The following is a 72,089-nucleotide window of genomic DNA, read 5'->3' as shown; positions in this document are numbered from 1 at the left end:
TGTGGCAGCTGTCCAGTGCTCCGGGTCTTTAGCAGCATTTCTGGCCTCTGTCTACTAGTAATATCTCCCTCTCCCTCCTTATGTGACAGCCCTAAGCGTCTCTGGATTGAGGATCACTGAGTTACAATCAGAAGAGTGAAACAACCTACAAAATTGATCTGACTTTGAAATCTGGAAGAGAAATCTCCACCTATGGATCTGGGAACAAAAGGACCTTCTGAACAGAGACCTAAAGAATTTAAAATTGAATCTTAGATGCAATTTTAATATTATTGGAAACCTTTGTTAAATAATTATTGGTAAAAATCATTAGTTAAATATCTGTGTACAAGTTTTTATGTGGACATAAGTTTTTAACTCTTCTGAGTAAACAGCAGGGAGTAGAATTTCTGTATCATATGGTAAGAACGTGTTTAGTTTTGTAAGAAGCTGTCAAACTGTCTTCCAAAGTGGGTGTACCATTTTGTATTCCTATCAACAGTGCAAGTTCCTGTTGGTCTACAGCCTCATCAGCATTTGGTGGAGGCAGTGTTGTGGATTTTGGTCATTTTAGTAAGTGTGTAGTGGCGTCTCATTGGCATTTTCATTGGTATCTTCCAGATGACATATGAGGGCTTCTCTGGTGGCTCAGCTGGTTAAGAATTCGCCTGCAATGTGGGAGATCTGGGTTCAATGATGTGAAGCATTTTTTTCACTCACTTATTTGCCCATCTACATATCTTCTTTTGTGAGGGATCTGTTAAGGTCCTTGGCTCATTTTATAATTGAGTGCGTGCATGCTTGAGAGAGAGAGAGTGTGTGTGTGTGTGTGTGTGTGTGTGCACGTGCGCGTGCACTAAGTCGCTTCAGTTGTGTCTGACTCTTGGCGACCCTCTGGGCCGTAGCCTGCCAGGCTCCTCTGTCCATGGGATTCTCCAGGCAAGAATAGTGGGGTGAGTTTCTGACCCAGGGATTGACTCTGTGTCTGTTACATCTACCTGCACTGGCAAGTGGGTTTTTTTTTGTTTTGTTTTGTTTTGTTTTGTTTTTTACCGCTAGCATTATTACAGATACCAAGAAAATATAAGACTAGGAGAAAAACCTTGCAAAATACCTATCTGACAATTGACTAGGTTTCTTATTACTGAGTTTAACACTTTTTGTATATTTGGAATAACAGCCCTTTATCAGATATGTATTTTGCAAGCTTTTTTTCTCCTAGTCTTTTTTTTTCTCAATATCTTTTGCAAAGCAGGAATTTTTAATCTTAATGAAGTCTAGCTTATCAATTATTTTTTTGTGTGTGGACTCTGGCTTTGTAGCTTTATCTAAAAAGTCATCCCCAGGGCTTCCTTGGGGACTCAGTGGTAAAGAAACCACCTGTCAATGTAGGAGACGCAGGTTTGATCTCTAATCCAGGAAGACTGCACGTGCCACAGAGCAGCTAAGCTCGTGCACCACAAATGTTGAGCCTGAACTCTGGAGCCAGGGAACTGCAGCTACGGAGCCCATATGCTACACAAGAGAGCAGCCCCTGCTCACAGCAACTAGAGAAAAGCCCGCACAGCATCAAAGATCCAGCACAGCCAAAATGAATAAAGAAAGAAATAAAATTATTTCAAAAGGTCATTACCAAACCCAAGGTCATTTAATTTTCTTCTATATTTTCTCCCAGGAGTTTCATAGTTCTGTGTTTTGCATTTAGGTCTGTGATCCATTTTTGAGTTAATTTTTGTGTAGAGTGTAAGGTCTATGTCTAACTTGTTTTTCTTTTTAGCCTGTGGATATCCAGTTGTTCCAATACTATTTATTGAATGGAGGAAATTGACAGCAGAGAGGCTGAGTAATATCAAAAGTCACTAGGAAAGGGTAGAAGTTATATTTAAATGAAAGTGAAAGAGGAGAGTGAAAAAGTTGGCTTAAAGCTCAGCGTTCAGAAAAGTAAGATCATGGCATCTGGTCCCATCACTTCATGGGAAATAGATGGGGAAAAAGTGGAAACAGTGGAAACAGTGTCAGACTTTATTTTTTTGGGCTCCAAAATCATTGCAGATGGTGACTGCAGCCACAAAATTAAAAGACGCTTACTCCTTGGAAGAAAAGTTATGACCAACCTAGATAGCATATTGAAAAGCAGATACGTTACTTTGCCAACAAAGTCTGTCTAGTCAAGGCTATGGTTTTTCCAGTGGTCATGTATGGATGTGAGAGTTGGACTATAAAGAAAGCTGAGCGCTGAAGAATTGATGCTTTTGAACTGTGGTGTTGAAGAAGACTCTTGAGAGTCCCTTGGACTGCAAGGAGATCCAACCAGTCCATCCTAAAGGAGATCAGTCCTGGGTGTTCATTGGAAGGACTGATGCTGAAGCTGAAACTCCAATACTTTTGGCCACCTCATGTGAAGAGTTGACTCACTGAAAAAGACCCTGATGCTGGGAGGGATTGGGGGCAGGAGGAGAAGGGGACGACAGAGGATGAGATGGCTGGATGGCATTACCGACTCAATGGACACGAGTTTGAGTGAACTCTGGGAGTTGGTGATGGAAAGGGAGGCCTGGGGTGCTGTGATTCACAGGGTCGCAAAGAGTTGGACACGACTGAGCAATTGAACTGAACTAAACTGAAAACTGAGCTGAAAGCTTTGTAGACTATACTTTTTAACTACCAGTAATTCTTGCCAATAAGTATAATAATGATACTGGTAATCACTGCTATTTCTTGAGCTTTGCTATATTAAAGGCATTTTGAGGGGTGGTGAATTAAACTGGACATGATATCATTTAGTTTTTAAAAAGAAATATATTATATTACATATGTATATATGCATATATATTATTGATTATGCTATAGGTAATATTTTTCACCACATTTTATGGATGGACAAACTAAGACTTAGGGAGGTTTAGCATCTGCTAGTAAGCGGCTGATGCACTCTTTGGACAGAAGTCTGTCTGACTCCATAACCCATGGGTTCAACTGTCAGCTACTACTTAACTTTAGGGAGTTTCATTTTACCAGTGGTCTCTCCTGCAACCTATAGGCCTTTCCTAAGAAAGAGAAATAAAGCAACTCTTTTGCTTGAGTCCAAAGATTGGTCAAAACCCAAAGTCTCCTTTAAATTGTACAATTCCAGGACATCCAATGTGGCTTTACAACTCATCCCAGACTGCATTTATTACTCTTGTTGTAGGCCACCCTCTCTCACTTCAGACTATACTACAAAACTATAGTAATCAAGACAATACGGTCCTGGCTTAAACACAGAAATATAGACCAATGGGAACAGGCTAGGAAGCCTACAGATAAACCCATACCTGTGTCACCAAATCTGTGACAAAGGAGACAAGATTATACAATGGAGAAAACACAGCCTCTTCAATAAGTGATGCTGGGAAAACTGGACAGCTACATGTAAAAGAATGAAATTAGAACATTCTCTAACAGTATACACAAAAATAAACTCAAAATAGATTAAAGACTTGAATGTAAGGCTAGACACTATAAAACTCTTAGAGTAAAACATAGGCAGAACATTCTGACATCAATCTCAGAAAGATCTTTTCTGACCTACCTCCTAGAGTAATGAAAATAAAAACAAAAATAAACAAATGGAACCTAATTAAACTTCAAAGCTTTTGCACAGCAAAGGAAATCATAAACAAGATGAAAAGACAACCATCAGAATGGGAGAAAATATCTGCAAACAAAGCAAATGACAAAGGATTAATCTCCAAAATATATAAACAGCTCATGCAGCTTAATATCAAAAAACCCAAACAACTCTATCAAAAACAAACAATAAAAAAATGGGCAGAAGACTTAAATAGGCATTTCACCAGAGAAGACATATAGATAGCCAACAAACACATGAAAGGATGTGCAACATCATTAATTATTCAGTTCAGTTCAGTTCAGTTGTTTAGTCGTGTCCGACTCCTTGCAACCCCATGAATCACAGCACACCAGGCCTCTCTGTCAATCACCAACTCCTGGAGTCTCCCCAAACCCACGTCCATCAAGTCGGTGATGCCATCCAGCCATCTCATCCTCTGTCATCCCCTTTTCCTCCTGCCCCCATCCTTCCCAGCATCAAAGTCTTTTCCAAAGAGTCAACTCTTCGCATGAGGGGGCCAAAGTACTGGAGTTTCAGCTTCAGCATCATTCCTTCCAATAAACACCCAGGACTGATCTCCTTTAGGATGGACTGGTTGGATCTCCTTGCAGTCCAAGGGATTCTCAAGAGTCTTCTTCAACACCACAGTTCAAAAGCATCAATTCTTTGGCACTCAGCTTTCTTCACAGTCCAACTTCACGTCCATACATGACCACTGGAAAAACCATAGCCTTGACTAGACAGACTTTGTTGGCAAAGTAATGTATCTGCTTTTCAATATGCTATCTAGGTTGGTCATAATTTTCCTTCCAAGGAGTAAGTGTCTTTTAATTTCATGGCTGCAGTCACTATCTGCAGTGATTTTGGAGCCCAAAAAAATAAAGTCTGACACTGTTTCCACTGTTTCCCCATCTATTTCCCATGAAGTGATGGGACCAGATGCCATGATCTTCGTTTTCTGAACGTTGATCTTTAAGCCAACTTTTTCACGCTCCTCTTTCACTTTCATCAAGAGGCTTTTGAGTTCTTCTTCACTTTCTGCCATAAGGGTGGTGTCATCTGCATATCTGAGGTTATTGATATTTCTCCCGGCAATCTTGATTCCGGCTTGTGCTTCTTCCAGCCCAGCGTTTCTGTTGATATACTCTGCATATAAGTTAAATAAGCAGGTTGACAATATACAGCCTTGACGTACTCCTTTTCCTATTTGGAACCAGTCTGTTGTTCCATGTCCAGTTCTAACTGTTGCTTCCTGACCTGCACACAGGTTTCTCAAGAGGCAGGTCAGGTGGTCTGGTATTCCCATCCCTTTCAGAATTTTCCACAGTTTATTGTGATCCACACAGCCGAAGCCTTTGGCATAGTCAATGAAGCAGAAATAGATGTTTTTCTGGAACTCTCTTGCTTTTTCCATGATCCAGCGGATGTTGGCAATTTGATCTCTGGTTCCTCTGCCTTTTCTAAAACCAGCTTGAACATCTAGAAGTTCACGGTTCGCGTATTGCTGAAGCCTGGCTTGAAGAATTTTGAGCATTACTCTCCTAGCGTGTGAGATGAGTGCAATTGTGCAGTAGTTTGAGCATTCTTTGGCATTGCCTTTCTTTGGGATTGGAATGAAAACTGACCTTTTCCAGTCCTGTGGCCACTGCTGAGTTTTCCACATTTGCTGGCATATTGAGTGCAGCACTTTCACAGCATCATCTTTCAGGGTTTAAAATAGCTCAACTGGAATTCCATCACCTCCATTAGCTTTGTTCATAGTGATGCTTCCTAAGGCCCACTTGACTTCACATTCCAGGATGTCTGGCTCTAGGTCAGTGATCACACCATCGTGATTATCTTGGTCGTGAAGATTTTTTTGTACAGTTCTTCTGTGTATTCTTGCCACCTCTTCTTAATATCTTCTGCTTCTGTTAGGTCCATACCATTTCTGTCCTTTATCGAGCCCATCTTTGCATGAAATGTTCCCTTGGTATCTCTAATTTTCTTGAAGACATCTCTCGTGTTTCCCATTCTGTTGTTTTCCCCTATTTCTTTGCACTGATCGCTGAGGAAGGCTTTCTTATCTCTTCTTGCTATTCTTTGGAACTCTGCATTCAGATGCTTATATCTTTCCTTTTCTCCTTTGCTTTTCACCTCTCTTCTTTTTACAGCTATTTGTAAGGCCTTCTCAGACAGCCATTTTTCTCTTTTGCATTTCTTTTCCATGGGGATGGTCTTGATCCCTGTCTCCTGTACAATGTCACGAACCTCAGTCCATAGTTCATCAGGCACTCTATCTATCAGATCTAGTCCCTTAAATCTATTTCTCACTTCCACTGTATAATTATAAGGGATTTGATTTAGGTCATACCTGAATGGTCTAGTGGTTTTCCCTGCTTTCTTCAATTTGAGTCTGAATTTGGCAATACGGAGTTCATGATCTGAGCCACAGTCAGCTCCTGGTCTTGTTTTTGCTGACTGTATAGAGCTTCTCCATCTTTGGCTGCAAAGAATATAATCAATCTGATTTTGGTGTTGACCATCTGGTGATGTCCATGGGTAGAGTCTTCTCTTGTGTTGTTGGAAGGGGGGATTTGCTATGACCAGTGTATTTTCTTGGCAAAACTCTATTAGTCTTTGCCCTGCTTCATTTCGTATTCCAAGGCCAAATTTGCCTGTTACTCCAGGTGTTTCTTGACTTCCTACTTTTGCATTCCAGTCCCCTATAATGAGAAGGACATCCTTTTTGGGTGTTAGTTCTAAAAGGTCTTGTAGGTCTTCATAGAACCATTCAACTTCAGCTTCTTCAGTGTTACTGGTTGGGGCATAGACTTGGATTACTGTGATATTGAATGGTTTGCCTTGGAAATGAACAGAGGTCATTCTGTCGTTTTTGAGATTGCATCCAAGTACTGCATTTCGGACTCTTTCGTTGACCGTGATGGCTACTCCATTTCTTCTAAGGGATTCCTGCCCACAGTACTAAATATAATGATCATCTGAGTTAAATTCACCCATTCACTTATTATTAAAGAAATGCAAATCAAAACTACAATGAGGTATCACCTCACAGTGGTCAGAATGACCATCATTAAAAAGATCTACAAACAATAAGTGCTGGAGAGGGTGTGGAGAAAAGGGAACCCTGTTGTACCGAGGGTGGGATTGTAAATAGATACAGCCAGTATGGAGAATAGTATGGTGTTTCCTTTAAAAACTAAAAATAGGGATTCCCTGATGGTTCAGTGGTTGAGAATCCGCCTTGCAATGCAAGAGACATCAGTTCAACCCCTGATCTGGGAAGATTCCACGTGCCTCGAAGCAGCTAAGCCCAAGTGCTGCAACTACTGAACCTCAGGCGCCTGGAGCCTGTTCTCCACAGCAAAAGAAGCGACCGCAGTGAGAAGCTGTACACTGCAACCAAGAGTAGCCTCCACTTGCCACAACTAGAGAAAGCCCAAGTACAGCAACGACCTACCACAGCCAAAAAATTTAAAAAATAAATATTTTTTAAAATCCAACTAAGAATAGAACTACCATATGACCCAACAATCCCACTCCTGGGCATATACCTAGTGAAAACTATAATTCAAAAAGACACATGCACCCCAATGTTCATTGTAGCACTGTTTACAAAAGCCAGGATAAGGAAGCAACCTATGTGTCCATCAACAGAGGAATGGATAAAGAAGATGTGGTACAAATATAAATGGAATATAACTCAGCCATAAAAAGAAATGAAATTGGGTCATTTGTAGAGACATGGATGGACCTAGGGACTGTCATACTGAGTAAGTCAGAGGAGAAAAACAAGTATCATATGTTAATGCATTTATGTGGAATCTAGAAAAATGGTACAGATGATCTTATCTGCAAAGCAGAAACAGAGACACAGATGCAGAGAACAAATGTATGGACACCAAGTGGGATGGGATGAATTGGGAAATGGGTTGACATACATACACTGCTGATACTATGTATAAAATAGATGACAGATAAGAACCTACTGTACAGCTTGAGGAGCCCTACTCAGTGCTCTGTGGTGACTTAACTGGGAAGGAAATCCAAAAAAAAGGGGACATATGTATATGTATAGCTGATTCTCTTTTTTGTACAATAGAAACTAACACAATATTGTAAAGCAAGTACACTCTAAAAAAATTAATTTTAAAAAATCATGCAAAAAATACATACAGGCCACAGAGACTAAGTAGTCTGCTTCATGAAATATGGGCTGGCAGGAGGAGCCTTTGGTTTTCTAATGGGGAAGTGGAGGATGCCAGTAATAACTTTCCATGTTTCCATGAACATGTATTATTGGTGCTTGCATTCACAGAGTTGAATCCATAAATTTCTAGAAAATTATACTCATTTTCTTCATCTCAGAAATCAAAAGTTTCCAAGTAGGAAAGCAAATTGACTTTCCTGTAATTTTCTTAGTTCATTTCAGTTCAGGAGCCTTTCACTATCTGAAGTTTTCTAAGTGTAGCTCAGAGGCAAATGAATCTTTCACTTTAAATAGCATGAACATCTGGGAGTTACTTCTTGTCTGTTAAATTAACAGTTCATGGAATTCCATGAACTGTAGAGTTTGTCCTAAATTCACAGTAGGATGAAGTCCTTTTCCCTGATGGAAAACGTTCAGTGGTGTGCTGAGATAGGTTTTGCTCAAGACTGCATTTTGCACATGGATTTAATTGGGTGGTTCTCATTCTATTTTACTTTAAGATGATGTCTCTATGGGATGAAGTGAATTTTTTTTTTAAACAGAGGTATGATGCAGGAGGAATTAGTTATTAGCTAATATCAGAGACTGTTGATCCAGTCATTAGACTGCCAGGCTGAAGTGACCTGAGATTGGGAGACTTTTCAAGAGCACTCTTCTGATGGTAAAAACTGAACACTGTTCCATATGAGTTCTTCCCTTATATTACAAGTTCACCTTTTGGAATTCAAAACATTTGGTCAACATGAAATTCTCTCTCAAAACCTTTCTATAATATATATTCTTTTAAACATTTTGTGTGGAAAGTTTATTTCACTAAAACCTGGCAAGCCCAAGCATGCAACTCCAACATACAAGACTATTCCCTTTTGTTCTAAACATAGCACTGTCCTCTGGATGGGGTCCAACTTTCACAGAAAAGACCTGATTGATCCCCTCTCTCATTATAAACCTTTAATGATATGGACGACCCAAACACAATGCAAAATAAGAACGGACTGAATCTTAATTGCATTTGAAAACAGGCTGAATTCATATTAGTTTTCTGACCACTTTTAACCCACACTAAGTTTACTGTCAAGAAAAGCCTCTCTGATTTAAAAAAATTATTATTATATCTGCTGCTGTTAAGTCATATCTTTCCATATTTGTGCAACTGCTTCTTACATTTATCCTTAGTTAATTTCTTATTAGTGTATTTTGGTTCATCTTAGTACACATCAGTATTTTTTACTTTTGTTTTTGTCAACAGTGTCATCTGAAAATTTGGGGTATGTAACTTTATCCAAGTCATTAACAATAAACAATGAAGCAAATAAATATTAACTGGCTAGCACCAAGGACAGAGTCAATACATAGTTAAAGCAGTTAGATAGATTCTGTTACCATGTGTATATTTACATAGACCCAACTTCAGTATTAATGTACACTTTTCTAACAAAAGACTAATTCACATACCACAAGGCTAATGGATTGATTTGTAACAGAAGATTTAACTGCTGTGACTAATGTTATCATCATGTCCATAGTTGAAATTCTTATTATTATCATCAAGATATCTGGGACTCCAACTCAATAATCAGAAAAGAATGTTTTGCAAATGATCTTGCAAAGCAAAATCAAGTTTAATATACCTAAGAATTATTTCATCTTTTTGTATTCACTCATACAGATTAACAAGAAATCCGATTTACCAATTGGTTGTGATTCAAACGTCAATTTGAGATTGTTTTAGTTAGAATTTGTAACATATTTCCCCTAGTAATAATATTACCATGGTGGTTAAATTCCCAGTTATTTCAGCAAAAGCCTGTTTGAACTGTAATGTGGATGAAACAATGTACTTTTAGCCAAAACAGGAAATGATACCTGTCTTAAAACTAAAAATTAAATCAAACACACACAACGAATGAAAACACTTCATAAAATATTCACAAAAATTCTCCTACCTTCAGTTTCTCTTGTGGTAAGCTGGCCCCCGTCTGCTTTCAGCACTTTCCCTCCATCCTCATGGCACAATGGGCATACCTGTAAAGTGGAATTTATTATGCTGCACTTTAATTATCAACTTATTTTTGCTCTCTTCTTTACTAGAAGAATCTTTTGTAAACTCTGACTTGCTAATGGAGGTTTCGAGATGTTTTTAAAGAAATTTTTGGAGGATTTCATTATCAGCATGATACACGCCAAAAGGCCAACAGAAGGCCAGTTCAATGATCCACTATTGGTAAGAACATTTATAGGAAAAGAGGATGGTTGTCTAACCTTTTCTGAACTACAGAAAATAATGTTTCATAACAATCGCTGAGTGAGAGTCAGCTGACTGGTTTCTCAGAACAAGTCTTAAACCCTTTTAGTCCCAAATTGCTTATGCATTTTTATCAGTTCAGTTCAGCTCAGTCGCTCAGTCATGTCCGACTCTTTGTGACCCCATGAATCGCAGCACGCCAGGCCTCCCTGTCCATCACCAACTCCCGGAGTTCACCCAGACTCACGTCCATCGAGTCAGTGATGCATTTTTATCAGGAGTGCTAATTTCTTCCCAGAGGAAGTGTTGGAATAATAAAACAAAATGGGGTTCTGTTCCATACTAAGTTTGGACATTTTTTTTTTTTACAGACATAATGTGGTCTTGTATATATAAACAACTCTGGTTTTTAAAAAAATATGTGGTTTGGTTCAGTCTTACTAATGAACCCAAATTTAGCTCTCCACATGTAGAGGTCACAGGTATGTATTTATGAGAATATTATATAGAGAGAGACTGTGTGTGTGTCTGCAGATGCTTCACACTCTCTATGGAATCAAGGTCAGGAAGACTGTGCCCTCAAGCACTGTGATGATTTATGACAAAGCAGGTGTTACAGAGCATGTTGAAACAAAATAGAAAGAATCCAAGTGTTAACAACATTACATTTCAAGCCAGTAAGGACTAGTTCAAAAAATGAAAACCTGCAAGATATTAAAACTGCGGGGAAATCAATTTTGCCTTAGGAAAACAAGACCACATCAGTGTATCCTGAACGACAGATGAAGATGATTAGTAAGAAGAGTTATCCAATATGCATGCATGCTCAGTCACTCAGTCATGTCCAACTTTTTTGTGACCCCGTGGACTGTAGTCTGCCAGGCTTCGCTGTCCATGGAAGTCTCCAGGTAAGAATACTGGAGTGGGTTGCCATTTCCTTCTCTGGGGTATCTTCCCGATCCAGGGATCAAACCTGTCACTTGCATTGGCAGGCAGGTTCTTTACCACTGAGGCAACCAGGGAAGCCTAATGCCAGCATTATAAATAGGCTCTATGTTATATTTTAAAATTCTTCACTGGAGTAGAAACATTTCTACTTAAATAGAAAAGTTAAAAGCCGAAGATGTTCTTCCAGGAGTTAATTATTAAGCACCTCTCAGTAGATATTTATGATTCTTGGATGATGGAATCAAATTTTGTCTTTCTAATAACTACTAGAGATTATGAAATCCAGTAGAAATAATTTATTATATTAATTAAGAGATACTGTAGAGACAGGTTTAATAGTAATAGGAATCAGACAGTATTATTAAGGTTGGGGTGGATATATAAAATAATGCTTTTCATGACTAAAATTTATCTTGATTCACTTTCTTAAAATAACTCTTAATGTATTTCATTTCTCTGATACTTTTATTACAATTCTCTATGAATATCATTTAGCCTAGGTAGGGTATTTCATCAACTAAGTGTAAATTGTATTATGTCAAGACAGGAAATAATAAAGTTATGTGTGAGTGTTAACATATCTGAGACTAAAAGAAAAAAAATTAATCTAACCAAGATGCCAATCTCAAAAATAAATTACATGAGTTGAAGAAAAATGTGAATGTCAAATAAAAAAGAAAAATAGCATTCTAAATCTAGCAAGGTGAATGGGTAGAGTTGAGTTCCAGATAAAGAAATATTTAAACTCATAACTATTACTAGACTTAATTTCAAGCCAACAAATTTCAATTTAGATTTTTTTCTTACCCTGAGTTGCAGCAATATGTCTCCATTTACTGATGAATCCTGTCAAGAACGACAATGGAAGACGAATTAAACCATCAGGACACTCCTCCTAGGATAGAATGCCATCTATATGAGGGAACAGAAAACAAATTAAGTGTAAAATTAATGTGTATCACCAGCATCCTCAAAACACTGACTCATAATCAGACTTAAGTAAGCCTTTGTTATATATTCTTCAGCTTTCAATTGTCAGTAAGCATGGGGTCTTCGAACAAAAACAATATCTCCCCAGGAAGGCTATGGTAAGTGATGATAAATTGTCAAAAGACACATTCAAGAAAAGCAAAAAAATTACATAGGGCTATTTTTATTTAATTTTTTCTTTCAATTTTAAATTATAATTTATTTTAAAAACTTTTGTAAAATTTCCCTTTAATTAGAAAGAGGAAATTAATAGGCTTATTTTAGAAAAAAAAATAGAAAGAAACTGAAAGCAGAAAAGTAGCCTGAGAAATGTTTACTAAAGAAAAGCACTCTGTTATTCTATACCTCTCCAAACTTTCATTGTTTCTTTAAGCTAACTGTGCCTATACTGAATATACATTCAAAACGTATATTGTATTCTGTATCTGATATGTTTGTGTATATATATATTGTCCTCTGTACTTTTATTCACTTAGTATAATATAAGCATGCTTGCATGTTACAACATCCTGTTGATAAAAATAATTCTTAACGCATTCATGGTATTCTGACTAGTGTATACAATCGCAAGATATAAAAAACTTTTTAACTTAATGCATACAAATAGCTATCCAAAGATTGTACCAACTTGCACCGTCATATTAGAAGATTGCTTATTTCATTCTTCTTCCTAATATTAGCCTATTTCTGGACTGTTTGCTCCATTTCTCAGATCTCTTTATCAATTCCTAACCAAGTACTCCACAGTTTAAATAACAAAGCTTTAGAGTGTATTTTGCTATTGAACAGCCAAATGTCTCCAAAGATTCCTCCTTTTTCATCAGGTCTATAAAAAGTTTATTAGGCCTTCCCCCATATTCATATTGCAATTACGTTTAAAAGCAATACAAATAATCTTATAATTCTGATTATGTCTTATTCCTTCAAGCCCTTCAATGACTTACCTTTTGTCTACTGTGGTGGTGATCAAGTAGGGGCTGTCCCATCCCCCAGGGGACATCTGGCAAAATCTGGAGGCATTTGGTTGTTGCAGCTGGAGGGGTGGGGTGCTTTCTCCTGGCATCTGGTGCCTAAAGGTCAGGGACACTGCTGAACATTCTTCACTGTACTAGAGAGGATGACCTCCCCCAACAGCAAAGAATTTCCCCCAATTTCCAAAATGTCCACAGTGTGGAGGTTCAGAAACCTTTGTAAATGGGGATAAGTTGAAAATTCCTTGCTTGGCACATCAGTCTCTCTTTCATATAAGTTAATAGTCTTCAAACTGAGGTATGTATACTGATGGTCAGATTCCAGATTCTCAACATGATCTTCTGGAGAAGGAGCCAAAGTTCAAAATAATTCTTCAACATTAGAAGGAGGAAGAGGATACGGAGGAAGAGGCATATTTTTCATCCATCTCAAATCTTACTATGTTGCAATGCCCCTAGGCTAAAAAGAGAAAACACACTAGCAAGCCTACTTAAATCAAGACAGGGCATAAATCCACACAGCTACATCCATGTGGCTTCAGCCTTTTTTTTTTTTTTAATGGAATATACTAGTGTATTTAATAAATGCTAAGCTTATCTCAAAAGTTGGCTTAAAGCTCAACATTCAGAAAACGAAGATAATGGCATCCGGTCTCATCACTTCATGGGAAATAGATGGGGAAACAGTGGAAACAGTGTCAGACTTTATTTTTTTGGGCTCCAAAATCACTGCAGATGGTGACTACAGCCATGAAATTAAAAGACGCTTATTCCTTGGAAGGAAAGTTATGACCAACCTAGATAGCATATTGAAAAGCAGAGACATTACTTTGCCAACAAAGGTCCATCTGGTCAAGGCTATGGTTTTTCCTGTGGTCATGTATGGATGTGAGAGTTGGACTGTGAAGAAAGCTGAGCGCCGAAGAATTGATGCTTTTGAACTGTGGTGTTGGAGAAGACTCTTGAGAGTCCCTTGGACTGCAAGGAGATCCAACCACTCCATTCTGAAGGAGATCAGCCCTGGGATTTCTTTGGAAGGAATGATGCTCAAGCTGAAACTCCAGTACTTTGGCCACCTCATGCGAAGAGTTGACTCATTGGAAAAGACTCTGATGCTGGGAGGGATTGGGGGCAAGAGGAGAAGGGGATGACAGAGGATGAGATGGCTGGATGGCATCACTGACTCGATGGACATGAGTCTGAGTGTACTCCTGGAGTTGGTGATGAACAGGGAGGCCTGGCGTGCTGCGATTCATGGGGTCGCAAAGAGTCAGACACGACTGAGTGACTGATCTGATCTGATCTGATCCAAAGCTTATCTCTATGCTTAATTTTTTTCTAAATATTTCACAGGTTTATGATTCCATTTGAACTGAAAAACTGGTTTTGTCAAAAAAATAATCCGTTGGGCATATTTTAATTGGATTACATTGATTTTATGGATTAATTTAGGGAACAATGCTAGTGGAGGTGATGGAATTCCAGTTGAGCTATTTCAGATCCTGAAAGATGATGCTGTGAAAGGGCTGAACTCAATATGCCAGCAAATGTGGAAAATTCAGCAGTGACACAGGACTAGAAAAGGTCAGTTTTCATTCCAATCCCAAAGAAAGGCAATGCCAAAGAATGCTCAAACTACCGCACAATTGCACTCATCTCACACGCTAGTAAAATAATGCTCAAAATTCTCCAAGCCAGCTTCAGCAGTATGTGAACTGTGGCCTTCCAGATGTTTAAGCTGGTTTTAGAAAAGGCAGAGGAACCAGAGATCAAATTGCCAACATCCTATGGATCATGGAAAAAGCAAGAGAGTTCCAGAAAAACATCTATTTCTGCTTCATTGACTATGCCAAAGCCTTTGGCTGTGTGGATCACAATAAACTATGGAAAATTCTGAAAGGGATGGGAATACCAGAGCACCTGACCTTCCTCTTGAGAAACCTATATGCAGGTCAGGAAGCAACAGTTAGAACTGGACATGGAACAACAGACTGGTTCCAAATAGGAAAAGGAGTACGTCAAGGCTGTATATTGTCACCCTGCTTACTTAACTTATATACAGAGTACATCATGAGAAACGCTGGGCTGGAAGAAGCACAAGCTGGAATCAAGATTGCCGGGAGAAATATCAATAACCTCAGATATGCAGATGACACCACCCTTATGGCAGAAAGTGAAGAGGAACTAAAGAGCCTCTTGATGAAAGTGAAAGAGGAGAGTGAAAAAGTTGGCTTAAAGCTCAACATTCAGAAAACGAAGATCATGGCATCTGGTCCCATCACTTCATGGCAAATAGATGGAGAAACAGTGGAAACAGTGGATGACTATTTTTGGGGGCTCCAAAATCACTGCAGATGGTGACTGCAGCCATGAAATTAAAAGACACTTACTCCTTGGAAGGAAAGTTATGACCAACCTAGATAGTATATTATAAAGTAGAGACATTACTTTGTCAACAAAGGTCCGTCTAGTCAAGGCTATGGTTTTTCCAGTAGTCATGTATGGATGTGAGAGTTGGACTATAAAGAAAGCTGAGCACTGAAGAATTGATGCTTTTGAACTGTGGTGTTGGAGAAGACTCTTGAGAGTCCCTTGGACTGCAAGGAGATCCAACCAGTTCATCCTAAAGGAGATCAGTCCTGGGTGTTCATTGGAAGGACTGATGTTGAAGCTGAAACTCCAATACTTTGGCCACCTGATGCGAAGAGCTGACTCACTTGAAAAGACCCTGATGCTGCGAAAGATTGAGGGCAGGAGGAGAAGGGAATGACAGAGGATGAGATGGTTGGATGGTATCACCGACTCAATGGACATGGGTTTGGGTGGACTCTGGGAGTTGGTGATGGACAGGGAGGTCTGGCGTGCTGCAGTTCATAGGGTCGCAAAAAGTTGGACATGACTGAGTGACCGAACTGAACTGAACTGAAGGGAATGCTGATGGACATGTATTTGTCTTATTTTATATCCCTTAATGGACTTCCCTGGTGGCTAAGACAGTGAAGACTCTGCTCACAATGCAGGAGACCCCAGGTTCGATCCCTGGGTTGGGAAGAACCCCTGGAGAAGGGAGTGGCAACCCACTCCAGTATTCTTGCCTCGAGAATTCCATGGACAGAGGAGCCTGGCGGGCTCTTCACGGGGTCGCAGCGTAAGACATGACTGAGTGACTAACAATATCACTATATCCCATAGTAAAGTATTATAGTTTTCTCCCCATTTCTTGTTAAGTTACTTGAATAAGATCTTTTCTACCTTGACACTTTAAAATGACTAATATCTGAACATGCAGTTGGTCTGACATAGACTTCTCGCCCTGTGACTCTTGATTACTCATGCTTGTTTGCCTGGTGGACTGGTTGGGTCTCACTCATCTTTACATTCTCAGCACTGGGTAGGGTGCCTTACACATTGCAGGTGGGCCACAAATGTCTATTGAACGAAGAAATGATAGGGGCATTTATAGGCAGGACATCTGAATTTTAGTACCAAGTATTCCACATAGAGCCCTCTCCTTCCCCCTTTTTTAAAAAATAAGTATTCAGATTATTGTATTATTATTATGGGGAAATAGACGTATAGATTAAAGCAATTCCTGCCATTGTTTGTATTTTCTGCTGTAACAACGATAAACTCTGCTTGAGCGGTTACATGCTTGGCATTGTGCTAAGAGTTTTGCCCATATTTACCCAATTCATTTTTTTCCCCCTAAAGCCTACTGCTAATCACTTAAATAGTAGACTTTAGGACTTCCCTGGCGGTCCAGTGGTTAAGATTCCACGCTTCCACTGCAGGTCGCATGGGTTCGATCTCCTGGTCACTTGCGACCAGATCCCATGTGCCACACAGTGCTGCCAAAAAAATAAATACTCTTAAAGAAACAGACTTTAGAGAAGTTTTAGGTTCACAGTAAATGGAGCGAATGTCCCCTGTCCCCACCCCGACTATGCATGCACATGTACACACACACACACACCTCCACAGTTTGCCTCACGATCACTGTCAGATACCAGGGTAGGACATTTGTTACAACTGATAAACACATCATCATACACACACATACACACCAACATTTTCATTACTAGCTTTTTTATTTTGAAGGACTGTCTAATGTGTCTTGTCTTTCTCATTATAAAATGCAAATAAGCTTTCTTTTCTGAAGGCAAAGAATAAGCTCTACTTCTCTTAGTCCCACAAACTCTAATCCTGCCATGGGCAAGACCTGGTGTAAGGCTTTTCTAGAACTGTCTCAGGAGGCAGGTGGTGGGGTGCTGGTTGTACTTGAACACTGGGTGGATAGCAGGCAACTGGGAATACCAGGCTCCCAAAAGACATTCTTAAAACCAAATAGAAGAGTTGACTCCCATCAGAAAAGAACAATCCAAAGACTGGCCTTTTCTTCCCCTAAAAGAACAAAATGAAAAAAAGAAAAGAAAAAAAATCATTAAATCACTGAGGCAATCAGTGCTTTATTGAGAAAATACTGGTAGTCATGTTCCATTCAGAGGTGGTATATTGACCGGAAACTGCATTTCTAGAAATCTGTCCTGAGGAATGAAGTAGAGTTGGGTGCCAAAACATGCAAATAATACAAACATCTGTAGCATGCTTACAATGTGCTATGTAGCTCATGTCATCAGTGAGGTTGGTGATGTAATCCTTTTTCTATGAGGGAAACTGAGGCTCAAAGTAGGAATTGCCCCAAGTCACCAATCTATGAGGTAAAGTCCAGATCAACTCAAAATCTGATGACCTTGACTTTTGGGTTCAGCGTGTGTGTGTGTGGTGTGGTGTGTCTGTCCTTGTGTGTGTTTCAAAGTAGGGTTCAGCCTGTGTGTGTGTGTGTGTGTGTGTGTGTGTGGTGTGGTGTGTCTGTCCTTGTGTGTGTTTCAAAGTAGTTTTGTCCTAAGCAACGTCAGGGAAATCACAGTTTTGATGTCAGTTATATTTCCCCAAAACCAGTCCGAATACATTCCATCTACAATCTTCAGAGAGGCCGGCTCTCTCTTTTATGTTATGGTCACCAGCACCCTGGTTGAAAGGCTAACACCATATGGCCTGAAGGCAGGACTGTGAGTGCAGAGCCCAACAGATCTCAGGGTCTCTCATGGATGCAGGGATTAACCTCAAATACTTTAATAATGGTACTGGATTCCTGGCTTATCCTATTCCTGGCATCCAAGAGCAGTGTATCTTTTAAATTCTTATCAATCACTTATAGGAAACGTCACTCATTACACCACTGTAAGGATTAATGCTGAAGTTGAAGCTCCAATACTTTAGCGACCTGATAAGAGCCAACTCACTGGAAAAGACCCTGATATTGGGAAAGACTGAGGACAGGACAAGAAGGGGGCGACAGAGGATAGCATCACTGACTCAATGGACATGAGTTTGAGCAAATTCCGAGAGATACTGAAGGACAGAGAAGCCTGGCGTGCTGCAGTCCATGGGTCACAGAGAGTCAGATACAATTTAGCAACTGAACAACAAAAATGCTAATTAACACATCCTCTGGTATAGATGTCAATAAGAATACTTTACCAAATAATCTACTCTGAAAATGTTGATCCTTTTTAGGACATCTCAAGTGCCATTTAATTGTCCTTGGGAGGTGGTAATAATATACAGAAGTGTACAAAAAAGATCTTAATGACCTGGATAACCATTATGGTGTGATAAGTCACCTAGAGCTAGACATCCTGGAGTGCAAAGACAAATAGGCCTTAGGAAGCATCACTATGAACAAAAATAGTGGAGGTGATGGAATTCCAGCTGAGCTGTTTCAAATTCTAAAAGATGATGCTGTAAAAGTGCTGCACTCAATATGCCAGCAAATGTGGAAAACTCAGCAGTGGCCACAAGACTGGAAAAGGTCAGTTTTCATTCCAATCCCAAAGAAAGGCAATGCCAAAGAATGTTCAAACTACCACACAAGTGCACTCATTTCACATGCTAGCAAGGTAATGCTCAAAATCCTCCAAGCCAGGCTTCAACAGTACATGAACCAAGAACTTCCAGATGTTCAAGATGGATTCAGAAAAAGCAAAGGAACCAGAGATCAAATTGCCAACATCTGTTGAATCATAGAAAGAGCAAGGGAATTCCAGAAAAACATCTACTTCTGCTTCATTTACTATGCTAAAGCCTTTGACCGTGTACATCACAACAAACTGTGGAAAATTCTTCAAGAGATGGGAATACCAGACCATCTTACCTGCCTCTGAGAAACCTGTGTGCAGGTCAAGAAGCAACAATTAGAACCGGATACGGAACAGACTGGTTCAAAATTGGGGGAAAGGAGTACATCAAGGCTGTATATTGTCCCCCTGCTTACTTAACTTCAGAGAGGTGGACACAACTGAGTGACTGAACAAGAACAAAGGATGTGGCTTAGGGATAATTTGCATTATGCTCCCGAGAACAAGCCTACACACAGATGCGTGCACACATACACACACACCACAAAATTCTTATATTGCTGTAGCTTAAAATCAATTATCACACAGGCCATAGAGCAGCCTCAGCAAAAAGACACTACTAGTATTTTCACTCCAGTGTTATTACAATAATTAAAAAAAATTAAAGTTGAGTAAGAATGGCTTGATTCAAAAAGAAATCCTGACACATTCTTGGATTTCTCAGTGGCAACATTTTGATATTTTGGGCTGCAGAATTCTGTTTTGGGGGACTGTCTTGTGCTTTGAAGGATGTTTAGCAGCAGCCCAGCTTCTAACTCACTAGATGCCAGGAGTACTCCATTTCTCCCCGTTGTGCCAATCAAAAAGCACACTGTAAAATGTCCACTGGGGGGCAAAACCACGCTTGGTGGGAATGACTGGTTTACAGGATGGAATACCACGCGCTCAGTTGTGTCTAACTCTTTGTGACCCCACGGAATGTAACCTGCCAGGCTCCTCTGTCCAGGGACTGCTCAGGCAAGACTACTGGAGTGGGGCTGCATTGCCAACTCCAGGGGATTTTTCTGATCGAGGGATCAAACCTGCATCTCCTGCTGACCACCGACCCACTTGGAATGCCAGACTATGAAGCTATTAATAATAGCCTGTAAAAAAATTTAATGACCTTGGAAAATGTTCAAAATATTTTTTAGTAAAAAAATCAGGATTAAACAAAATAAGTATGGTCCCAATTTATAAAATATAAAATGGATATATGCACTAAAATGTAACTACAGCTAATCTTTTTTCATGTGCTTATTCTGTACCAAAGATTTAAGTTTTCACATGTGCTATCTATTTAATTTCTGAATAACCTTATGAGGTTGGTACCTTTATTAACCTCATTTGACAAATAAAGAAACTGAAGCTCAGAGAGGTTAAGAAACTTTGAAAGATAATATCAAAATATTAACATCAATCACGTTTGAATAGTAAAATTTGGGTGCTATTTATTTATCTCTTTATTTTTTCCAAGCTGTCCTCAATAAATATTTACTACCTTTTATCAGAAAACGTAAAGATATTGTAGAATCACAAACCTTTCTTTTAGAGAACAAAATGCATTTACTGAGTGCTTTCTTACTTTTCACATAATACCTATAGTCTTAGTCTTCTTCCTCTGACTTGACTTTTTAAAAAATTTCTTTTTTCATTGAGAAAATGAAATAATTTTTGAAATTAATTATGTCAATTATGTATAATTGACATAAGACATTATATTTGCTTCAGATATACAACATAATGACTTGATATTTGTATATATCAGAAAATGATCACCACAGTAAGTCTAGTTGCAATTTTTTTCCTGTGATGAGAACTTTTGCATATATCTACAATGGACTATTTGCAACAACATGGATGAACCTAGAGGGTATTATGCTTAGTGAAATAAGTCAGAGAAAGACAAATACTCTATGTTACCATTTATATGTGGAATTTAAAAAATAAAACAAATGAATATAACAAAACAGAAACAGATTCACAGATACAGAGGACAAACTAGTGTCATCAATAAGGAGAGGGATAAGATAGGGATGGAGGATCAGGGATGCAAACTACTATGCATAAAATAAACAAGCAGCAAGGGAAGGACTGATGCTGAAGCTGAAACTCCAGTATTTTGGCTGCCTGATGGGAACAGCCGATTCATTGGGAAAGACTCTGAAGTTGGGAAGGATTAAGGCGGGAGGAGAAGGGGACAACAGAGAATGAGATGGTTGGATGGCATCACCGACGCCATGGACACGAGTTTGAGTAGGCTCCGGAGTTGGTGATGGACAGGGAAGCCTGGCGTGCTGCAGTCCATGGGGTGGCAAAGAGTCGGACACGACTGAGGGACTGAACTGAACTGAAACAAGCAGCAAGGACATACTGTACAGCACACGGAAATAAAACCATTATTTTAAAATAACTTTGAGTAGAGTACAATCTATTAAAATGTTGAATCACTGATATGCACCTGAAACTAATATATCAACTGTACTTCAATTAAAAAAAGATCTACACTCTTAGCAACTTTCAAATACGCAATACAGTATTATTACTATAGTCATCATACTGTACCTTGACTTATTTTTTAATAACATTTTCTTTCTAATTATTTGATCACTTAAACGTGTAATGAAGAATCTTCCCCATTATTCTAGCTCAGATGAATATTTAGTGCTTCAATTTAAAGCCCTGAATCACTGAAATAAAACTTTGATGAAATAAAACTTCTAGAAAAATAAGGTACCCAGATACCGTGAAACATTCTTTTTTCTAACTTAAAATTAACTAGAAAACTCAAAAAGTCCCCGTTGAGATCTTTTGAAATATATCAGCCAATATTCCTCTCCTTGGTGAAGAATGTTAACAGGCAGAACAGATAAAAATAGATTTAGTATGCTTTGAGGATGGTGAGTCCTTGAGCCTATGGAAGCTTAGGTTTTTGATATCCCAAGATCAGGACACAATACTGATGCTTAGGAAAGTAAGACTTTTTGACCACTGAAAGAGACTCTTTTTTTTTTTTTTTTTGCCACTGCACTCGACTTGTGGAATCTTAGTTCCCACTGCTGCTGCTGCTGCTAAGTTGCTTCAGTCGTGTCTGACTCTGTGTGACCCCATAGACGGCAGCCCACCAGGGTCCCCCGTCCCTGGGATTCTCCGGCAAGAACACTGGAGTGGGTTGCCATTTCCTTCTCCAATGCATGAAAGTGAAAAAAATAAAGTGAAGTCGCTCAGTTGTGTCCGACTCCTAGCGACCCCATGGACTGCAGCCCACCAGGCCCCTCCATCCATGGGGTTTTCCAGGCAAGAGTACTGGAGTGGGTTGCCATTGCCTAACCCTAACCCTTAGTTCCCACAACAGGGATCAAACCCAGGCCCCTGGCAGTCAAAGTGCAGAGTCCTAACCACTGGACCACCAGGGAATTCCCTGGGAGATACTTTTATGTTGCTACTTGCTTGTTTGAGGATTACTCAAAGTGGCAAACAAAATCAAAATCACAATGAGGTAGCACCTCACACTGGTCAGAGTGTCCATCATTAAAAAGTCTACAAATAACACACGCTAGAGAGGGTCTGGAGAAAAGGGAACCTTCCTGCACTGTTGGTTGGGAATGTACATTGGTGCAGCCTCTGTGGAGAACAGTATGGTGGTGCCTCAAAAAACTAGAGTTGCCATCCAGAAATCCCACTCCTGGCATACGTCAGGGCAAAAGTATAGTTCAAAAAGAGACATGCACCCTATGTTCATGGGCTTCCCTGGTGGCTCAGATCATAAAGAATCCATCTGCAATGCAACAGACCTGGGTTTGATCCCTGGGTTGGGAAGATCCCCTGGAGAAGGGGAAGAATATTGGCTACCCACTCCAGTATTCTGGCCTGGAGAATTCTATGGATAGAGGAGCCTGGCAGGTTACAGTCCATGGGGTCACAAAGAACTGGACACGACTGAGCGACATTCACTATGTTCATGGCAGCACGATTAACAATAGCCCAGGAGAAGGCAATGGCACCCCACTCCAGTACTCTTGCCTGGAAAATCCCATGGACAGAGGAGCCTGGTAGGCTGCAGTCCATGGGGTTGCAAAGAGTCGGACGTGATTGAGCGACATCACTTTCACTTTTCACTTTCATGCATTGGAGAAGGAAATGGCAACGCACTCCAGTGTTCTTGCCTGGAGAATTCCAGGGACGGGAGAGCGTGGTGGGCTGCCGTCTATGGGGTTGCAGAGAGTCGGACACGACTGAAGCGACTTAGCAGCAGCAGCAGTAGCAGACATGAAAACAACCTACATACTCACTGACAGATGAATGGATAAAGAAGATGTGACACACACACACACACACACACGAGAATAGTACTTAGTCACACAAAAAATGAAATGCCATTTGCAACTAAATGGATGGAACTAGAGACCATCATATGATGTGAAGTAAAACAGAAAGATATCGTAGGATAGCATTTACATGTGGAATCTAAAATATGACACAAATGAATCTATGAAACAGAAACAGACTCACTGATATAGACTTGCGGTTGCCAAGGGGACAGGGGTAGGGAAGTGTTGCATTGGGATTAGCAGATGCAAACTATTATCCACAGACTGAATATACAACATGGTCTTATTGTATAGCACAGGGAACTATATTCAGTCCTGTAATAAACCATAATGGAAAATAATATGAATTATATATAATTAATATATAACTGAATTACTCTGCTATCCACCAGAAACTAACACAACATTGTAAATCAATTATATTTCAATAAAAAAAAAATGGCAAACACAGTTGGTTTCTGATCACTAATGAAAGCATTTTTTTTGTGTTGGTTATTTATGTTACCCTCTTGGCTGGGTAGAAAGAAGTCTTCATGACTGGCCTCTACTTACTCATCTGGCCTTGACTTTTCTTCACAATTCTTCTAAGTTCTCGACCCTCATTCAGTCTGTATTAGTTTCCCCATCTCTATATTTTCCTAGAACTCAGTGAGCTACCATCAGAGATTTCTCATAGAGCTATAGGTGGAAACTTAAAAAATCTTCATAAGTTGCCTCTTTCTGGAAGGAGATGTGGGTCTAGTGATGACTGCTGCTGCTGCTGCTAAGTCACTTCAGTCGTGTCCGACTCTGTGTGACCCCATAGACGGCAGCCCACAAGGCTCCCCCATCCCTGGGATTCTCCAGGCAAGAACACTGGAGTGGGTTGCCATTTCCTTCTCCAATGCATGAAAGTAAAAAGTGAAAGTGAAGTCGCTGAGTCTTGTCCGACTCTTAGCGACCCCATGGACTGCGGCCCACCAGGCTCCTCCGTCCATGAGATTTTCCAGGCAAGAGTGCTGAAGTGGGGTGCCATTGCCTTCTCCAAGTGATGACTAGGTATCACTATTGAGTAGTAAACATCACCCAAAGCTCACGCTGTTTTTCATGTATTTTTTGATACAAAATGACAATATGATATTTGACTCTAAGCTTCAAAGTCAAGTTCCAACTTATGGAACATTCAGTCCCACTTTCCAGTCCCCATTCCAACACATTCACTAGGAAGGTATTTCTCAACAATAAACATCAAATACACAATTTTCACATGTGTATTGTGTCCTCGTCTAACATTCTCTTTATCCAGGTCCTCTTTCTTTGGAATCAGTCGATAAGAAAATAGAAGTTAGGTATACCAACCAAGATAGCATATTGAAAAGCAGAGACATTACTTTGCCAACAAAGGTCCGTCTAGTCAAGGCTATGGTTTTTCCAGTGGTCATGTATGGATGTGAGAGTTGGACTGTGAAGAAAGCTGAGTGCTGAAGAATTGATGCTTTTGAACTGTGGTGTTGGAGAAGATTCTTGAGAGTCCCTTGGACTGCAAGGAGATCCAACCAGTCCATTCTGAAGGAGATCAGCCCTGGGATGTCTTTGGAAGGAATGATGCTAAAGCTGAAACTCCAGTACTTTGGCCACCTCATGTGAAGAGTTGACTCATTGGGAAAGACTGATGCTGAGGAGAAGGGACGACAGAGGATGAGATGGCTGGATGGCATCACCGGCTTGATGGATGTGAGTCTGAGTGAACTCTGGGAGTTGGTGATGGACAGGGAGGCCTGGCGTGCTACGATTCATGGGGTGGCAAAGAGTCGGGCACGACTGAGCGACTGAACTGAACTGATACAATTTTAACCAAAGGTGCTTTAAAACGGGCAACCACAGACAGAAGAGCTAGACTCAGTAATACCCATGTCACTATAATACGCCTGAGCAACTTAGAATTGATTGGGTATTCTCAAGTTGGTTTCTGCCTCTAAAACAAAACTTTTATCACAGCCAGGAAAGTTATAAGGGGTTTACAGTATTGAGAGCCTTGGACCATCTTTGTCCATCACGTGGTCCCTTCTTTCCTACCCCTCATCCCCTCTTTCTGGCTAGATGCAGAACTCTGGAGCCATCTTTGTGTGTGTGATGGGAATGAGAAGATAATTTGGGGATTGAGAGAGGAGGATTAGCTTAGTATACTCATGTGTTTTGAAATGTATATTCTATAGAGATTTAAAAAATCAAATCAAAATGCTCAAGTGTGTGAGCTAGTCATTCATTGGAAATTATCTGCTAAAAGATGTTAGGTTAAAAATTAGCGAAGTGAATAACTGTTCAATCTATTAAATTAATATAGTCAACTGGCATGCACATACTAATGCATTTTGCTAGTAGAACAATTTAACAATTTAAAACCTAAACTATTATTAATGTCATGTATATTTTCTTTTACAACGTTAGTTTATCTAACGATTATTCTGCATGCTTATATATCACCCTTTACAAAACACCTCTAGTGAATGCTATCACAGGTGGAAGTTAGTTTCAGTAGAACTCAGGCTGGATGCAATAAGCTTGGAAGATTAACAGCTTTGCAGCTAGAATTCCTGGTTCAAGTCCCAGCTTTGACCCCTGTCATATTTATTACCCAAGTTACTTAGTGATCTTAAGCTTCAGTTTTCATTTCCCTAAGAGGAACACAATTACAATTGTCTGCCTTATAAGGGTTATTGAGAGACTAAATGATACATGTGAAGATTTCGGCACAGTGCCCGACATACAGCAGAAGTTTAATACATGACAATGATACTGCTGAAAAAGGAGCAGCAGGAAGGAGAGCTGGGGCCAGGAAGATCTGGATCATGGTGGTACCATTAAGAAAAATTGGAAACCCAGAGAGAGGGCTTGGCTGATCCAGAATGACATTGATAAAAGCATATGATAGTCATGATCTGGTACGTCAAGCGGTTAAAAGTAAGTTTTTAGGAAATGGCATGTTAAGTTAACTCCCGTTAGCCTGGGGAGAGGCTGCAATGTCTTTTTGTGGACAGCAGGGGGCCCCCAGGTACTGGAAAGCAGCAAGCAAGGCTCCTTTTTTTTTTTTTTTTTAATGTACTTTGCTTAGTTTTCTTATTGCTGGCAAAAGCTAAGACCTAGCTTCATTTGGTGTCATGGTTTAAAAGACAGGGATTAGAGAGGTGCAGCGCAAGCCATGGGACACCAAGGATAGCCAGTGACCTCCGGAAGCTAGAAGAAGAAACAGCTAGAAGAAGCAATCTTTCCTTCGATTCTGGAGGGATCCCGGCAGAGCTGACACTTTGATTTGGGACTTCTGGCCTCTAGAACTGTGGGAGGATAAATCACAGTCTGTGGTGATTTGGCCGTCGTAGGAAACTAACACACCTTCCTTTGTAGGAGAAGACCTGCATGCCGTGTGACATCTCCAAGGTCACAGAGTCAAAGGGAAGCCAATCTCGCATTCCATCTTGCCTTTTAACTGTTCTTTAAGAATTTTATTTTTCTTAAAGAGATAGGAATACCAGACCACCTTACCTGTCTCCTGAGAAACCTGTATGTAGGTCAAGAAGCAACAGAATCAGACATGGAACAACCAACTGGTTCAAAACTGTGAAAGGAGTATGTCAAGGCTGTATATTGTCACTATGCTTATTTAACTTAAATGCAGAGTACATCATGCAAAATGCCAGGCTGGATGAATCACAAGCTGGAATCAAGACTTCTGGGAAAGATATTAGTATCAATCATCTCAGATAGACAGATGATACCACTCAAATGGCAGAAAGTGAGGAGGAACCAAAGAGCCTCTTGATAAAGGTGAAAGAGGAGAGTGAAAAACCTGGCTTGACACTCAACATTAAAAAGTCTAAGATCATGGCATCTCGTTCCATCACTTCATGGCAAACAGAAGGGGAAAAAGTGGCAGCAGTGACAGATTTTCTTTTCTTGGGCTCCAAAATCACCACAGATGGTGGCTGCAGCCATGAAATTAAGACACTTGCTCCATGAAAGGAAAGCTAGGACAAACATAGACAGCATATTCAAAAGCGAAGACATCACTTTGCTGACAAAGGTCCAAATAGTCAAAGCTATAGTGTTTCCAGTAGTTGTATGGATTTGAGAGTTGGACCATAAAGAAGGCTGACAGCTGAAGAATTGATGCTTTTGAACTGTTATGCTGGTGAAGATTCTTGAGAGTCCCTTGGACTGCAAGGAAATCAAACCAGTCCATCTTAGAGGAAATCAACCCTGAATAGTCACTGGAAGGACCGTTGCTGAAGCTCTAATACTTTGGTCACCTGATGCAAAGAGCCAACTCACTGGAAAAATCCCTCATGCTGGGGAAGACTTTCGGTAAAAGGAGAAGGGAGAAGGGGGCGGCAAAGAATTAGATGGTTAGATATCATCACGGACTCAATGGACGTGAATTTAAGCAAACTCTGGAAGACAGTAGAGGACAGAGGAACCTGGCCTGCTACAGTCCATGGGATTACAAAGAGTTGGACACAACTTAGCAAGTGAACAACAATACCAAAAACCTCATCAAGTTGTATACAGCTTTCTGTATGTGAATCATACCTCAATAAAATGTTATTTTTGTTTGTTTTAGATAAAAGAAAACAGTTTAAAATCAGTACAAGCTTATGCCATATAGCACAGGGAACTCACCTTGGTACTCAGTCATAACCTAGAGAGGTGGGATAGGGGTGGGATGGGAAGGAGGTCTAAGAGAGAGGGGATATATGTATACGTATAGCGGATTCATGCTGTAGTACAGCAGAAACTAACACAACATTGTAAAGCACTTATACTCCAATTAAAAATAAATCAAAGACAAATTACCCAATAGAAAAAGAGACATTTCAAAGATAAGAAGAGACAATTCACAGAAAACTCAACATAAAAAAAGTACAAGTTTAAAATAACAAACACTTATTATCTCAAGATTTCTGTGTTCAGGAATCTGGTGTAACTCAGCTGGGTTTTCTGCCTCAAGGTCTCGCATGAGGATGCAGTCAAGGTGCTAGATGGGGCTGCAGTCATCTGAAGGCTTGGCCAAGCGAGGATTTTCATTCAGGCTCACTCACATGGTTGTGTCAAGTTTCAGTCTCTTGTGGGCTGATGGACAGAGGGCTCATTGCTGTCCTCCAGCCCTTGCTTCATGGCTTCTCACAAGTCAGCTCATGGCATAGCAACTCGCTTTCTTCAGAAGAAGCAAGCAAGGAAGTACAAAAGACTGAGCAAGGTCAAACTCAGTCTTTCTATAACCTAATCTGACATTCCATTTCAAGAGGCCAGTCAGTGGTAAAGAATCCTCCTGCAATGCAGGAGGCGTATGTTTGATCCCTGGGTCAGGAAGACCCCCTGGAGGAGGGCATGACAACCCACTCCAGTATTCCTGCCAGGAGTATCCCATGGACAGAGGAACCTGGTGGGCTACTGTCCATGGGGTTGCAAAAAGTCAGACATGACTGAAGCAACTGAGCATGAACAGAATCTAAGAAGTGACATCCCATTTCAAGGGGCCAGTGTGGCACTAGTGGTAAAGAACCTGCCTACCAGTGCAGGAGATGTAAGACACTTGGGTTCAATCCCTGGGTCAGGAAGATCCCCTGGAGAATGGCACAGCAACCCACTCCAGTATTCTTGCCTGGAAAATCCCATGGACAGCTGTAGTCCAGTGGGTCACAAAAAGTTGGACACGACTGAAGCGACTTAGCACCAGGCATGCACACCCCCAACTACTAAAAATGTTTCTGACCATTACCAGCATTTCAATTTAAATCTGTGTCATCAGTCACAAAAAGCGTGCGTTTGCTAGCTTATTTCTTCTGCTTGGGTGTCTTTGAACAGTGTTTTCTGTGTGTGCTTGGTTGCTCAGTCGTGTCTGACTCTTTGTGACCCCATGGACTGTAGCCCATCAAGTTCCTGTCTATGGGGTTTTCCAAGCAAGAATACTGGAGTGGGTTGCCATTTGCTCCTCCAGGGGATCTTCCTGACCCAGGATTGAACTGGTATCTCCTGTGTCTTCTGCATTGGCAGGCGGACTCTTTTACCACTGAGCCATCTGGGAAGCACACTGCACTAAATACGGCTCAATGAACATGTTGGTTGATTGAATAACATTTAAACTTCACTGGCAAGTTCAATCTTAAAAGAAGGTAATAATATTCACCAGCAGATTTTGCTTCCTGAGTTCTTTCTGGGTATTTATAACTATTCTGAAAATTGAAATTACCAAAGAAAATAGTTAACTCGTGTATCTTATGTAAAAATATATCTATTGGAATGGGTATCAAAGTTGCTGTTGGACAAATTTGACATTTATTCTGTTGCTCAAAACTCTTGAATATCATAGTACATAAAAGGAAGAAAAATGTCATAAGTTTTCTAGTTTCTGTATTTTTCTGGTGTCATGTTTAGCTGAATCTTAAAAGAAGGTTGTAATTGAAATGTCTTCAAGAAACAAAGCCTGAAGACAAGATAAATAGTCAAAATTATATTAAAATAACATACCCCTTTTATATTTGGTGTGGAAATGAAGCTGTGATGCTCTACTCAGACTATAAAGTGACAGTCTAAAATTACAGTGCCTTGTATATCTGCTTCTATATACTCTCTGTCAATAAAAAAGTTACTGTTATCTATATTTCACACGTAACTCATAACTCATTTAACCTAATAAAAGAGGAAGTGTTTTTGAACAGTTACTAGACATTTTTTGTACCTCCCAACAACTAGATTTTTCCTGTTTGAGGCAAATACGCTTCTGCACATCTCTGCTCAGAAATGATTCAGCCAAAACTCCCAGTCTTCTGGATGCTTACATCTGCACTCTACTTTTAGAAAAAGGAAATAAAGCAAAAGGATAATCAGATATCAAGGCTTTCAAAAAAGAAAATACACTCATCTTCTTGGATTTCTACATTGGTTTAGTTCTCACTCAAACTATATAGCCACAGTAGGCCAGCTTCTCCTCTAGCCATGATTATCTTTTTTTCTACGACTCGGGGTGAGGAGTTGCCTGCCCAGGGATAGTGCTAGAAAACAGAAGAGGGTTGGTTGTGTGACACCATTGACAGATTTCGCTCGCACATCACAAGTGCCCCATCTGTTCACAGTTCATTGGCTGAAGCTAGTCCTATGGCCAAGCCTGAAGTCGCCGTAGTGTAGAAATATAATCTTTCCATTGCAAGAAGCAGAGAATACTGTGAGCAATAAAACTCACCAAACACACTTAGAAGATGTGAATGAGATGATTATACTGATGCCAGGTGATCACTGACAGATTAAAATGGCCATCCAACCCATCAGAATGGACTGTGTCCAGGCTGAATTCATTCTTGTAGTTCAGACTTGACTCAGCTTCCCTTGCAACTCTAATACCAACTCTCTTGTATCTTTCAGAATCATGGCACTGTGATTTTCGCTGATGTAATGTTCAGAAACATGCCTCTACATCAAGAACCCCATCACATCCCTCATGTGAGAAGTATGGATAACATATACGAAGGGCCATAAATGGTTCAGTGGGCTCCTGTGTGCTGTAGTTACTCTCCTTAGTAACTGAGTGAAGAGGGAAAGATTATTTTCTTTTTACTTGTGAACAAATTGACCCAGAGAGCTTACACAAAGTCAAATGGCCAGCAAGGGGTGAAGCTGGGATCTGAAGCCAACATTTTGACCCCAAGGTTCTGGCAAATTAAGGAAGAAAGATAGTGACTACAATCCAGACATTCCACAACCAAAAAGAAATTTTTGGCAACTATTAGTTAGCCAGGAAACAGAATGACCATGTTCCCCACAGGCTCTCAAGTGATTCAAATCACTAACCTGTTTACTGAAATAAATTACAAAATATTTATTTTAAGGCTTATAAGGAAAGTCTCCTTTCTCTGAAGCCTAGAAAATGTTTCTTTTTTGCACAGAACACTTGATAGAGAAATATTTGTTCCTTTTTTGCACAGAACACTTGAGGACATTCTGTTTGCAGTGGGAACACAGAGAACCCATTGCTTAAAAGAATAATTGTTCAGAGTGGATGGTTGAAGATGAAACGAAGAAGTGAAATTAGAGCTAAAGGTTTTCAAGGTACAGATAAAGAACACTTAGAAGAACTGGGATCCAGGCTTCCCAGGGAACAGCGATTAGGCAGGGAAACAAAGTAGAAATGAGTTGCAACAAAGGTGGGTATTAACTGGTGAATTTATGTAAAAGGATTGAGAGAGGAGCCTAGAATTTTGCATAAGGAATTTCTGACTTTTATTTTGTTGCTGTTCTATATAAATTAGGAGGATGACATATGTAGTCAAAGTTTCCCAGGTGGCACTAGTGGTAAAGAATCTGCCTGCCAATGCAGGAGGACCTAACAGATACAGGTTCGATCGCTGGGTTGGGATGATCCCCTGGAGAAGGAAGTGGCAACCCACTCCAGTATTCTCACCTGGAGAATCCTATGGACAGAGAAGCCTGGCAGGCTACGGTCCATGGGGTCATGAAGAGTCGGACAAGACTGAGCATGCACACACAGGCACACACACGTGTGCACACACACACATACATATGTGCATTCAACCTCCTGCTGTTCAAAAGGGCTGAGAGAAGGTGGCCTTGCTAAACACAGGGAGGAAGCAGGATGGCACTTAGGCTAGGGAAGAACTGGTTTAGGTAACTGGAATAAAAGAAATTCAAAGTTCTAACCTACTTTAGCAGATTTTAAATGATTCTGTAACTGTATATTGCCTGATACAGAAAAAAGAAAAGAGCAAAACCCTTGGAGACACAAAGATTTGGTATCAAATCTTAACTCAGCCATTTCCTTTGTCTACTATATGACCTTAAACAAGTCTCTTACTTTCTTTGAACTCCAGGTTCCCATACAAAAAAACAGACCAAAACAAAACTAACATGGGATTTTTGTGAAGATTAAGTAAACTGTATACTATTTATATGTGTCTATATTTATCTGTATATCTATAAATATATCTGTATCTGTACCTGTGTCCACATCTATATCTATATACTACTTAAGAGGTGCTGTATGAATGTTAATTGCTTTCTGCCTTGCTGTATTAATCAATTTGCTAATGCATTTAACCAATATTTAAGTGTTTGTTTCATGCTAGCATTGTGATAGTTTCTGAAGATGATGAAAAGGTGATGAAGACAGAGACACAGTCCTTAGGAAGCTAAAGGAGAAATAGATATATAGACCACATGATTCCAGACATCACATGGTTTCAAAAAGTTAGCTGAGACTTCTACATTCAGGCACTGTCGGCTGGATAGACTTGGGATCGCTGTCATGACCTGTCAGTGCATCATGAAATCCATATTGCACAAATGTACTGAAGAAATATGCTACAAGGACAGGAACTATTTTTCTTTTCATTAGAGGATGCTGTGCTCTTTTTAAGCAGTTCTGATATATCAATTTGGAGTCACTCTGGAGAATATCATAAACTGACGTGATTACTTCACATTTGTTTTAGCTCTCTGCTTGGTCTACTCAACTCCTTCTGCCTTATTTCTCTTCCCTTCATCCTTCTCTTTGTTCCGATGCCCTCTGTTTCTTTCTCTCCCTTCTTTTCATTCATCTAACAAACTTTTACACAGTGCCTACATTTCTCATGCTAGTAAGGTTATGCTCAAAATCCTTCAAGCTAGGCTTCAGAAGTACATGAACCGAGAACTTACAGTTGTACAATGTGGGTTCAGAAAAGGCAGAAGAACCAGAGACCAAACCGCCAACATTCATTGGCTCACAGAGAAAGCAGGGGAATTCCAGAAAAAACATCTACTTCTGCTTCACTGACTACATGAAAGCCTTTGATGATGTGGATCACAACAAACTGTGGAAAATTCTTAAAGAGATGGGAATACCAGACCACCTTACTTGTCTCCTAAGAAACTGGTACATGGGACAAGAGCAACAGTTAGAACCTCACATGGAACATAGAACTGGTTCCAAATTGGGAAAGGAGTACAACAAGACTGTATACTGTCACCCTGTTTATTTAACTTATATGCAGAGTACATTAAGCAAAATGCCAGGTTGGATGAAGCACAAGCTGGAATCAAAACTACCAGGAGAAATATTAACAACCTCAGATATGCAGATGATACCACTCCAATGGCAGAAATCAAGGAGGAACTAAATAGCCTCTTGATGAGGGTCAAAGAAAAAAGTAAAATACCTGGCTTAAAATTCAATATTCAAAAAACTAAGATCATGGTATCTGGTCCCATCATTTCATGGTAAACAGATGGGGAAAAGTGGAAGCAGTGACAGACTTTATTTCCTTGGGCTCCAAAATCACTATGGATGGTGACTGGAGCCATGAAATTAAAAGACGCCTGCTCCTTAGAAGGAAAGCTATGACAAACCTAGACAGTGTATTAAAAAGCAGAGCCATCCCTTTGCTGACAAAGATTCATGTAATCAAAGCTATGGTTTTTCCAGTAGTCACACACAGATGTGACAGTTGGACCATAAAGAAGGCTGAGCACCAAAGAATGGATGCTTTCAAACTGTGGCACTGGAGAAGACTCTTGAGAGTCCCTTGGACTGCAAGATCAAGCCAGTCAATCCTAAAGGAAATCATCCCTTAATATTCATTGGAAGGACTGATGTTGAAACTGAAGTTCCAATACTTTGACCACCTGATGCAAAGAACAGACTCACTGGAAAAGATCCTGATGCTGGGAAAGTTTGAGGGCAGGAGGAAAAGGGGGCGACAGAGGATGAGATGGCTGGATGGCATCACTGACTCAATGGACATGAGTTTGAGCAAACTGGAAGATAGTGAAGGACAGGAAAGCCTAGTGTGCTGCAGTCCATGGGATCGCAAAGAGTTGGATATGACTTAGCAACTGAACAACTAAATGCCAGATGTCATTTTAGGTATTGAGGTTAACAAAAGAAAGTACCTATTCTCATGCAGATTATATTAGCAGACAGTAGAAAATACATGAGAAAACAATAAGTATACGACAGTTGGTATAGGTATTCAGCAACACAAAGCAGGGCAAAGACACAGAGAATGACAGGAATCGAGGGGTGTACACATGCTAATTTAGATCAAGGAAGGTTTCTCTGATGAAGTGACATTTGGGCAGAGACCCAAACCCAGTAAGGGAACTAGCCATTCACGTATATGGAAGAAGAGACTCCTAGGAAGAAACAATAGCGAAGCAAAGGCCCTGAAGTCAGAACAGTAAAGCAGACAGGGTGGCAGGATGGAGTAAGCAAAGGAGAGAGAGGGAGGATCTGAGATGAACTAAAAGAGTTTCGTTGTGACTCCAGATATATTGCAAGGTAGAGCCTACAACATATGCTGATGAATTTTAGGCAGGGAGAAAGAGGGAGAAAAAAAATGTGTGGGTGCTTCCCAGGTTTATGGTTTGGGTAACTGACAGAACAGAATTTCCATTTACTGAGTTGGGGGTAGGGTATTTCAGCCTGAGCTGTTTCCTTCAGTATTTCTAATAGCCAAAGGCTCCTCTGATAGCCCAGCTGGTACAGAAACTGCCTGCAATGCAGGAGACCCGGCTTTGACTCTGGGTCGAGAAGATCCAGAGAAGGGACAGGCTACCCACTCCGGTATTCTTGGGCTTCCCTCATGGCTCAGCTGGTAAAGAATCTGCCTGCAAAGCAGGAGACCTGGGTTCTATCCCTGGGTTGGGAAGATCCCCTGGAGAAGGGAAAGGTTTCCCACTCTAGTATTCTGGCCTGGAGAACTCCATGAAATGTATAGTCCACGGGGTCACAGAGTCTGACGTGACTTTCTCTTCACTTCACTTCACTTCAGGTTGGTACTAAGATTCTCCTAATGTTCTTTATGTCAAAACACATTTATTTTTCCTTTGAAGGCTATTTTTGCTAGATACAGAAATCTATGTTAATTTTTTTTCTTCTGAATCTAAAAAAATATTGTTCCAATATCTTCTGGCCTTCATTTTCTTTCCTGACAGGAAGTCAGCAGTCACTTGATGGTTGTTTACATATGTGGATATTTTTTTTTCCTGTGGCAGAGTAAAAACATGTCTGCAAATTTTTTGATACTCCTTACTTCAAAACATGGAACCTAATCCGCCACCACTTAAATGGGGTCCAGATTTAGATACCTGGTTCTAGTAAACAGACTGTGGTGATGCTGTGTGATTTCAAAGATTATATCATAAACTAGAACACATATACAGAGCTTCCATCTGACGGTCTCTTTCTCTGCCTTGTTCTGAGGTAGGCTGGCCACTACATCATAAGGACACTCAAGCAGTCCTGGTGAAGGATGCACATAGAGAGGAACCGAGGGGCTTCCCTGGGGGCCCAGTGGTAAAGAATTCACCTGCCAAAGCAAAAGACACAGTTTCAATCCCTGGTCCAGGAAGATCCCACATAACTCGGAGCAACTAAGCCCCAGAGCCACAACTGCTGGATCCGTATGCCACAACTCCTGAAGCCTGCACACTCTGGAGTCCATGCTCCACAAGACAGGTCACCACTATGAGGGGCCAGTGCACTGCACCTAGAGAGTGGTCTCCACTCTCCACAACTACAGAAAAAACCCGCTCAGCAACGAGCACCTAGCACAGCCAAAAATAAATAAATTTTTTTTTTAAAGAGAGGAACTGAGGCTTCCTACCAAACACCAGCACCAACTGCCAGCTATGTGAATGATCCACCTTGCATGTAGCTCCAGTCACACCCAACTTTAGATGACTACAGTTCTGGCTGACCTTTGACTGCAATATCACGAAAGTCCCAGATCGTTACCTAAGCTGTTCCCAAATTCTTGCCCACGGAAACCATAAGAAACGATGTTTATTGTTGTTGTTAGCCACTAAATTTTGGGATAATTTGTTATGCAGCAATGGATAATCCATCTCCTAACTCAAATGTCTCTGCATGCTATATTTACTCTGATTTATCAATGCTTTAATTCACTTTATTTGTATAAAAGAAAAAAAATACTGTAAAATTCAACATTAAAATGCACCAACTAATCTCAAAAATATACAAGCAACACCTGCAGCTCAATTTCAGAAAAATAAACAACCCAATCAAAAAAATTTCTCCAAAGAAGACATACAGATGGTCAACAAACACATGAAAAGATGCTCAACATCATTCATTATCAGAGAAATGCAAATCAAAACCACAATGAGGTACCATTTCACACCAGTCAGAATGGCTGCTATCCAAAAGTCTACAAGCAATAAATGCTGGAGAGGGTGTGGAGAAAAGGGAACCCTCTTACACTGTTGGTGGGAATGCAAACTAGTACAGCCACTATGGAGAACATTGTGGAGAGTCCTTAAAAAACTGGAAATAGAACTGCCTTATGACCCAGCAATCCCACTGCTGGGCATACACACCGAGGAAACCAGAATTGAAAGAGACACGTGTACCCCAATGTTCATCACAGCACTGTTTATAATAGCCAGGACATGGAAGCAACCTAGATGTCCATCAGCAGATGAATGGATAAGAAAGCTGTGGTACATATACACAATGGAGTATTACTCAGCCATTAAAAAGAATACATTTGAATCAGTTCTAATGAGGTGGATGAAACTGGAGCCGATTATACAGAGTGAAGCCAGAAAGAAAAACACCAATATAGTATACTAACACATATATATGGAATTTAGAAAGATGGTAACGATAACCCTGTATGCGAGACAGCAAGAGAGACAGATGTATAGAACAGTCTTTTGGACTCTGTGGGAGAGGGAGGGTGGGATGATTTGGGAGAATGGCATTGAAACATGTATAATATCATATAAGAAACGAATCGCCAGTCCAGGTTCAATGCAGGATACAGGATGCTTGAGGCTGGTGCACTGGGATGACCCAGAGGGATGGTACAGGGAGGGAGGTGGGAGGGGGGTTCAGGATGGGGAACATGTGTACACCCGTGGCGGATTCATGTTGATGTATGGCAAAACCAATACAATATTGTAAAGTAATTAGCCTCCAATTAAAATAAATAAATTTAAATTTAAAAAAAAATGCGCCAAAATGCACCACACTGAAAAATATCTATCTATGGAGAAAATTATTAATTTGTGGTAAAACTAGCCTTCAAAAACACCATTTTGTCTTACTGATTTACTTTCACAGCTTGAACACTCTAATACTTGGTATACAATAAGATATTAAATAAATATGCTGATGAGTGAATGAATGAATTTGTTCCTTCAGGTTTTAAGCTTCTAGAGGACAAAAACTGTGTTTTAGTCCCCTTTTTATCCCGTATGAAACAATGCTTAACTGAACATGCTCCATTCACTATTTGTTGAATTAAATCAAACTTAGCTGAAATCCTTGTTGAAGAAAATGATCTAGAAGCAGAAGTGAAAAATTATGACAGAAAACTAATTTTAAACATTTATACTGCATGTTGACGGGTGCTGGTTTTTAAGCCTTATCACCTATCACATACATGCAATAAAAACTACACAAAAATAAAGAAACCCCTAAATCTCTAAATTTATATTCAGTTGGTTCATAGTAGACCATATGGATTTTCATAATTTCCACCAATAGAACACGTCTTCAAACGTTTCTAGAGAATCTTGATAGAACAATATACAATGATAGATACATGGATGTTCAGGTTGTAAACTACTGAAACGTGTTGAAATTGGCAGATTATCTGCAGAAGCAGTAACCTGCATTCCACTTTATCCAGTTATAGCCTTAATTCATTTCTGTAGAGTTGAATTTTATGAGCAGAGGGAATTTTCACATTCAGTCATGCAACATGTAAACTGAGCAATGTCTTTCCTCTTTTGGAGGTAGTGTGTATCCAGGGTGTGTCTCAGTGGCTTAGAATACAAGCTAGACTTTCTCAGTGCAAATCCCAGCCCTACCACTTACCAGTTTGGTGATCTTTGCCTTACTAAGTCAATTCAGTCGTGTCCGACTCTTTGCGACCCTACAGACCATAGCCCAGGTTCCTCTGACTATGGGATTCTCCAGGCAAGGAGAGGTCTGCAGTGCCCTCCTCCAGGGAATCTTCCTGAACCAGGGATCTAAAACGTGTCTCTTACATCTGCATTGGCAGGCAGGTTCTTTATCACTAGTACCACCTGGGAAGACTTACAGCTCAACAACTGCCTTAGTTTTCTCACCTGTGAAACAGAGACACTAAGAGTACCTTTCTCACAGGGTTACTGTGAAGATAAAATGGGTTAATCTATGGGAAGGGCCTGACACACAGTAAATACTAATAGCAGTTAGCTCTTACTGCCCTCAGTGCCAATCACAAACTTGGAACAGTTTGTGGGAATTGTGGGTAACCTGTAAATCTTTATTAAATGATTAATTCTGAGAGTACTATACAGATATTTCTGCCCCTTTTGTGTGTGTGTGGGGGGGGAGGTGTTTGCATTCTATGATCACATAGAACTTTTGTTTATTCCTTTTTAGAAATTCTTCATTAGACCCCAAAGAGGCAGCTGATTATGTTCAATGATAAAGGATATACAAGTAATATTGGCACATGATTACACTGAATTGGGATTTAGAAAATAACACACTTTGGAGTAAAGGACTTTGCCTGTTGTCCAGTCGCTCAGTTGTATCCGACTCTTTTCCGCCACGTGATGTGGCGTGTGGACCACATCACGCCAGGTTTACTTTTCATTTTAACCTCTTCATAATGTGAAAGTGGCAGAATGGTCTCAAGTATAGAAAAGAACATGGAGTTTCAGAAACTGTCTCTTCTACATTGCTGGGCTTGTGGAAACAAGTGTGTGTGTACTCAGCTGTGTCTGACTCTTTGTGACCCCATGGCCTGCAGCCTGCTAGGGTCTTCTGTCCTTGGAATTTCCCAGGCAAGAATACTGGAATGGGTTGCCATTTCCTACTCCAGGGGATCTTCCTGACCCAGGGATCAAACCTGCATCTTCTACACTGGCAGGTGGGTTCTTTACCAGCTAAGCCACCAGGGAAGCCTTGTGGGTTCCCACAAGCCTGGAATTGTGGAAAGATTATTCTAACTTGCCAATAGGGCCAAGCTTCTCCCACTAGGCTGTCTTAGCAATGTTTGGGATGGCTACTGCTGTGGCTGCTGCTAAGTCGCTTCAGTCGTGTCCGACTCTGTGCGACTCCATAGACTGCAGCCTACCAGGCTCCTCCGTCCATGGGATTTTCCAGGCAAGAGTACTGGAGTGGGGTGCCATTGCCTTCTCCCTGGGATGGCTAAGGGGTCTAATTAAACTTTATATTCTCAACACCTGTCACAATGCCTGGCCGTAAAGTAGAAAGCCAGAGAAAAACATTTTAAGGGCTTCTGAAATATTAAATAATCAAAGCAACCTGGGCCTCAGACGTTCCATCCGGACCTCACTTCCACCTACTTGGGTGGACTTCAGTCTCTCCTTGGAATGACACTCAAGGAGCGAGAAAAAGGGATCCAGTTGAAAACTCTTCTCGGGGTCATGGGAACATACTTCCTTCTGCTGCTAAGGAGGGAAGGACAGACGTGAGGCTGTAGGAGTGGAGCGCCTCTGAGTAGCGAGCGATAGCCTCGTCCCACGCGTTTCCCCGCCCCCGCCGTCACCCGCCCTAATTCTCACACTTGGAAAGAAACCCTTTGCCATACAGCTCTGGAGCCTGGGAGCCGGCACCTCTGAGATGGGCCTAGAGGACTCCGGCCGCCGCAGAGAGGGCCCCTCCCGGGGGCCCCACAACATCCTCCACGCGGCCGGGCTCCGGTCCTCCACCCTGCGTCCCTCACGAGGCTTCCTCGAAGGCGGCAGGGGCGTGGACGGCCCGGAGGAGGCCCAGGCCGCCGGTCCGCGGCTGGACGAGCTCAAGCGGCGGCTGGTGCGCGCCTTCCAGCGGGCGGTGCTGCGCGGCAGCTCCAGGCGTTTGCGGGAAGAGGCGGCGGCGCGGGAGGCGCAGAGCCGGGCGCGCGTGGAGAGCGCCCTGGCCGGGCTGCGCGCCGAGCTGGTGAGCGTGCCCGCGGCGGGCTCTCGGGGCCACCTCGCCTTGGTCCTCGCCCGGGGCCCTCGGCTGTAGGCCGCGCACGTGCCCCGCCGAGGACTGGGGAGGCCGAGGGCAGCTTTTCCCGGGCAGACGGTGAGGCCGTGCAGCGCGGGCGAGCTGGGTTCCCGACGGCACTGATGCTACTGCCTCCCAGGCAGCATCCGGGAGGGAACCAGTTCTGCAGAGCCCAGGTGCTAGCTGACTGTCTCTGGTGAGGGCTGAGTCTACTGGTGACACAGCCAAGACCCCCGCAACCACTCCTCCTCAGCTTGTTCTCTATTTTTTTTCTACCAAATAGAAAGTTCCCTCTAGGGCACTTACAGTGTTTGAGCATGAAAGGGGCTGGGGCGGAAATTTCAATGAAATAAACTTAGGGGATGGGTTGAGCGAGTCCATTAGCAAATGTTTCTTTTATTCTGCAAGTTTTACTATTTCCTTTCTCCTTGGTAAGAATTCAGAAAACAGGAAATGGTAATAAGGAATTTTGTAAAATTGTAGCTTTTTAACATTAGGCAGGAGAACAGTAGGTAAATAGTTACTGTTTTGTAATTTAAACCATTTTCGAGTTAGGCAAAATTTGAAATAAGAGCAATTTAAGCTTTAAAATGGTGCTACTTATTATTATGCGTGGGAATCTGGTGGTTCAGCGGTAAAGAATACAGCTGCAATGTAAGAAGTGAAATGAAGTGAAGTCGCTCAGTCGTGTCCGACTCTTTGCGACCCCGTGGACTGTAGCCTACCAGGCTCCGTCCCTGGGATTCTCCAGGCAGGAGTACTGGAGTGGGTTGCCATTTCCTTCTCCAGGATATCTTCCCAGGAGACCCAGTTCAATCCCTCGGTCGGGAAAATCCCTTGGAGATGGGAATGGCAACCCACTCCAGTATTCTTGCCTGGGAAATTCCATGGACAGAGGAGCCTGGTAGGCTGCATAGTCCATGGGGTCCCAAGAGTTGGGCACAATTTAGCGACTAAACCACCATCACCATGAATATGCATAGTGGAGATTTGGAAAGTTATACTCTTTTGCATTGCATGCTAATAAAATAGTAAGCACTACCTACTTTAGAACTGATTCAACCATCAGTTAATTGTCTGAAACTTAAAACTTTACCTTGTTTCTATGTTTAAGAAGGGCAAGAAGGTAGTACATTAAATTTTCATTTAATTTTACCTGTGTTAACAATTTGAATTTGACAAAGAATGTATTAATTTTGACCCAGCCATATAGTGGCTCAGACATAAAGCATCTGTCTGCAATGCAGGAGACCTGGGTTTCGATCCCTGGGTTGGGAAGATCCCCTGGAGAAGGAAATGGCAGTCCACTCCATTATTCTGGCCTGGAAAATCCCATGGACCCAGAGCCTGGTAGGCTGCTGTCCATGGGGTCGCAGACATGACTGAGTGACTTCACTTCACTATCAAAGAAACATGATTTTCTTCCAACACCTGAGCAGTGGGTGGGTGAAACCCCTTATTAGAAGAGATGGCCTGGAGGGGCATGCTGTGGGTCAGGATGCCAACTGGATGGCGGAGACTGGGCTGAGCCAACCCTCTGCTGCTGACCTGGGGTGTCACCCCATCATACCTCAGTTGACTCATATTTAAATCAGGCGAAGAAAGTATATTCAAGAAGCTCCGAGACAGTTGAACTTTAGCTTCTAACTAGTCACTCCACCAGAAGGAGTTTTAAGCAAGTAATGTACCAGGGTGGGGATAAAGCAGAAAATAAAATTTCAAACAGGTGACGGTTCACAGCCCAGCATTAATATTTACAGTCTCTGCTCTTATTGTTCCTGTTACCTTAGGAATGCTAATTAGCAAGTTTAGGTTTCATCTGTACAATGGAGATAATAAACCCATAGAATGGCTCTAAGTATTATACAAGATAAATGTTACAGGAAGTGCCTAGAATATAGACACTATCCAGACTGGCTTTTACTGTTTTTTGGTTGTGCCCCCTCAAATGGCAGATACATAGGCATGAAAGATCAAGGGTTTTGCTGGAAAGAGGCAGAGATTGTCACACAGATGCTGTGTTCCCGAGACACAGACCATGGTCATTGTCTTGGCCACCACTTCATCGTTGTATGTGACCAGTCATGAAGAAGCAGCAAGAGAGTGTGGATCCCTAACATTATCACACTAGCCAGAACAAGCCATTTCTGATAATGGTCTCTTAGCCAGATTTCTGTAGGACTTGACACCCATCCACACCTTATTTGTTAGGGTGGTATTTGTGTAAGGAACAATGATGAACAGGCTCAGTTAATTTACAGACGTTGCTATTTTTGTTTTCATTTATTTTCACGTTGCTATTTTTGAGATGTCATTTATGCTATTACTTGTTTGAATTGGTCTTCTTAATGGGATGGGTTGAATTCTGGGAGCTTGTGTGTGAATTTCAGGGGTTCTATATACTTCAAATTGTATGCCAAGCTTTGTGTGCACATAAAATTCACATCTTTCCCCAGAGTGAGTTAATAGTTTTCATTAGATTCTCAATGGATCCATGAGGAGAGAAAATTAAGGAACCATTGGTGTTCAGATTTCCTAAAGAATTATGAGTTACACGTACTTTTTTTTTTTAACTTAGATGGTAAGCTATTATCAATAATTTAACTGATTCTTGGCATGAAAGTACAGGATGGGTATTCATCAGTTCATCCATTTATTCATTCCTTCACTCAGTCTTTAAACAAATACACAGAGAACCCAACATGTTGTATGCACAGGCAGTGCACCCGTGGTTAAGGATACAATTAAGGATAGGAACAGACTTTGTGCTCAAAATCACCAGTTTAGTGTAGGCTGTGTGCTAGGAGAGGGACACGTACAGAATGCTGTGGAGGCACAGATAAGATGAGACAGAGAGGGCTTCTAAGAAGAGCTGGCATTTGGCTGGGCTCAACGGGAAGTGGGTGGCAAGGGGCAGAAAGGGCAGAAAACGTGGCTCAGTATGACGTGTTTATTCCAGGACAGGCAAGATTTCTGACCAGCTGCCCCAGGGGTGGGTGTGGGGGTGTGGGGGTGTGGGGGTGTGGGGGTGTGTGTGTGTGTGTGTGTGTGTGTGGAGAGGGCCAGCAGATAAAGCTGGAAGAGCAGGGCAGGTTTATAGGGCCTCTGTGCCACACTGGAGAACTGAAGCTTCCTGTAGGCAGGGTGTAGGGGCTTCTCGTGCTGGTGGTTGTGTTGTCACTGTTTGTTTCCTGGATGTTCATTTACTTTATTCTGCAAACTCTTGCTATTAGAGAAATGGTTCCAAGTGCTGAAGAATGAAAAATATGTCAGAGGAAAACTGAACGAAATTATATCCGATGATTTTATTTTGCAAATTAGGAGGGGACCACTCATGTTTGCTTTTTACCAATGGAATGTCCTGGGTCACCCTTGGGTGATTTCTGATGGGGAGTTGATGTGGGGTTTTCAGCAGAGAGAACAGGGTTCTCCTGAACTGCATTAAACAAGACCCTAACTGAAGAAATATGCAGAGTTGGTTACTAGTTTTCAACTATAATGCAAAGATTATGCTGGACTGCCTCTTAGGTACACTGCCCGAAAGATCTATTTTTTCTTTTAATACATGAGGACCTTCACAAACTCCCATTGGAGGGAGGTTATAAATCAACCTTGCTCTACAACAGATTTCACTCTAGAGTGAAAATTGTTAGATTCTATAAGTACACATAACTGTACATGTGCCTCTAAGGGGTCATTAAATGTTTTGCTCAACAGGGAGGCTGTTTAAAATCCTAAGAACTTGAAATGACAAGTAATCAAGTAAATGGGCCCAGGTCCTGAAAGCTCAGGTGGCCCTGGGCAGTTATCCTGGAGCTCAGAAAGCTCATAAAGATAAGTGATTTCCTCGCAAATCACATGCCATTGCTTGGAAACAGCCTTCCAAGGACAGGAATTTTTCAAATGGATAGCTCTGTGTATCAGCTATTTTTGTTTTCATTGCAAGGCCATTTCGAAAGCTATTTGTATATCTGGATTTTACCTCGTCGTATAGAAAGTCAGTTTTAAAGTCAGGCCAAATAGTCAGAACTGGAGAATAAGATGAAAAATACATCTTTCTTGATATCTTATTTTCCTTCCTACAAAATCCTTATATTTTTCGTGTGCAGAGAGCAGGTTCATTTGATCCATATCTCAGGCTAATAAAAACCCTTATTCTCTTTCTAACTTTCAGCTGGAAATGCGTTTCCAGAATCGTCAGCTGGCCAGAACTCTGCTGGATTTAAACATGAAAATGCAACAACTGAAAAAGGAGGACGAAATGGAAACTGCATTAGAATCGCAGAGCTCTGAAGATAATGCTCAGAATCTGGAATGAGTAAATGCACAGATGAAGCTTTGAACCCTAAGAATAATGCAGACAGCGCTGAAACAGTTCTAACAGTAACATAATGGATGCTTAGCATAGGATTTTAGGGGCAATTTTTAGACCAAAATCTTCTAGGCCATGGGGAAGTGCCAGTGCTATGAGAGGGGAGAGAGAAAATGGTGTGTTGACAAGTTTTAAAGTTATGTATTGTTTTGTGTGGGACATAGAAGTAAAAGAATGTACTGAGACTTACCTGTTGGACCAGTGGATAAGAATCTGCCTGCCAATGCTGGTTTGATCCTACGTCCTAGAAGATCCCACATGCTGTGGGGCAACTAAGCACCGAGCTGCAGCTGCTGAGCCACGCACCGCAACTGCTGAAACCTGCGCGCTCTGAGCCCGCGCTCCGCAGTAAGAGAAGCCACTGCAACAAGCAGCCCGAGTGCCGCAACTCGCTGTGTAATAGCCTCTCGCCTCCAGTAGAGAAAGCCACCATAATAATGAAGATCTAGCACAGCCAAAATAAATCAAGTGTAGAAGAAGAATGTACGGAAGAATGTCTTGGTGCCAATTTCCAGCATTTTCTCTTGTGCTATCTTGATTTTCTGAACTTTCCTCAGAGTCTCATTAATTTTTGTTCTACTTGATTATACTTCGTTTGTCTGCCCAGCCAGCTGTTTAGTAGTCTTCCCTCCGCACCCCACCCCACCCCCATTTTTTTGAAGAATTACTTCTGCCTGGATTCCAACCATACCCTTCAGGTAGAGTCTGCCATTAAGGGTGACTCACCACCTTGGATATAGTCATGCGAATTAAGGCAGTTTGGTCAGATTGTTCTCCGGAGCTTTTGAACTAGAACTAAGGGAGCAGATGAATCTTAGAAGGTGATGGTGGAAGCCGCAGAGGGGCTTGGAAGCTGCTGGCGGCTACCAAGTGAGAACGTTGCGCTTTTTGCAGAAGATTGAAAGGGCACCCCTGAGAGCCCAAAAGGGGAGAGAGAACTGCTCTTCCTTGGCTTTGGGGTCCAGCTGTTTAAATCCCCAGTCCTGGCTATCATTAGGATACATGAAAATTCTCTCCTAGCCTCCTATCACAATCTCCTTTTGCCAAGTCAACTGAGTTGGAGTTGTACGACTTGTACTCCAAAGATTCCTAACTAACACAATTCTTTTGTTATTAAGCTTTCAGGAGTTAAAGGGCTCATGTTGAATTAGAATAGCTACCTCTGCCTTAAAAGTGCTGCCTTCTGGATGCAAAAAATAAAGCTAATTTAAAAAATAGTTTCCATATTCATAATAATCATCTGTAAAAATTAATTTATAAAGCAGGTTATTTGCACATTTAATTAACAATAAAAATTAGTTCTGGAAGACAAAGGAGAACAGAATGGATGTGGTCTTTCTCTTAAATACAAAGTTTTATGTGTGTGAGGATTTGAGGATTTTCTGAACAAATTTTAGTTTGTCCTTAACTTTTTTGGGTTGCCATCTCATGCGAAGAGTTGACTCATTGGAAAAGACTCTGATGCTGGGAGGGATTGGGGGAGGAGGAGAAGGGGACGACGGAGGATGAGATGGCTGGATGGCATCACTGGCTCGATGGACGTGAGTCTCAGTGAACTCCAGGAGTTGGTGATGGACAGGGAGGCCTGGCGTGCTGCGATTCATGGGGTCGCAGAGTCGGACACGACTGAGCGACTGATCTGATCTGATTAATGAATTCTTAAATTCTTTGGTACTTAATTTCTTCTCTCTGTGAAACTGAGGTACCACTAGGTTTCAACTTCCAGGACATTGTCAATGAGGTGTCAGCAATATCCTGAGACCTAGTCCCTGGATTTCTTGAGATATTCTGCATATGTGCTCCTGCCTTCCAAATATACAGGCTGATTTCTTAAATTGCATTTGTAAAACAGGTTTCATATATGTTTCTTCATCAAAGTTATAGAAATTCTGAAGAAAGAGGCAGTGGAATTCCTCATGATCTGTTCTTCAAAAGAGACTAATCAGATATTGGAGCAGTCATTCTAAAGTACATTTTACAACTTAACATTTATAAATTCTTGAGATATTGTGTTTGGCAGATATTCAGGATGCTTCACTTTATAAGTGCAATTCCTTACAGAATGCAGAGAAACTGATGTTAGTTAGCATTCATGTGAATGATTTGATTCCACTAAATGTGCTCAGTTGGGAATCAAAAGAAACTAAAAAAGAGAACTTTTGAAAATGGATGCATTGTTTTTGACATTGTCAGATAAAAAGTCCACAATTTATTGTAAAGTTCTTGGTCACCAGTTTTTTGTCCTATCTTTCAGTGATAAACTTTGGATCACCATATCTTTTAGGAATGACAGATGGAGAAACAGAGAAAGAAACTCTTTGTTTCAAAAGTCTCTTATTTTTTGAAGCCCTCATTAGAGGAGGTGGCTTGTGATATTAGCTGACACAAAGAGATACAGTGAGAACTCAATACATGGGACACTATTGCTATTAAATGTTTTTGCTTTGTTTCCCCTCATGAAGTGAATTCTGCTCTCATACCATAGCCTTCATCTTTTTTTTTTTTTTTTAAGTAGCAGAAGCCAGATTGTGTTCATGTATAGATGTATTTTTGCAACTGCACTCAGCTGTTTATTGTTTGCTGAATTCTGGTTCTGTTCGCTGCTCATAGACAACAGGGACTCTTTTCTACAGGATGTGGGAATGCACTTCCAATGGCTACACTTCCTCACTTTTCAGAGTGTTTAAATAAGTGAGAGCAACTGTGTGACATTTTCAAGAAATACGAGGTGGAAGGGACCAAACTACTGCCAGCTGGAGGGGAAAATGAGAAAATAATTATAACCTAAATGATGCAGCAGGGAAGCAGTAACTGGGTAAGTCAAAGTACGTAAGATGTTCACCCCAGTAGTGGATAGAGAGTGCCAAAGACGAGAACTGAGAAAACAGTTAAGTGAGGAAAATACGGTGTTAAGGTTTTCCAAAATGCTGATTTCTCACAGCTTTAATTACAGGGGAAACCATGTTAGTTGGGAACAGGCTTTCACTCTATGGTTCCTGGTTAGGACCTACCAGAGAAGAGGTGCCAAATTAATTATGACACTTAGGAGCTTTGCACAGGTTGTTAGGCATTAAATCCCTTTACGGGTGGCCTGGATGAATCCACATTTGGTTGCTTGCCAGACTGCTTCTGCTATTATAACAGGTGCTTCTGGAACACCAGCCTGGGCAGAGTGTGTTCTGGGTAAACCTGGGATGGCTGAGCCTGTACCAGTGTAACTGCAAGAATGCCGTCTCCCCTGGTCCCTGCCCTGGCAGGGTGCCGGGCCAACAGGCAACCGTCAGTTTGGTGTATTCACCACTGTTATCACTGCCAGAGTCCCTCCCAGCCCTGAGCCTGGCACAGGGCCGTCCGGTGCCAGCTGCTTCCTCTTGTTCATTGTCGCTACCTCTCCTGCCTCTTTGGCTGTGTCATTAACGAAGGTTATGGGAAGATTAGAAATATGGGTAGGTTTCAGGTTGAACCTATGCCACTCTGCTTACCTCTGCATCTGGCAACCTCTTGTTTCACCTGGACCAGGTGCTTAACTCAGAGATGGGCATGGACCTCTCATAGCAGCCCGAGCCAGGTACTGCTTCTCAGGGGCCATGCACCATCAGTGCTTCTGGGTCTTGGCTCTGATGAATGCTGGGGCTTACAAATTTCTACCTCTTCCTTAAAGAACACACGGCTACCATCCTTCTGTGCTGGGACCAGTGCAGGAGGGACCCTTGGGATGTAATGATAATGAAACCAGCAATGACACTGGGCCACCCTCTTCTGTGTCCAGTGTTGTTCCAGGAATGGAACAGTATGTATTAGCTTATTTAATCCCATGATGATTGGTATGCATGTAGACCATGATTTTGGAGTCATCTGGCCTTGATATTTAGCCCTGGCTCTGTCACTTGCCAGCTTTCTAACCTAAAGTAAACTGCTTTTAATCTCTTTAGATCTGTCAAAAGAAGCTAGTCAAAATGGGTTGTCGTTTAGTGGCCAAGTCATGCCTGTTCTTTGCAACTGTGTGGACTGTAGCCCACCAGGCTCCTCTGTCCATGGGATCTCCCAGTTAAGAGTACTGGAGTGGGATGCTATTTACTTCTCCAGGGTATTTTCCAGACCCAGGGATCAAACCCACATCTCCTACATTGGCAGGCAAGTTCTTTACTGCTGAGCCACTGAAGCCCCAAGTCAAAATAGTATCTGTCTTATTTAAAACCTGAGGAGCTCAAGTTAAAGAACCTTGAAGCAGGTTTGGGAGACAGAGTGAGTGGTGAAGGCTCTTTAACTTCCTGTGTTTCTTTCTTTTACATCTTCAGTTCTACATGATCGTACTGCACTTTTGGACTCAGACCTTCCCTGTGCCTCTTTTCTTCGTCATGTCTTCACTGTGACTCTCTAACGTTCTGCCGCCTGCTCTCTGTTGTGATGTTGCCTCTTCTGCTGCTGCTGCTAAGTCACTTCAATCGTGTCCGACTGTGTGACCCCATAGATGGCAGCCCACCAGGCTCCCCCGTCCCTGGGATTCTCCAGGCAAGAATACTGGAGTGGGTTGCCATTTCCTTCTCCAATGCATGAAAGTGAAAAGTGAAAGTGAAGTCGCTCAGTCGTGTCCAACTCTTTGCGACCCCATGGACTGCAGCCTACCAGGCTCCTCCGTCCATGGGATTTTCCAGGCAAGAGTACTGGAGTGGGGTGCCATTGCCTTCTCCAAGGGAGATATGAAGTCACCAGTAACTGCTACTTACCAACCCCTGAATCTGCCTGGCACACAGTGCCATGTGCATTTAAAACTTGGTCATCCCAGCAACGCTGTGAGATTGGAACTATTGCTTTATCCATTTTATCGAGGAGGAGATGAGTATCAAGGAGGCTAGGTGAGTGGAACTGTCAAGATTCTGGTCCAGGGCTGGGTGTAGCGTGGTTTTTGAGATCCTCCCGAGGGTTTCCCTTGTGGCTCAGCTGTAATGGAAGCCTGTACGAGGTGCTAGGCATATTTTCTGCAACGGTCAGACAAAGAAGACTTCCTTGAGGACATGCTATTAAGTTCTTTCTGTTTCACCTGGAAAAAAGCCCTCATTCTGTGCCTTACATTCTACATAAACAAGCTGGGTGATCTGAACACACTACTCCACTCTGTTTGGGCCTCATTTTACTCATTGGAGAGCTTCCCGGTGGCTCAGATGGTAAAGAATCTGCTTGCAATGCAGGAGACCTGGGTTCGATCCCTGGGTTGGGAAGATCCCCTGGAGGAAGGGAAAGGCTACCCACTCCAGTGTTCTGGCCTAGAGAATTCCCTGGCCAGAGGAGGAGCCTGGTGGCCTACAGTCTATGGAGTTGCAAAGAGTCGGACACAGAGTGAGTGACTTCAACTTTACTTACTGGAAAATGAGAGGAAGACTGGAGTGGTCTCTAAAGCACTTTTCTAACTTGGAGACTCTATTCCAATGCTGCCTGCTTGTACCTGGACCCTCCATCACTTACCTCTGACTCACCCAGACTGCCTGACACCTGTGGTTGGGGTGGGGGAGGGGAGGCGGGCTGCTGGCTGTTAATCACTGGCCCTGGGCTGTGAGTTGTACTCTCCCGGTCCTTGACCCCATCACGCCCTGGCTGTGGCAGCCTTGATGACAACGGGAAGCAATTCTTGTCACTCTCAGATGCCTCTCTGCTCTTCTCACCCGCACTGTGACTGCAGCCAGGGGAAAATGTCACATTTGCACTTCACAAGGAGACAAGCATTGCTCAGACCTTTTATGTGTTAGATTTTGGAAGCAGCCTGGCAGATTGCCTGCTGAGGGGGACGCGGCAGGCTGAGAGCGGTGTAATATGTAGCTAGGAGTGCAGTCTCTGGAGTCCGGTGACAGAGGTGGAAATCTTGGCTTCTTCAATGCCTCATTGTGCTTTTACTGCTGAAGTTCAGTTTGCTTCTTCTCTGTAAAGTGATAATAGTCACACCTACCCACCTGATGGACTTGTGGCGATCTCATAGATTAAGGTATGTGAAGTGTTTAGAATGCTCTCAAGTAGTGTTTATTATTTTAACAGCCCACCTAATAAACATCCTGCTCAGCCTTCTTGTCTACTGGAAGTGCCCGATTCCAAGAGAGACTGAGAAGGACAGTTTCACTTTCCCCAGATCTTCTGGGAGTTTAAGATGGCTATGAAATCCAGTTGTTTTTTTTTTTTAAAGATAAATATTTTTTTTTTTTAATTTTATTTTATTTTTAAACTTTACAATATTGTATTAGTTTTGCCAAATATAGAAATGAATCTGCCACAGGTATACCTGTGTTCCCCATCCTGAACCCTCCTCCCTCCTCCCTCCCCATACCCTCCCTCTGGGTCATCCCAGTGCACCAGCCCCAAGCATCCAGTATCGTGCATCGAACCTGGACTGGCGACTCATTTCATACATGATATTATACACATTTCACTGCTATTCTCCCAAATCTCCCCACCCTCTCCCTCTCCCACAGAGTCCATAAGACTGATCTATACATCAGTGTCTCTTGAAATCCAGTTTTGTATAATAAGACATAAAGGAAATTTGCAGGGGTTTTCCTGAGAACCGGGCTTCCCTTGTGGCTCAGCTGGTAAGAATCTGCCTGCAATGCAGGAGACCTGGGTTCAGTCCCTGGGTTGGGAAGATCTCCTGGAGAAGGGAAAGGCTACCCACTCCAGCATTCTGGCCTAGAGAATTCCATGGACTATATAGTCCATGGGGTCACAAAGAGTCAGACACAACTGAGTGACTTTCACCTTTACAGCACCATTTTCTCTTCCTACAAAATGAGGAATAGGAGTAAGCTCTCTTTCTCCTTATGTCCTTGCTGAGGAACACTCTCACATGAGGTGGGAAAGCCTGCACCTGCAGCAGCGACCCTGTGACCAAGGTGGGAGGTACCTGGACTCTTTGAGGATGGGAAGACAGCAAGATGAAGAGAAGCAATGGTTCTGATGCCACCAGTGAGGTCCTGAGCCAGCCCTGAGACTGCCTACCTGTGGCTAGTCTTGATCTCTAATAGAAGAGCAACATCGATAAAACTGAATTATTCATCACTTTTATTTAAGTATTTAGTTCCATGAACACAATGAAGGATCACTGACTGACACACCTGAATCCCAACAACCTCCTGGGATGAAGGCTCAGGATGATGTATATCTGACTGCAACCTTAGATATCAGAAGCTACATGCAAAGGATTCCAGAAGCATCATTTAGTTGCTTAAAAGCCTGTAATGAGGACCCACCTCATGCAACAGGAGACCAATCAAAGCATATCAGAGTAAAATGCATCTGAGAGAGACTCTTTCCCTAATGCTGTGGAGACTCTGGAATTCTGCAGTAAAGGTTCTAATGAAAATATTTCCACATAGTCACACTTGTTAAGAGAAAGACAGCAGGTCCAAAATGGAGTCACTTATGCTAAGCCCCATGCCATCAAACTGAGACTTAACTCAATTACAGTTTAGGGCCTCTGAGAAATGGAAGTTTAAACCAGTCAACCAGTAATCATGTGATCAGTGCTAATCAGGTAATTTGTCTGATAGAACCCTGCCATCCCCTAAAAGAAAGTGACCCTGCAATAACCAACCCACTTTTTTTTTTTTTTTGGCCTAATAGAACTTCCTTCTTTCTACTCCCTATTGGCTATAAAAGTCTTTCATTTTGTCAAGCTCCTATCTGCAAGATTGGATTCTGTCTGCTTCAAATTGATTTTTTCTCAAATAAACTCTTAAAATGTTTCAATATGTCTCAGTTTATCTTTTAACACACTCCATGAGGGATACCCAAACGCCTATGGAACCTACCACCTATCTGATTCTGTCAGAGAAGCCATTTTATTTTTCAGCAGTTGAAATAATTGGAATGAAATAATTTTCTAACGTGTTTGAAGAGTGAACTGGCAGCAAAGTACAGTAAACTGTTCGTCAGCTTTAAAATTTTATTTCAGGGAAGTTTAGCAAACTGTCCAAAGAATAAAAACCAGTCAAAATCAAGTCTATACAAAAATTGCTTCTGAATTGGTATTAAGGATGCTCGTCTCTTTAAACTTCTAAAGGATTCATTTAGGAATCGTCATGCAAAGAAATTCCTCAAGATTTCGAGGTGAGATTGTCCGGTTACTGAGAGCACAACCAATGACTTGATGGTTTACTGTTTACCCTGAACCCTACAGCTTACCGAGTTCTTTATGGTGTATAATTTACCACTTGTTGTCATAGCCAAATGTTCATTAAACCCACAATAACCTTCTGGGGGTATGTTGCTTGAGGCTGTTGAAATTTGAGGGGCAGCAAGAAAGCTTGTTTGACTTTGGGAACATCATCCTCATCCTGCTTCCCAAGATGTCACTCTCTCTAAATGGCCAGTATTGCCTCCAGGAGGAAGTACCATTCTGGAAGTCAGAAAATCCAGCTATGGGAGTCAGCTCTGAGTTGAACCTGCTGTGTGATATCTGGTGAACTGTTGATGTCTCTGGGCTTCAATTTCCCCATTTATAAAGTCAGAGGTTGAACTCAAAATGATCTTTAAGATTCTTGGGGTTAAGCATATTGTCTCCAACTGATGCTTTTGGAATCACCCTTGGAAACCAGGCTGACACCAGTTCTTTGGCATGGATTATTTTAGGTGGTGATATGAAAACACTAACCTTTAGAGTATCTGTAGTGAACAATTAAAGAAGAGAATAGAAAAAAAAGAAAAATTTAAAATTTAAATTCTTTGCACTTTATAATTTGGCCTTCAGGTCAATTGACAGGCATGAATGTAATAGTCCAAATATTCTTTTTTTTCTCCCTCCCTCCCTCCACTTTCCCTTCCTTTTTTCACTTAACTTTATTGTTATGCCTATCGGGTGCCAGGCACTATTCTAGGCATGTGTTGAACATCAACACTGAAATGAACATCTTGCTGGTGCTAAGCATAGGAGAAAGAACATGAAAGAAGGCGTTCTAGCTCTCATGGGTCTATACCTTGGATGAGGGGGCAGATAATTCATTAAGATATTATAGTGTAATGTGATCAATGTTGTAACGGGGGAGAATTTAGAGTGCTGAGGGAGTAAATGGGAAGCACACTTAACCTGGGTGAGACAGGAAGGGGAAGGCTTCCAGAAGAGGCGACTGGGGAGAGAAGAGGAGGAACAGACAGTCTTTGGCAAAAGCAACTGCTCATGGAAAGCCAAGGGGTGAGCAAAGTCATCATCTACTAGGAGGAGGTGAAGAGGCTCCTGGAGCTTATAAGGAGTATAACTGGAGTATAACTGAAGCTTAGAAGGAAAGAGTAAGATGTGAGGAGTAGGGCTTGAGTCTTAAGGAGACGTGGCTTTATGATGACAAACGTTGCAAGCTTCCCTTTGGTTTTCAGACTTTAACCTTAAAAGCAAGGGTAGCCATTAAAGAATATTTTAAAATTCAACTTTCATTATAATAATACATGCACATAATATATAAAAACAGTAAAGTCTAAAAGCCTTACTCAAAAACTTTCAGTGCCCTATACCTGAAATGGTACCCCTGCCCTGATACCATCCCAGAGGAAATCACTGTCAATTCTTTTGCTTTCAAAATAATGCTTCTTTCTTTTGTTGTTTTTGGACATTATGCTTTCTTATTATGACAGAGAAGAATTCTAGCTCTCTTATTTCTAATCCCTTTACTCTTCCCAATATTAAAATGGGGTGGGAGGGGGAATATACCTTTTTGTAGAAGTCTACAGGCAGGTTTCCACACACAGCACAATAGTAAGGAATACTGAATGTTTGGATTTAGTCATATCTCAGCTATTCTTAAGACAACTTTATAAGTTCATTAAGATAATTGGCTAAGTATTTTGGGATAATATATGTGTGCTCAGAATTTCTGTCTACTTAGCTAAGAAACTGAAATAGTTAGAATCTAGAAGAATTTTACAGAAATTGAAACAACCACACTTGAACTGAGGGAAATGCAGATTTCACATCTTTAATGAGAGTTCAATGTTAGGAAAATGTCTCTCTTGATTTTTTGTCTTAAAGAATGTGGAGGATATTAATGCTTCTATACTTTGTGATTTGATTTATGCTCCCACTTTTCATGGCTCTGGTATCTTAAATAATAAATACCCTTAAGATTTCCTCAATATCCTTAGGAAGGAAAATAAAATAAAGGAAACACAAAATAAAAGAAGGAAGGATGGAAAGAAGAAAGAAAAGCTAAATACAGCCATTTATTTTATTCACTCATTCATTCAAGATATAGTTGAATCTCTTCTATTTATGTATAATAATCTATCTTGTTTATGGAAACCTACAAAGATATATGTGATGTAAAGGCAGAAATAAAGATACAAATGAGAAAGTGGGACAAAGAGAAATAAAACCGGGTGGATAATTGACACCAGGGTAAGATCAGTACTTGAAATATTAATTTTTGAGTATTTTTAAGCAATAGGTCAAATATTGAGCCTAAGCTTTCCAACAACTAACATTGAAATCTATTTCTAGAGAATTATCAAGGACAAATTATTTTATATATATATATATATATATGCCTAGGAAAATAAGTTAGCTCATTGTGTTAATTCATTAACTGGAAAACAATTGGGTTCAATGAAGGCTTTCCAGAATGATGACTTTTGCCTTTAGCATGGAACATTAACCTCATAGAGCTATAATTAAAAACAAGAATCAATATTTTAAGAAATTGGAGTATAATTGCTTTGCAATGTTGTGTTAGTTTCTGCTGTACAACAATAAGTCAGCTATATGTATACATATATTTGTTTAGGCCAACTTCCACAGGACTGGAAAAAGTCAGTTTTCATTCCAATCCCAAAGGAGGGCAATGCCTCAAACTACCATAAGAGCACTCATTTCACATATTAGCAAGGTTATGCTCAAGATCCTTCAAGCTAGGCTTCAGCACTATGTGAATTGAGAACTTCCAGAACTAGATATAGAAGAGGCAGAGGAACCAGAGATTAAATTGCCAACATTCACTGGATCACAGAGAAATCAAGGGAATTCCAGAAAAATATCTATTTTTGTTTCATTGACAAGTTAAAGCCTTTGACTGTATGGATCATAACAAACTGAGGAAAATTCTTAAAAAAAATAGGAATACCAGACCACCTTACCTATCTCCTGAGAAACCTGTATGTGAGTCAAGAAGCAACAGTTAGAACCTTACATGGAACAACGGACTGGTTCAAAACTGGGAAAGGAGTACGTCAGGCTGTATATTGTCACCCTGCTTATTTAACTTCTATGCAGAGTACATCATGTGAAATGCAGGCCTGGATGAATCACAAGCTGAATCAAGATTGCCGGGAGAAATATCAACAACTTCAGATATGCAGATGATACCACTCTAATGGCAGAAAGCGAAGAGCCTCTTGATGAGAATAAAAGAAGAGAGTGAAAAAGGTAGTTTAATACTCAAGATACAAAAAACAAAGATCATGGCATCTGGTCCCATCACTTAGTGGCCAACAGTTGGAGAAAAAGTAGAAACAATGACAGATTTTATTTTCCTGGGCTCCCAAATCACTGCGGAGGGAGACTGCAACCACAAAATTAAAAGATGCTTGCTTCTTGGAAGGAAAGCTTATGACAAACCTAGACAGCATATTAAAAAGCAGAGACACCACTTTGCCGACAAAGATCCATACAGTAAAAGTTATGGTTTTTCTAGTAGTCATATACAGATGTGAGAATTGGACCATGAAGAAGACTGAGTGTCAAAGAACCAATGCTATCAAATTGTGGTGCTGGAGAAGATTCTTGAGAGTCCTTTGGAATGCAAGAGATCAAACCAGTCAATCCTAAAGGAAATCAACCCTGAATATTCATTGGAATTACTGTTGCTGACCTGGAGAAGGAAACAGCAACCCGCTCCAATATTCTTGCCTGGAGAATCCCATGGACAGAGGAGCCTGGCAGGCTACAGTCCATGGGGTCTCAGGAGTCAGACATGACTTAGTGATGAAACCACCACCTGTTGCTGAAGCTGAAACTCCAATATTTTGGCCACTTGATGCAAAGAGCCAACTCATTGGAAAAGACTTTGACACTGGTCAAGATTGAAGGCATAAGGAGAAGGGGGCAGTGGAGACTGAGATGGTTCAGTTCAGTTCAGTTCAGTCGCTCAGTCGTGTCCAACTCTTTGTGACCCCATGAATCGCAGCACGCCAGGCCTCCCTGTCCATCACCAACTCCCAGAGTTCACCCAGACTCACGTCCATTGAGTCAGTGATGCCATCCAGCCATCTCATCCTCTGTCGTTCCCTTTTCCTCCTGCCCCCAATCCCTCCCAGCATCAGAGTCTTTTCCAATGAGTCAACTCTTCACATGAGGTGGCCAAAGTACTGGAGTTTCAGCTTTAGCATCATTCCTTCCAAAGAAATCCCAGGGCTGATTTCCTTCAGAATGGACTGGTTGGAACTCCTTGCAGTTCAAGGGACTCTCAAGAGTCTTCTCCAACACCACAGTTCAAAAGCATCAATTCTTCAGCACTCAGCCTTCTTCACAGTCCAACTCTCACATCCATACATGACCACTGGAAAAACCATAGCCTTGACTAGACGAACCTTTGTTGGCAAAGTAATGTCTCTGCTTTTGAATATGCTATCTAGGTTGGTCATAACTTTCCTTCCAAGGAGTAAGCGTCTTCTAATTTAATGGCTGCAGTCACCATCTGCAGTGATTTTGGAGCCCCAAAAAATAAAGTCTGACACTGTTTCCACTGTTTGCCCATCTATTTCCCATGAAGTGATGGGACCAGATGCCATGATCTTCGTTTTCTGAATGTTGAGCTTTAAGCCAACTTTTTCACTCTCCACTCTCACTTTCATCAAGAGGCTCTTTAGTTCCTCTTCACTTTCTGCCATAAGGGTGGTGTCATCTGCATATCTGAGGTTATTGATATTTCTCCCGGCAATCTTGATTCCAGCTTGTGCTTCTTCCAGCCCAGCGTTTCTCATGATGTACTCTGCATATAAGTTAAATAAGCAGGGTGACAATATACAGCCTTGACGTACTCCTTTTCCTATTTGGAACCAGTCTGTTGTTACATGTCCAGTTCTAACTGTTGCTTCCTGACCTGCATAGAAATTTCTCAAGAGGCAGGTCAGGTGGTCTGGTATTCCCATCTCTTGAAGAATTTTCCACAGTTTATTGTGATCCACACAGTCAAAGGCTTTGGCATAGTCAATAAAGCAGAAATAGATGTTTTTCTGGAACTCTCTTGCTTTTTCCATGATCCAGCGGATGTTGGCAATTTGATCTCTGGTTCCTCTGCCTTTTCTAAAACCAGCTTGAACATCAGGAAGTTCATGGTTCACATATTGCTGAAGCCTGGCTTGGAGAATTTTGAGCATTACTTTACTAGCATGTGAGATAAGTGCAATTGTGCGGTAGTTTGAGCATTCTTTGGCATGGCCTTTCTTTGGGATTGGAATGAAAACTAACCTTTTCCAGTCCTGTGGCCACAGCTGAGTTTTCCAAATTTGCTGGCATATTGAGTGCAGCACTTTCACAGCACCATCTTCCAGGATTTGAAATAGCTCAACTGGAATTCCATCACCTCCACTAGCTTTGTTCATAGTGATGCTTTCTAAGGCCCACTTGACTTCACATTCCAGGATGTCTGGCTCTAGGTGAGTGATCACACCATCGTGATTATCTGGGTCGTGAAGATCTTTTTTGTACAGTTCTTCTGTGTATTCTGGCCATCTCTTCTTAATATCTTCTGCTTCTGTTAGGTCCATACCATTTCTGTCCAGTATTATCTACTCAAAGGACATGAATTTGAGCAAATTCGGTGAGGTAGTGAAGGACAGGGAAGCCTTGTGTGCTGCAGCCCATGGGGTAACAAAGAGTCAGACATGACTTAGTGAGTGAACAACAACAACAAAAAAATAAAAGCCAGGCTACCTGCATATTAAAAAACAGTTATCTTAATTATTTTAAGTAATCTTCCTTCTTCCTGCCTCCATTTTATCCTTTCTTATTCTACACTGATGTCAAGACCTTGAGACAGATTTTACCCCATTGTAATTTTCACTCTCCTCAGTTCATCACAAAACTATTCTTACTGATACTCACTTCGGCCATGACATTAAAGTCATTTGATGGGCATCAATAGCCTGGGAATAGTTTGAGTTTATTCAGTTTATCCAAGAGTTGATTCATTTTCACAGAATTAAAAGTTAAAAAATGAAGCAAGATCAATACATGTGTCAAAAATCTCATGTTGCTTCTAATACATTTATTCACCAGGTAGTAAAAAATATAACCATATCCCTGTCTAAAGGCACACTTCATTTATGACACTGTCCAGCAAAGATCTGATTTCAGTTTATGGAAACTGACACACTGCTTTATGAAGTATTACTCAGTGCATTAACAGCTCATAATTTGGGAACAGCGTACAGTTTTCACTTTATACACAAGAGAGAGTAATTTCTGAAGTCCCTCCCATGTGCCAAGGTAGAGTGCAAGGACCACAGAAAAAACTGCAAGACTCAAGGAACTCAGAGTCTGGTGGGGAAGGGAGATAAGCCAGCAAATGATGCAATATGATGGTGTTAATATAGGTATTGTATAATAGGTGTTATATAAGGCATCTAAATTGTATTGGGAGTTGGGGAGGTCAGGGAAGGCTTTCCTTAAAAATTTAGGAGGTCTTTAGACTAACAGAGAAAGCTCATTTCATGGAATTGAGGAAATTACTTAAATTGGGCTTCATTTATTTCCCTGAAATACCAGGTCTGAAGGGAACCATGAGGTATTTAAAGTTTCCCTCTTAGATTTCAGGCAGGACTGTAGTTATACCATTCCAGAAACATGAGAATCAAACTTACAGAAATAATTTCTTTTAAAAAACTGTGGTTAAAAGACACATAACATAAAACTGACTACTAGTGATATTTAGCATGTTGGCAATACTGTACAACCATCACAGCTGTCTAGTTCCAAAACGTTTTCATCAGCTCAAAATGAAATGCAATACCCATTAAATAGTCACACCATTTTCCTTTCCCTCTAGACACTGGTAACCTTTAAAATGCTTTCTGTATTCTATGGATTTTCCAATTCTGGATATTTCTTATGATACATAATATTTGATGATATGACATGAGTTATATTTCATATGATATGAATATTTCATATTTCATGAAATATGTGACTTCTTGTGTGTGACTTCTTTCACTTAGCATAATAATTTCAAAGTTCATCCATATTGTCACATATCAGCATATGGTATATTTCTTTCTTTTGTGGTTGATGATATTCCATTTTATGGATATACCACATTTTACTGATCCATTCCTTAGTTGATGGACGTCTGGATCAACTTTTTAGCCACTGTGAACAGTGCTGCTACGAACATCTGTGTGTAAGTTTTTCTATGAACACCTGTTTCCAGTTCTTATGAATTTGGAATGAGAAATGAAATTGCTGGGCCACACGGTAATCTTATGCTTAGCTTTTGACAGAACCACAAACTACTTGCCACAGCAGCTACAGCATTTTACTGAGTTTATTTTTAATGAGAAAGCATTTCTTTCAAGGCTATCATGTGCTTTGTTAATTTTTTCTCTCTTGACTTTAAAAGCTCACTTGGAGGATTAATAATTTTTGTGAAACTATTAAAGGCATTCTGAAAGCAGCCTTTATATATTTAAATTAGAGGTATTATGTATTCAGGCATTCATTACAGTGTAGTGTACAAGAAGTTTGATAGTTCAATAAATTTATATGAAATTCAATCTCTATAGGTGTGAGCTTTTATAATCTTAGAAAACCTGAAGCTGAAAGGAGACAAATTGAGTTGAATTAGTTTGCCACCGTCTGACCTGTTTTTCCTAATGAGCTATTGGAGGCACAAAAAAGTGCAATTCTTTTGAAGTATGGGCATGCTGACTGCGGTTGTTAAATCCATTAATTAAGCTATCTTTATTCAGGACATTCTCATGAACTGAAATCCAAGATTGCTTTAATCCAGAGTAGAAGCTCAAGCATGGATGAACCAATGACATTTGCCCTGTTTCAGCCAACTTTCATAATGGTCTCTGAGAGATAACCAGGTAAAAACAAATTTGAACTGTTTATGGCTCCAGACTGTTTTGAAAACTCTATTGAAAACAGCAGGCAATTACATATTTGTCTGAGCTCCTATCATATACTTGGCTCACAGTGGTGCTTTAGGAAAGATCATCAACGTAAAGTATTTATGGAGACCACTCCCCACAGCATCTGGATTCCTGGATGTCAGACTTTGAGAAAAACCTGTATCCTCTGCTTGAATCAACCCAAGGCTGGCTACAGTGGATCAAGGTGGCAGCGGAAGCTCACACAGCAGGCTCCAAAGCCAAAACAAGACATCAAGAGCCCTGCCTCAATTTGTCTTTATCATTTAAAAACGCCTGATGCTATATAGAATCTCTCCATAACCTATTCAAGCACTTTGTTGGGAAAGGTGGTACATTCACATGTGAAAATGAAAGTTGCTCAGTCGTGTCCTACTCTTTGCGGCTCCATGGACTATACAGTCATGGAATTCTCTAGGCAAGAATACTGGAGTGGGTTGTCATTTCCTCTTCCAGGGGATCTTCCCGACCCAGGGGTTGAACCCATGTCTCCGGCATCTCCTGCACTGGTAGGCGGATTCTTTACCACTGGTGCCACCATCGGTGTATAATATTATGTTAATTTCAGGTGCACTACTTGGTGATTTGATATTTGCATACGTTATGAAATGCTCACCATGGTAAGTCTGGTAACATCTATCACCATACAAAGTTATTATAATATTACTGACAATAATCCTTATGCTGTATATTATACTGCTGTGACTTATTTATTTTATAAATGAAGGTCTGTACCTCTTAATCCCCTTCACCTGCTTTGCCCCCAAACCTCCTCCTCTGGTCATCACCCATTTGTTCTCTATGAGCTCTGTTTTTGTTTTCTCGATTCCATATGTATGTGAGATCATATGGTATCATCTTTCTCTGATTTGTTTCACTTTAGCTTAATACCCTCTAGATCCATCTGTGTTGTCACATATGGCAATATTTCATTCTTTTTTAATGGTTGAGTAATATTCCATTGTGTGGAATATATATGTACATACATACATACATATGTGAGTATATGTATGTGCTGCGTGTGCTTAGTCACTCAGATATGTCTGACTCTTTGCAATCTCATGGCTGTAGCCAGCCAGGATCCTCTGTCCATGGGGATTCTCCAGGCAAGAATACTGGAGTGGGTTGCCATGCACTCCTCCAGGGGATCTTCCCAACCCAGGGATCGAACCCAGGTCTTCCACACTGCAGGCGGAACTGGAATGGGCATGGCAACTCACTCCAATATTCTTGCTTGGAGAATCTCCATGGACAGAGGAGCCTGGTGGGCTACTGTGTCTCCCTTATCCTTTCATCTGTTGATGGACACTCAGGTTGCTTCCATATCTTGGTGATTATAAACAATGCTGCTATGAACATAGGGGTGCATATAACTCCTCAAATTAGTATTTTTGTTTCATTTAGGTAAATACTCAGAAGTGGAATTGCTGGACCATATATAAGCTCTATATAAATTTTTTTGAAGAATTTCTACAATGTTTTCCAAAGTGGCTGTGCCAATTTACAATCTTATCAACAGTTAATGAGAGTTTCCTTTTCCTCACATCCCCTACCAACATTTTTTATTTGTTGTCTTCTTAATAATAACCATTCTGATAGGTGTGAAGTGGTATCTTATTATGCTTTTGATTTGCATTTCCCTGATCAATGCAAAGAAATAGAGGAAAACAAGAGAATGGGAAAGACCACAGATGTCTTCAAGAAAATTAGAGATACCAAGGGAACATTTCATGCAAAGATGGGCTCAATAAAGGACAGAAATGGTATGGACCTAACAGAAGTAGAAGATATTAAGAAGAGGTGGCAAGAATACACAGAAGAACTGTACAAAAAAGATCTTCATGACCCAGATAATCATGATGGTGTGATCACTCACCTAGAGCCAGACATCCTGGAATGTGAAGTCAAGTGGGCCTTAGGAAGCATCACTATGAACAAAGCTAGTGGAGGTGATGGAATTCCAGTTGAGCTATTTCAAATCCTGGAAGATGGTGCTGTGAAAGTGCTGCATTCAATATGCCAGCAAATTTGGAAAACTCAGCAGTGGCCACAGGACTGGAAAAGGTTAGTTTTCATTCCAATCCCAAAGAAAGGCCATGCCAAAGAATGTTCAAACTACCGCACAATTGCACTCATCTCACATTCTAGTAAAGTTATGCTCAAAATTCTCCAAGCCAGGCTTCAGCAATACGTGAACCGTGAACTTCCAGATGTTTAAGCTGGTTTTAGAAAAGGCAGAGGAACCAGAGATCAAATTGCCAACATCCGCTGGATCATGGAAAAAGCAAGAGAGTTCCAGAAAAACATCTATTTCTGCTTTATTGACTATGCCAAAGCCTTTGACTGTGTGGATCACAATAAATTTGTGGAAAATTCTTCAAGAGATGGGAATACCAGACCACCTGACCTGCCTCTTGAGAAAGCTATGTGTAGGTCAGGAAGCAACAGTTAGAACTGGACATGGGACAACAGACTGGTTCCAAATAGGAAAAGGAGTACATCAAGGCTATATATTGTCACCCTGCTTATTTAACTTATATGCAGAGTACATCATGAGAAACACTAGGCTGGAAGAAGCACAAGCTGGAATCAAGATTGCTGGGAGAAATATCAATAACCTCAGATACGCAGATGACACCACCCTTGTGGCAGAAAGTGAAGAGGAACTAAAGAGCCTCTTGATGAAAGTGAAAGAGGAGAGTGAAAAAGGCTTAAAGCTCAACATTCAGAAAACGAAGATCATGGCATCTGGTCCCATCACTTCATGGGAAATAGATGGGGAAACAGTGGAAACTGGCAGACTTTATTTTTTGGGGCTCCAAAATCACTGCAGATGGTGACTGCAGCCATGAAATTAAAAGATGCTTACTCCTTGGAAGGAAAGTTATGACCAACCTAGGTAGCATATTCAAAAGCAGAGACATTATTTTGCCAACAAAGGTTCATCTAGTCAAGGCTATGGTTTTTCCAGTGGTCATGTATGGATGTGAGAGTTGGACTGTGAAGAAGGCTGAGTGCCAAAGAATTGATGCTTTTGAACTGTGGTGTTGGAGAAGACTCTTGAGAGTCCCTTGGACTGCAAGGAGATCCAACCAGTCCATTCTAAAGGAGATCAGTCCTGGGTGTTCTTTGGAAGGACTGATGCTAAAGCTGAAACTCCAGTACTTTGGCCACCTCATGTGAACAGTTGACTCATTGGAAAAGACTGATGCTGGGAGGGGTTGGGGACAGGAGGAGAAGGGGATGACAGAGGATGAGATGGCTGATGGCATCACCGACTCGATAGACAAGAGTTTGGGTGGACTCTGGGAGTTGGTGATGGACAGGGAGGGCTGGCGTGCTGCAATTCATGGGGTCACAAAGAGTCGGACATGACTGAGTGACTGAACTGAACTGAACTGATGATTAGCAATGCTGAGCATTTTTACATGAGACTGTTTGCTATCTTTATGTCTTCTATGGAAATAATCTATTCATGTCCTTTGCTCATTTTTTAATCAGTTTTTTTTAAAATATTGAGTTGTATGAGTTTTTTTAATATTTTGGATATTATCCTCTTATTATGTGTTTAGCAAATATCTTCTCCCCTTCAGTAGGCTGACCTTTCATTCGTTGATGGTTTCCTTCACTGTGCAAAAGCTTTTTATTTTAATGTAGTCCCATTTATTTATTTTTGCTTTTGTTTCCCTTGTCTGAGGAGACAGGTCCAAATATATAATTAAGATCTATGTCAAAGGGAGTACTCTCTATGCTTTCTTCTAGGAGTTTTATAATTTCAGGTTTTACATTCAAGTCTTTAATCCATTTTGAGTTTATTTTTGTGTATGGTGTGAGAAAATAGTCCAGTTTGATTCTTTTATATGTAGGCATCCAGTAGTCTCAGCATCACTAATTGAAGAGACTGGTCTTTTCGTCATTGTATATTTTTTGCTTCCTTTGTTAGATTAACTGACCACTAACCATGGGTTTATTTCTGAGCTATCTATTCTCTTACATTGATCTATATGTCTGTTTTTGGTGCTTGTATCATATTGTTTTGATTACTATAGATTTGCAGTAGTTTGAAATCAGTGTGTGATACTTCCAGTTTTGTTCTTCTTTTTTGAAATTGCTTTGGCTATTCAGAGTCTTTAATGTTTCCATATGTATTTTAGAATTATTTATTTTAGTTGTGAAATACTAATTCTTCCAATCCATGAGCCTGGGATAAACATCTGTTTATGTCATCTTCAATTTCTTTCATCAATGTCCTACAGTTTTCAAAGAACAAGTCTTCTACCTCTTTGGCTAGATTTATTCCCATGTATTTCATTCTTTTTCATGAATTTGTAAATGGAATTGTTTTCTTAATTTCTTTTCACAGTTTGTTGTTAGTGTATAAAAACACAATAGATATGTATATTAATATTGTAACCATAACTGTACTGAATTTATATATTAGTTCTAACAGTTTTTTGACAATCTTTAGGATTTGCTACATATAATATCATATTCTCTGCAAACAGTGATGATTTTACTTCTTCTACAGTTTGGATTCCTTTTATTTCTTTTTCTTCTCTGGTGTGGCTGGGACTTTCAATACGAAAAGTGCAACAGTGGACATCCTTGTCGTGTTCTTAAGAAAATGCTTTCAGCTTTTATGTGGAGCATGATGTTATCTGTGAGTTTATCGTATGTGGTCTTTATTATGTTGAGGTATTTTCTCTCCATGGGCCTCTCAGGTGCCACAGCAGTGAAGAAACTGCCTGCCAGTGCTGGAAACTTGGGTTTGATCTCTGGGTTGGGAAGATCCCCCGGAGAAGGAAATGACAACCCACTCCAGTATTCTTCCCTAAGAAATACCACGGAGAGAGGAGCCTGGGGGGCTACAGTCCATGGGGTCACAAACTACTCAGACAAGACTTAGCGAGTATACAATAACAACAACAATTTTCCCTCTACACCATTTTTTGAGAGGTTTTTACTTTTTTAATCATGAATGTTGAATTTCGTCAAAAAGCTTTTTCTGTATCTATTGAGATGATCATATGATCTTTATTCTTCAATATGTTAAAGCTATCATCGCATTGATAAACTTCTGGCTATTGAACCATCTTTGCATCTTTGGGATAAATTCCACTTTATGAAAGTATCAAAGAATTATTGAACTCAAGTTTGTTAATATTTTGTTGAGGATTTTTACATCTATATTCATCAGTGAGATTGGCTTGTAATTTCACTTTTTTCTGTAGAGTCTTTGGTTTTGATAGCAGGGTGATGCTGTCCTTGTAGAATGAGTTTGGAAGTGTTCCTCCCTCTGCCATTTTCTGGAATAGTTTGAGGAGTATAGATATTAACTCTTTTTAACATGTTTGGTAGAATTTACCTGTGAAGCAATCTGATTTCAATTTCACTTGCATGCATTGGAGAAGGAAATGGCAACCCACTCCAGTGTTCTTGCCAGGAGAATCCCAGGGACGGCGGAGCCTGGTGGGCTGCCGTCTATGGGGTCGCACCGAGTTGGACACGACTGAAGCGACTTAGCAGCAGCAGCAGCAGCAGTGCCATGAAGGTAATAACACCAAGTTCCAAAAAACACTTTACTACTAGCTTCCTGTCTTTTAAACGTGTGTCTAAATACAAGAACCAGACTTGAATAACACAAGTCTCTGACTCATTCACAAAAGGGAGCTTTGGGGCAATTTGCAGTAATCTATCCTCACCCCTTGAATGTTTCTGGCTGTTAAACTGCTTCTTTTAAACCTTTAAAAATAATAAACAGCTATATTTTGTCATTCTTATAAGAGAAAAGTAAGGATGTGCATTTTATAAAGGACTAAGACAGTGCTGTGACTCAAATATCCCTCAGGATTGAGGAATCAACTTTTAGAAGTGTAGAGTGAAAACATTTTTAGGATTTCTCTGTCTGAAGTGGTAGGATAAATTTAAAAATATAAAAAACGTAATCCTGGTGAGTCCAACTTAGCTTATATTAAAAAGCAGATGGAAGAGAAGAGAATTGGTAATGGAAAGTTAGCATAAAAAATTGAAGAACCACCTTATCTTTTCTATATGACTTTTAAATTGTCTATGAAATTATTTTGCCTCAGATGGTAAAGAATCCGTCTGCAATGCAGGAGACCTGGGTTCAATTCCTGGGTTGGAAAGATCCCCCGGAGGAGGGCATGGCAAACCACTCTTGGAGTGGGTTGCCATGGAGAATTCTTGCTTGGAGAATCCCTTTGGATAGAGGAGCCTGGCGGGCTAGAGTTCATGGGGTCACAAAGAGTTGGAAACAACTGAGTGACTAAGCACATAGGAAATTACTTTAATTTGAATAGTCTATATCTAATTGAAGCATGTTGTTCAGTCATACATTTTTCCATGTTGTCATGGAAACTGTCCACTCAGGACATTGATAGTTAACAAGGATTGATGTGTTCTGATTTCTACACTGATCAAGCTACATTTCACCTCTATAACTTTGAAACCACCAAGTTCAGTTGGATTTTCTAATCTTCAAAGTGTAATGGTTTGTCTTTAAGAGTTCACAGAGGTAATTCGTGTGTACCTGAGTAAACCAGGTCCATACGTGAAGATGATTCATATTGATTAAGATGTATTGTAGTTTCCTCATGGTAGCAGATATGTTTATAAAGTATAACCAGCTACAGTTAGAAGTGATAGTTCTTTCTACATGATAAGATATAACTTACAGTTGTACTTTTTAGATTAGTGAAGGAACAAATTGTGTGACACACCCAGTAATTTTAGGGCAGGCTGGCTGAAGTTTGGAGATTCAAAATCTTCAAACTTCAGTGTCATAAACTCTCTAAAGGTCTCCTGGAAGAAGATGCACTATACTATCATAAGAAAGGCTTGTGCCTTCGTATCACAGACCAAAAGAGGATGGGGATCGTTTCCCAATACTAATTCTGTGATGTCAGCCAAAAAACCTAATATGAAAACTGTTTTCTCCTTTATAAGGTGAGAGTAATGATACTTTCCCGATAAAACCTATGAAACCCCTTGGTTTATTCAAATACATACTAACTACCCTTGTGAATTCTGAAGGATGACATATTATACTTACAAGATCTGAGAATTAATTTCAACTCCTATTGGCACACAGGAGAGGTAACTGTGTTAATCAGCTGTGCTGCAATAACAAATAACCATCACATTTTAGTGGATTAGGACAACAAAAATTTATTCTTGCCTGTGTTCCTTGTCAATAGCTGCAGGTCAGATGGAGCAGCATCTATGTGAGACCTGTGTTATTCATGGCAGAGGGGGAGGGAGAAAGAGAATTAGAGGAAGTACATTATGCTTCTATATGCTCTTGTGGGAACAAACAAACAGCCAAAGTAAGTTATGTGACAAAGCTTGCCATTAATGAAGAAGTGAAGTACACTTCTCCCCCAAAGCCATTGCAAGTCTCATGGCAATGAATAAGTATATTTTAATCTCTTATAGGAAGTGAGAGTGAACTGGAATAATAATGCATCTAGTAGCTCAGACAGTAAAGAATCCGCCTGTAATGCAGGAGACCTGGGCTCAGTTCCTGAGTTGGGAAGATCCCCTGGAGCAGGAAATGGCAACCCACTCCAGCATTCTTGCCTGGACAATCCCACGGACAGAGGAGCCTGGAGGGCTACAGTCCATGGGGTCACAAAGAGTCAGATATGACTGAATACACATGCATTATATTATGATCACAGTAACTATTGCTATTACTAGAGAGGCTGCACTGGATGGTGGGTAAGAACATGGACTTTGGGTTTTTATCCTACCTCTAGAGTTACTTGGAGAAGGCAATGGCAACCCACTCCAGTACTCCAGTACTCTTGCCTGGCAAATCCCATGGACGGAGGAGCCTGGTAGGCTGCAGTCCATGGGGTCGCAAAGAGTTGGACACGACTGAGCGACTTCACTTTCACTTTTCACTTTCACGCATTGGAGAAGGAAATGGCAACCCACTCCAGTGTTCTTGCCTGGAGAATCCCAGGGATGGGGGAGCCTGATGGGCTGCTGTCTATGGGGTTGCACAGAGTCAGACACGACTGAAGCGACTTAGCAGCAGCAGCAGCATGTATTCTTTCCTCAGTGTATGTTTCTCAGCTTCAGCAGACCTGAGCTCACAGGAAGAGAAGACTTAACTTTTCATGGAGTCTGAGTTTTAATTATTATGCTGCACATATGAATTAGTGAACTGACAAAACATTCTGGGGGACTAAAGTGACCAGTGGCCTTCCTTGGTGGCTCAGATGGTAAAGAATCTGTCTGCAAAGCAAGAGACCCAGGTTCGATCCCTGCATCGGGAAGATCCGCTGGAGAAGAGAATGGCTACCCACTCCAGTATTATTGCCTGGAGAATCCCATGGATTCTCCTGGTAGGCTACAATCCATGGGGTTGCAAAGAGTCGGACATGACTGAGTGACTCTGTAGACTTTTTAGAATTTGAGAGTGACCAGAAAACCCATAGGACTGACCTGAAATTTCATCCAAGTTGTCAGAGGAAAAGCTGCCTCCTGGAGCTGATATGCAGATGCTGATCTATGAAAATCAAATATCTTGTTTTCTGTTTATGCCTGTTCAGAGACCAGTAAGTGTTCACAGGTTTCCAACCCTCTTGTTTTCCTTATTAATAATAAGCCCCCTCATTTTCATCTGGTCATATGGATGCCCTCTAGTGACTACATGACGAAGCTTTCATTGCAGTTAAGTGTGGCCATGTGACTAAATTCAGACCAATGAGGTGTGGGTGGAAGTGCTATATGTACCTTCTGGGTCCCTTTCTGGTTTTTGTTTTTATTTTTAAGGTGCTTTATCTAGACCTTCTTTTCCTTATGGAAAGAGGCAACTAGTGGAACAATTTGGATATCAGGGCTAATCAAGCAGCATTAGATTACTTAGTTCTGGGATAATACACAGAAGAAAAATAAGTTGTATTAATTTAAAACACTGTATATCTTGGTATCTTTGCTATAAATCTTCACCTGTACTTTACCCACTATAAAAATTAGTATCTGAAACTATATTTTAGCTGCAATGAAAACCTCAAATATATGGCCTTAGTGTCAAAAGCAAGATGACCAAGAAACTTATCAAGGGTGGAAGGCTTATAACCTTTCTGAAATACTTTGAGAATTTTTTTGGTAAAACTTAAATGCACTGACTTGAAAGAAAGAGCATTTAACTTTAGAGAAGTGGTTAGAAGAAGGTAGACTATCAGATATGTTGACTGTTTCTTGTTGATTTTACAAAGATTTCAGAAGAAAGAAATGAGCTTGGATGATTATTGGCCACTTTGTAAATGAAGATGGAAGAGAGTTCACTTCAGTTCAGTCGCTCAGTCATGTCCAACTCTTTGCGATCCCATGAACCGCAGCACACCAGGCCTCCCTGTCCATCACCAACTCCCGGAGTCTACACAAACCCATGTCCATTAAGTCAGTGATGCCATCCAGCCATCTCATCCTCTGTTGTCCCCTTCTTCTCCTGCCCTCAATCTTTCCCAGCATCAGGGTCTTTTCAAATGAGTCAGCTCTTTGCATCAGGTGGCCAAAGTATTGGAGTTTCAGCTTCAACATCAGTCCTTCCAATGAACACCCAGGACTGATCTGCTTTAGGATGGACTGGTTGGATCTCCTTGCAGTCCAAGGGACTCTCAAGAGTCTTCTTCAACACCACAGTTCAAAAGCATCAATTCTTCAGTGCTCAGCTTTCTTTATAGTCCAACTCCCACATCCACACATGACCACCCTAAAAACCATAACCTTGGCTAGACGGACCTTTGTTGGTAAAGTAATGTCTCTGCTTTTGAATATGCTGTCTAGGTTGGTCATAACTTTCCTTCCAAGGAGTAAGCGTCTTTTAATTTCATGGCTGCAGTCACCATCTGCAGTGATTTTGGAGCCCAGAAAAATAAAGTCTGCCACTGTTTCCACTGTTTCCCCATCTATTTGCCATAAAGTTATGGGACCAGATGCCATGATCTTAGTTTTCTGAATGTGAGTATAACTATACTATAAATGGAGTTTTTTTTCCTGCTTTTGGTGAGAAATGAAAGTGTTAGTCACTTTGTCATGTCTGACTCTCTGCAATCCCATGGAGTGTAGTCTGTCACGTTCCTCTGTCTGTGGAATTTTCCATGCAAGAATACTGGAGTGAGTAGCCTTTCCCTTCTCCAGGGAATATTCCTGACCAAGGGATCAAACCCAGATTTCCTGCATTGCAGGTGGATTCTTTACCATCTGAGTCACCAGGGAAGTTCCCTGCTTTTGGTCTATAGGCTAAATCTCAGGTCTAGAAATGGGTTCTGCAAGGTTGGAACGTCCATTTTATCTATACCTGAAATAGCAGGAGGTAGATTCAATCATAGCCTTTCTCAAGGAAGTTCCATAAGACAGTTCAGCTATCAGGAGGTAATTATGGCCTTCTGAGCCAGGCATCAAGTTAGTTCTTGTTGAAATAGGGAGAGCTGAGCTAGCAGCTAATAAAGAAGGAGCAGAAGCTGGCACTGGTCTAAGACTTTATTGTATATTCTCATATTTTATGTTCTCACTCAATGTTTGCTATTATTATGAGTAATAAATATGCCCATTGACTGAATGAATGGAGAACAGAGATGAAAAATATATATCACCATTAAAATTTTTTTAGAGGTAGGTGGAAATTTTTGAACAGCATTTGCATCATTTATGGAAAACAGAATAAACAAATAGAAAAGCCCTGGCCATGAAGCAGTAACAAGGTTCATTTTGAGCATGCATGATGCTTAATGCTTTATAAAATGTAACCAGAACTATGACCTCCTCTTAGCAGGCTCTTAATTTGAGATGATCAGTCAGTCATATTGCAAACCAAGGATAAAAATGCTGGTAAGTCTCATCAGTGATAACTATTACTCTCTTTTCCCTTCATTTCCCCTCTCTCTTAGTAAATGTACAAAAGTTTAAATAAAATATCGTGCAAAAAATATTATGAAAGAAAGTCACATGCTATGTATTTGGGAGAAATGTGTCCAAATGCTCAGACACAATCTGTATTTCCCCTTGGAGAAATTTTTAATTTTTCTGGGAAAATTTGAGACCTAGCCAGTGGCCTTATGATTGTTGTTGCTGTTTAGTTGGTAAGTCATGTCCAACTCTTTGCAATCCCATGAATCGTAGCCTTCCAGGCTTCTCTGTCCATGAGATTTCCCAGGCAATAATCCTGGAGTGGGTTGCCATTTCCTTCTCTAGGAGATCTTCCTAACCCAGGGATTGAATCTTTGTCCCCTGGAATGCAGGCAGATTCTTTCCAGTGAGCCATCAGGGAAGGCCAATCCTAGGGTGACTCAGGTACAATTCATTCTAACATCACACATCCCCAAA

The 72,089-nt window shown here is 40.9% G+C and overlaps 1 protein-coding gene across 1 annotated transcript; it reads left to right on the top strand.

Annotated features, from left to right (window-relative positions):
• The first annotated feature begins 39,819 nt into the window (after positions 1 to 39,819).
• On the top strand, positions 39,820 to 45,952 carry AARD (alanine and arginine rich domain containing protein). The gene is made up of 2 exons (XM_019973475.2): positions 39,820 to 40,192; positions 44,418 to 45,952. Exons 1-2 carry the CDS (start codon positions 39,875 to 39,877, stop codon positions 44,559 to 44,561), a joined length of 462 nt encoding a protein of 153 aa, XP_019829034.1. The 5' UTR covers positions 39,820 to 39,874; the 3' UTR covers positions 44,562 to 45,952.
• Positions 45,953 to 72,089: the final 26,137 nt, after the last annotated feature.

Source organism: Bos indicus, chromosome 14 (assembly GCF_029378745.1).
Source record: "Bos indicus isolate NIAB-ARS_2022 breed Sahiwal x Tharparkar chromosome 14, NIAB-ARS_B.indTharparkar_mat_pri_1.0, whole genome shotgun sequence".
Classification (NCBI taxonomy): Eukaryota; Metazoa; Chordata; class Mammalia; order Artiodactyla; family Bovidae; genus Bos; species Bos indicus.
This window is presented reverse-complemented; position numbering and strand designations above follow the sequence as displayed.

Bases quoted from the DNA above. Each gene is read 5' to 3' on its own strand.
- AARD (XM_019973475.2), top strand. From the start codon at position 39,875: ATGGGCCTAGAGGACTCCGGCCGCCGCAGAGAGGGCCCCTCCCGGGGG. The intron at 40,193-44,417 runs GTGAGCGTGCCC...TCTAACTTTCAG, and splicing joins CCGGGCTGCGCGCCGAGCTG to CTGGAAATGCGTTTCCAGAA.